This window comes from Camelus bactrianus, chromosome 25 (genome assembly GCF_048773025.1).
Source record: "Camelus bactrianus isolate YW-2024 breed Bactrian camel chromosome 25, ASM4877302v1, whole genome shotgun sequence".
In the NCBI taxonomy this organism is placed as follows: domain Eukaryota; kingdom Metazoa; phylum Chordata; class Mammalia; order Artiodactyla; family Camelidae; genus Camelus; species Camelus bactrianus.
This window is the reverse complement of record NC_133563.1, coordinates 33,676,974-33,749,062: the sequence shown is the minus strand read 5'-3', so window position 1 is coordinate 33,749,062 and position 72,089 is coordinate 33,676,974. Positions and strand designations below refer to the sequence as shown.

Genomic DNA, 72,089 nt, shown 5'->3' with positions numbered 1-72,089 from the left:
TTTTTTTTTTTTTCTGGAGAACAGAAAAGTCTTCCACATGGGCTTCCTCGCGCCACTCTTGTGACCCTACAGTCCTAAGCTGCTTCTCCACGCAGTGGCCGGACTCAGCTCAGCTTCAGAGCAGTCTGACTCAAGCCAACTCGCACGCGGCCTGACGGAGGAAAGGGTGTGTCCTCCTCTAGCGGTAAAGATCATCTATTTCATTATCTGCTATCTTTTACACCGAATGTCTGGCAAACGGTTAAAACTTAGGAGCATATGTAAAAGCAAGAGAACATGACTCATGGTTAGAAGAGGAGTTACTCAGTAGAGGCAGCTCTGATGTTGGCTCTAATGGTGGAATTAGCACACTGTGACTTCAAAATAAGTTTGAAAAATACATGAAAAGCACTAGTGGGGAAAGTTAACATGTACAAACAGATGGAGAATTTTGCCAGGAAGGTGAAACTAATAAAACAATTAAGTGAAATGCTAGAAATGGAAAAAATATGATATTATTTCATGGGCTTCTAAGCCTAAGTGGATGAAGGAAAGGACTGCTGCACCGGAAGATAGGCCAGCAAACATCACCCACATGAAGCACCAAGAGAAAGAGGAGAGTCGATAAAAATGACCTCCCGCATCTAAGACCTTTGGAACCAAATTCATGATACAATGCACGTAATTGGTGTATCAGAAGGAAAGAAGATAGAGAACTGGAGAGTTTCCAATAATGTTCCAAAATTTTTGATAGACATCAACTCACAAAACCAAGAACTCAGCCAATCACAAGCAAGACAAATACAAAGGAAATCACACATACAAACTTTGTAGTTAAACTATGAGATCTTTAAAGTGCTGAAAGAAAAAAAAGTCAACCCAGAATTATTTACATAGTGAAATTACTCTTCAAAAAGTAAATACAAAATAAGGACATTTTCAGCTACATGAAAGGTGACAACATTTGCCTACAGCTGACCTAAACTGCAGGAATGCTGCAAAGACCCCAGATGAAAGCCAGATCAGCAGGAAAAAATGAAAAGCAACAAAAGGGGCAACATACCCTTTTATTATACACACGCAAATGTGTGCTTTTATAATTTATTTGAAGACTGTTGACTTTAAAATTAGCATAATAGCAGCATAAGGTAAGTCCGCAGCATAAACTAGTAGACAGTGAGGGTGGGAGGAGGGCTGAGGACAAGATGAGGTGAGTGACGCCCCTGGGACACAGCGTTTAAGGAGATACTCAGCCTCAGGTCATCTCTGCGCCTCATTCTCCTCCCTTTTGTCCTGACTCTGAGTGGAAGACGTCAAATGGAAATACACTGTGACAGGAGTCTTACGTTTTTCATGTGGTAGTATAATTTTATTTGAAGGAAAATGCAGTATGTTAGCCTGCATGTTGTGATAGCTCGAGCAACCGATGAAAAATACGAGGTGGAACTAATCGTAAGCCAGTGACGGAAAACGGAATATGAAAAATTCAAAAAGGGAAGAAAGGAATGAAGTGCAGAGAAACAAAAAGTAAATGGGATAAATAGAAAACAAATAGGGATTGCAGTAGGGATAAGCCCAAATATATAAATATTTATATTCAAAATGAAGAAACTAAGCAACCCAATTAAAAAGCAAAGTTCTAAAATTGGGTACAAAGCAAGACCTGGTTACAGTTTATTAACAAGAAACTTCAAACAGGCCAATAATAAAAGGACAGAAAAAGTATACTGGAAAAACAGTGAGAGAAAATAGTGTGTCTCTATTAATAGTCATCAAAGTATACTTCAAAAAGAATGAATACTTCTAAGCAAATGCATTTAACAATGGTTAAGGATTGCATTAATCAAGAGGGCATAACCATCATACTTTGCATTAAACTAATGCTTAAGGTTCCGAAAGGTTTCCAAAGCAAAAATTGACAGACTGCAGGGACATATAGACAAACCTACAGTCAAATACAGAGATTTCAACACCCCTCTTTTGATATTTGATAGAACTCATGTAAAGACATTAACTACACCACAGCTTGTAGAATTTTCCTAAATCAGCACTTAAAGGGAGTATGAATAACTTGAAACGCTTCAGTAGAGGAGAGGAATGAAATAAAGGCAGTGGTCTAAGATTGTGACTTAATAGACATGCACACAAACAGCGCAAATTAAACACAAAATAGAAAAAAGAAGGCAATCCAAAGAGCAGGCATTAATGAAATAAAAATTAGATAAAACAGAAAGAAAATCAGCATAAGTTGACTATTTGAAATGATTAATTAGATTGATAAAAAACTTCTAAGGCTGATCAATAAGAGAGCAAGAAAACAGAAAATACCCACGTGACTTGTGAAAGGAGCAAGAAAGGAACCCGCAGCCGATTAACAGATGTACAGCTCAGTAGTGGCTCCAGGTCGGAAACTGAAGTTGGCTACATCGCAGCCTCACACAGAGGTGGTCTCGTAAAGCACTGATGGTGGAGTCTCCCGGTGGGCAGAGCTTCAGGCAGTGCACCAGGCCACCCACTCTGCGTGGAAAGAGCAGAGACCCGAGGTTCCAATATATGTGGGTGCACTGTCAGTGGTAAATGGCCAGCACACCTGGGCAGAGGCTTAGATGGGAAGGACTGCGAGATGGGGGATAAGGGGTTATGAAAAAAGGATCTGATGGGGATATGGGAGCCTGAAGTGCGAAGATCCCTGTGTCACATGGTAACACTCACCACAGAGCACCCACCACTGAGAAGGTCCCAAGTAAGTAGACAAAGGAATCTGGCTAATTGACAGCAGACGGCCTCTGGCAGTGGCCATGTAAAGGATGGCAGAAGTGCACATTAATTAAATACATTAGGAAAGCTGGGAGCCACCCACTGGCCCACCAGCATGGACTTCCGCTCCTGAGTCCGATCTAGCCATTCCCACTGCCAAACGTCCAGCCTGTTGGCAACTGAGATCAAGTCTGAGTTCCCAATATGGCACCATTCCTGAAGAAAACTAAGTAAACATTTGATGTCAAGTTCTTTCTGTTGAGCCGTCCTGGAAGGGCCAGTGGTTCATTCTCAAAGGAACAGACTTGTATTCCGTGTGCGGATTTGTCTTTCCTGTTCAAGGGCCTCAGCCACTACCACTGTCCGAGGCCCCTCTGGGTGCTCAGTCCACCAGCCTGGGACCCCGCCCACAGTCAGCAGTGGACTCTTTTTAACAAAAGAGGTGAGGGAGTGGGGTGCTACACGGCAGCATCACACAGACGCTTCCGGCCTGACTGCGCTGTTGGACAACTTGCTGAAGCCACAGCCAAACCAGCGGCTCGGAGGCAATCCTCTGTGGGCGTGGGGTGCCTTCCTTCATGGGGCGGCACACGCGCTGCCCCGGAGACCTCTCCATGGTGCTGTGTCTTTACTATGAAAGAAACATGGGTCCAGGAGCCAAGCAATGAAAGCAGGTGTGGCCTCACTTACCATCCCTCTCCGTGCCCACCGGGGGAACTTGTGCGTCCTCTGCCCACAGCCCCAGGTTGCTGAGTGAGGGGTCCTGGATGTCAAAGGGAGCACACATTCACCAGGGTTACAGTGTGAGCCTCACTGAACTGAAAGCTGTGACTGCCACCCAGTTACTCGCCTCCTCTTACTATGGATGTGTGGGCAAGAAAAGCCATCTTGGCAGCAGTAGCAGTCTCGTCATCAGGGTGAAGTGAGGCTATTGTTACCCAAGGGGAAGAGGGAGGAGTTTGTTCAGAACCCAGGCCAGCCACTTGGCAAACTGTAACTCAGTGGACAGGCATAGCAATCCCAGTCTGTGATGGCCAGAGACGTAGCGATGAGGGGCCACCAGGTACCACCCTCTAGGCCAGGGAAGGTGGCCGCTGAGGGAGGAAGCTGGAACTGATGGAGGAGAATGACAATAAATGTCTGTTGTGATCTGAGACTAAATGGAGGGGTATGCTCATACTTCATCCCTCTAATTCCCCCCGGGACCCGAGGGGACTGGCTCCAGAGTGTGTGAGGGGGATGGGTCTGAGCAGTACAGGAGGCAGACTGTTATAGTCATGGAGGTCAACTCCTCAGGGGGGCACTTTATGACCAGCTCAGTGGCGGGGGAGTGGGATGGTCACTGAGATCAACAACTTCCAGCTGACAGCTCCTTCAGGACCCGCCTCAGTGGCAGAGATACGCTTTGCACCAGGGCTCGCCCTTCTTGGAGCCCCCTGGATCCGGTGACGGAGAAAGGTGGGAGTATAAAAGCTCTGTCTTGTGCCCAAAGTGAGACGACTATGACCAGCTGCTCTGATGCCCCAGAGGATTGCTGGAGGCTTCGCTGGGGTGGGAATGGATGATTGGCGTGTCCCTCTGCCCAGTTCTGCTTCTTCTCCATTCCTTTCCTGGATGTTGCTTCTCAATAAATATTTCATACCCAAATCTCTCATCCCTTCCCCTAGAGAAACCGTTTTAGTGTTCCATTGCTACTGTAACAAATTGCCACATGGTTTGTGGCTGAAAACAATACATATTTATTATGGTACAGTCTGGTAGACCAGATGTCTGACACAGGCCTTACTGGGCTAAGAGCAAGGTGCCAGACTGGGCTTCCTTCCCTCCTGGAGGCTCCAGGGGGAGAACTGGTTCCTTTGCCTTTAGAAACCACCTACATTCTTTGGCTTTTAGCCCCCTTCCTCTGTCTTTACAGCCAGCAACATTGCATCTCTCTGATGTAGCAAAATTACCTCTCATTCTAAACTCAGCTGAGAAGGGTTCTTTGACTGCAAGGACCCAGATTTTGGACCCACCCAGAAAATTTAGGATAATCTTTCATCTCAAGATCCTTAACTCAATCACATTTGCAAAGTTCCTTTTGCCATGGAAAGTAACATGCTCACAGTTTCCAAAGACTAAATGTGGACATCTTGGGGGCAGGGGGAACACAGAACCCAACAATCTCCCAAGTGTTTTAGTCTTCACATTTTTATCTTTAAAATTATTTGAGAGATTAATTGGCTTCTAAAATATCTTTCAGACCTAATAAATCAAAGACTCAGGAATTTTTAAGCTTCCTAAAATCGTACAGAGAGTTTCATTTGCTGGTGCATAGATACTCTTCTCATGACGGCAGCAAACCTTCTCCTTGGATTATCTATGCCTGTGAACTACTGCTTTAAATTCATTTTCATCATTGGTAATTTATTCAAATAATATTTTACAATAATGAAAGGGTGGCAAGTCACCTTCACATGAGAAACCCAGCTTCAAAGACACTGTGTAAATGCAGGTAAAGGACGCATGAGAAGAGGAGCACTCACACAGCTAACGTTATGTCTTGATAGCCAACATTTATTGTTGGCTGCTGATCACAGGGACCCACTGGTGACTCTACTTAGCATTTTGCATAAATTGGTTAACCTTGATCTTTTGAACAACTCTGTGAGATACTCTCTTTAATTGTTCCAAATATGCAGATGAAGAAAATGAGATTTTTAAAGGTTAAGCAATTTTCTTAAGGTTACATAGCTGGGATTTGTACAGTCTGATTCCAGAGCCCACACTCAACATGATGTCACTGTTTCCAGAACTTGCTTGATCCCAGGAATCTACTAGATGTGCGTTAAAATAAACACACAGATTTATTTCCTAACTTTGTTTGATGCCTGCATCACCAAAACTTTCGCAGCAGGTGTCTGGAGCTTTGTATTTGTAAGAGTTGCCCTGAGAAGAGCTGAAATTCCGTCAGATGTCTTTGGTGTGGTCATACCATTTGTAAACATACTGAAATAATTCCATCATGTTTGGTAAATATCCTCTGCCCCAAGCCCCTCCTCACCTAACCACCCTACTTCTCTGGACCCCCTGACTTTCTCAGGGTCTAGCAGGTAACAGGTAAATGCCCCGTTTAGCCGGGTACCACCAGACCCTGCTCCAGTGATACCAGCAGCATCCGTGGTACCCCACCGCAAACTCCACCCCACCAGATGAGTCTGAGGACGAGGCAAGTTTAGGAAGCCATTAGGAAGTTCACGGAAGGTATACAAATATGTGTGACTTTTGAATGCAGGATCGATAGATCCAGGTTCAAGTTCCAGCCTCACTATCCACCTAACCACCTTGAGTGAGGCTCTCCGCGATTCTGAGATCACTTCTTCATCTGTGAGAAATAAGGCAAAAAGACTCCAGGGTTATCACATGCAGCACATGAGCTAATGATGCGAAAGAAGGCACTCCAGTGAGTCAGGGACATCCTACAGTTGTAAACAGCTTCTATTTTCACTCTTAGAAGAGGGAACTCAAAGAAATATTTGTCTAATGAGAGAAAAGAATAAGCCCAGCTGCATTTCAGAGGCCGCTCTAACCTGCCAAATGTGCTCTTACGGTAAGGGGCCCTCGCACCAGAACTGGGCATCTGTCTGCTCAGTCCGTGCCTGCTTTGGAGATTACCAACTTTTCTTCCTTGCCCGGTGGGAGACGTCTTGTACCTGCCATTTAGACTTTGAGAACCTTGAGCGTGTGACCCCATACCTTTAGTGCCCTGCGTATTTCCAGGCGGGTAAAAGACTACCAGAAAGGTGTGCTGTAGGCATTTCTATTCAGTCACTGTATTCCCAGTGACTAACGCAGTGCCTGACACATTCACTCTCATGCTGCTCACACTGTGATGGAGGCAGGGGCAATAATATGATTAACACTTCCACACAAAAAAGCACTAGACTGAACGTATTCCTGCTAGGAGTCAAGCGTCATGGTACTAATGGTTTGAGGATGGAAATTGCAGGTAGATAGTAGTTAGATAGATACATACGTACATACATATACATACACACACATACATGTGCAAACTTGTGGATATGCATGTGTGCATGGTACACGTGCACACATATATGTATTTGTGTGCATATCTGTCCACCTCTGTCTACATATAAAACAGTCAATAAATATTAAACAATTACTCTTCTAAAATCACAAAGCAAACCGCATGACTAGACTCCCACCCAATTGCTAACTATTCTGATTTATCAGTTTAATGCTCTTTCCTCACACCAGAAAGGCACTGGAAAATGCTAAGGTGGTGGTCCTATCACTAACAGGCAGAAGACGTGGCTCTTTGGCTGTGACAGCCCAACGCGGGTGCCAGAGCCAGGGAGAGGCTCCAAGATGCTGGACGAGGAGAAAATGGCAGCTGCCCCCCCACCCCGGAGGCAAAGCCGCTCTTCTCCCCGGGGGCTGAAAGTGATGGCCCATTCTTCCCGCGTCGTTGACTCAAAGGGCTGCCGTGGAACTGTAACGATGCACCACGTCAGTGAGCGCTGCCGTTCAGGGGGTGCTTGGTCCGGAGCCGTTGGCACGGGCGCTGTGCGGAGCCGCTACGGTACAGCGTGGCAGCGGGCACCATCCTGGGGAACCGCGGCTCCCAGAGGCGCCAGCCTTCTCCTCCTGACTCTGAGGGCGCCGTTCCTGAGACACAAAGTTAAAGTAGAAGAGGTTTTTCAGACCAATCATGGCACTGTTTCAGAGAGAGAGAGAGAAGGAGGAAAAAAGGGAGGGAGAGAGAGAAGAAAGAGAGGGAAAATTTAGCAATTCTGTTAAAGCAATTTAAATAACCAAAGGTATCCACACCGGCCTGTGTCACTGTGAGGTCCACCGGTCCATAGGCAACCGTTAAGTCTCCAGGATGAATGAGACGTGAGGTGATACAGAGAAGGAATATCACCCTTGGGGCATGGACTGAATGCTTTTGTGCTGCACAAAATTCAAGGGTTGAACTCCTAACACTCAACGTGACAGTATTAGGAGGCGGGGCCTTTGGCAGGCGATTAGGTCATGAGGGTGAAGCCCTCGTGAATGGAATTAGTGCCCTAAATAATGAAGTAAAAGGGGCTCCCAGAGCTCTCTGTCTGCTCTACCATGTGAACACGCAAGAAGAAGTCAGTATCTGCAACCTGGAAGAGAGACCTTACCAGAATCTTACCATGATGGCACCTTGATCTCACATTCCCAGCCCTCAGCACCGTGAGAAGTAAATTTCTGTTGTTTTAAGACCCTGATTTATGGTACTTTGTTGTAGCAGCTGAAACGGACTAGGACGCTTGGTCTTCGCTCACGTGCGTGCCCTCCTGTGAGGCAGGGCTTAGGTTTCCAGGGACGCTGAGGGAAACAGTCCGAGAGACCTGGCTTTCCATGGCTATTGTTCAGTGCTGTTCAGCCAACTTCTCACCTCATGATTTCGGGGTGGGAATTTAAGCTTAATTTTCCTCATTCCCCCCCCCCAAAAAAGATTATCTACTAAGTGAAATTAAATTGGTCTATAGAATTCACATTCTCAAGACGAGAAAGTTCCTCTCCTATCTTTTACGTTGAGTCATAGACCCACATTTAATAGAGTTGCTGCGCTCACTGTTTCTACTTTCTTACCCCCCAGTCTCACCTGACACACTTCATTCAGGTTTTCATCACCAGTATTCCACAGAAATAGCCTTTCCAGGTTCAGTAATGCTGCCACGTCGCCATATCTAGTGACCGAGTCTCGCTTCTCCTTTAACTTGGTCCACCAGCAATTTCTACACAGCTCATCCGTCTACTCCTTGACACACTTACAGCACGTGGCTTCCAGAGCAGCATGCTCTCCGGGCTGGCTCTTTATCTCTGCATCTCCTTTTCTGGGTCCTTTTTCCCTTCCTGACCTCTACACAGGGGAGACCCAAGAGCTCGGTCCTAGGACCTCTTCTCTCTCTTGATATTCACACCTTTGATGATTCTGCTCAGTCGTGTGCTCTTAAATGATGCATTTGCACAGACGGTGGTCAGCTCTTCTCCCTCGTTTACAACTTTCTGGTATTTGCATCCCCGCCTATGGTGGCTTTTCACCCAGGCACTTCAGGCCACAAAGAGTCATCCTTGGTTCCTTTATTTATTTGCTACCCACAAGTAGTCTACTGATAATGCCTTCCACTTGCACCTTGAAAACATCCAGGAAACAGCGAAAAGCAAAGAAAAACAAACACACACGCACAAAACTACCCATCACTCCCACTGCTGCTGCCCTGACCCAAGCTGCCACCATCTTTCACCGACACTGATGTCACAGTCTCTGAACTGGTTCCTTGCTAATACTGTTCTCCTCTACAGCCAAGATCCAGAGCATTCTTTAAATTTATAAATCTTTTCCTGGCATTTTCCTGCTCAGAACATTTACCATTAGAATAAAATTCAAAATCCATTTAGTATGTTACAAGGTCTTACAACATCCTGCATAATCTTGTCCCTGCCTGTCTCCCCCCGGCTCACCTCCTCCCACCCGACCCAGCAGCCACTGCACTATTGTCACGGTGGCCACTTTGTTTCGATTAAAGAAAAAGTCAAGCCTGCTCCCACCCCAGAGTCCTTCCACTTGATCTTCCTTCTGCTTACAACACTCTTTTGCATGGCTTTCTCTCTCAGTTCCCAGGTTTCCAGAGAAATTTCAGGTCCTCAGAGAAGCCTCCTCTGGCCACCCCAAGTGAAACAGCATCCTGCCTCTCACCGCCCTCTCCTCGTCATCGTTACTCTTCAAACCACTGCTCTGCGTTATTTTTTATTGCAGTCATCTCTGTCTGAAATTGTAGTATTTACTGATCAACTGATACAATACTTTGTAATAGAGTGTTACATCTACACCCAATTTCTATAATAATATAAGCTCTAAGAGGACAGTCTTTCTATTTGTTTTTGTTCTGTATTATATACCACATGCTTAAAACATTTTGGATCGTAAACCAGTTTAGATCATATCATAACATGATATGTATATATATGTGTGTGTCTGTGTGTGTCTGATGTGTATACACCCACACATACACAATAGATTTAGATTTGTATTCATGCTCCTGTTAAGGAAATGAATGAAGAACCCCAGAGATACCACGTGTGTAGCAGGGAGCAAGCTGAGCTGTATCTACAGAGTGTTGCCTTCCCTGACCACCCTGGGTCATTGGAGCCGCTCCAGAATGCCAATCAAGAATCCTCTGGGCCGCAGCTGACAAGGAGCAGAACTCTATCCCACAACAAGACCTTTTGGAATCAAGTCTCCGTGGGCCCTTCTGAAATCACACAGATACAATGCAGCAAAAACAGCCTGCAGAAACGGCATTTATCACTCTCTTTACAACCAAAGTCTATCACAGGAAATGCCGAGAAAACACATATAAATAAAAATGAATTCTCAGATTTATCTGTGGAGACTGTAACAGCCTAATCAGGTTTCCCCAGCAAAAACAGGGCAGGCCAGGAGGGAAAAAGCACCCTCCATTGCTTCTTTTCAGACCACACACAAAGGCAGTGCCTCCTTATTTCCAGCTAGGGCCTCCTCGGATCACACGTGAGTGGTTCTAACTTCCTCTGATTGCAGGTAAGAAGGGAAGGAAGCACGCTCCTGCACTGCTGAACTCTCCAGGGCACAGGTGCAGGTAGGCCCTCCTGGTTCCCGGCTTTTACACCCCTCCGTTCCTGCTACGGGACTGGTGCGCCATCCCCTGAAAGCTCTGGCCACCAGTACCTCAAAATCTCAAACGAAAAAAAGTTTACATATGTGTATGTATCTGTATGTGTGTGTATACATATGAGTGTGTGCATATCCTGTTTCAGGCAAGAAGAAGTTAAAACGCACACACATTCCAGTCACCTCTGTGTCAACTCACATTCTGACACATTAGCCTTAACTGTATACCCCAGTCCTACTGACTAGACTCCAGTCTCCTCTTCTGAGCTTGAGCCCCAAATCCCCAGCGCCCTTGAGATATGGAAAGTCTCTTACCCTTAGAACTTCATCCCAGGCATGGTGTGTGTGTTCCTAACGGCTGACTGGACTCGCCCTTTGCCCTTCACCCTTAATATCCAACACAGCCCAGAAGCTGCATTTTCCGCGCCCCACTCTACTTCAGAATCCAGTTTGCTTCAATCCAGCAAGGAAGCACCAGGCCCTGAGCAGTGACCTCCCAAGATACAGCACTGAAAAGTAGTAGGTCATTCCAAGCCGTGGGTTATTCTAGAAAGGAACCAAAGTTGTGGGTCCAGAAGAGTTAGAGAGGCAATGGCACAGCACAGCCATGGTGTTTTGAGTGTTAATTTTGGGGAAAAAATAAAAATAAAAATACTCAAGGCCTTGGGACATATCCTGGAATCTGCTGCGATTGGGGAAGAGACAGCGAGCACTAAAGCTGTAATAAAGGCAAGAGTAGGGAATCAGCAAACGGTAAAGAATGAGACATGGAAGCAACCTAAACGTCCGTCGACAGATGACTGGATAAAGAAGCTGTGATGTATTTATACAATGGAACACTTGTATAAATAAAAGTGTCAGCCATAAAAAAGAATGAAATAATGCCATTTTCAGTAACATGAATGGACATGGAGATTGTCACTCTAAGTGAGGGAAGTCAGAAAGAGAAAGAAAAATACCATATGATATCACTTATATGAGGAATGTAGTAAAATGACACAGATGAACTTATATAAAAAACAGAAGCAGATTCACAGACACAGAAAACAAACTTATAGTTACCAGGGGCAGAAGAAAGGGGGAGGGATAAATTGGGAATTCGAGATATGCAGGTACTAACTACTATATATAAAATAGGTAAACAGCAGGGTCCTGATAACCTGGAATGAAAAAGAATCTGAAGAGGAATATACGGATGTATGACTGAAGCAGAAACTACCTGTACACCAGAAATTAACACAGCATTGTGAGCCAACGATACTTCAATTGAAAAAAAAGAAAGAAAATGAATGGATGAACGCTGACTCACCAAACTGTCAGTGTTTCCCGTGACCTGCAGTTTGCTGAGGGCAGTGCTGTGCTCCAGCGGCAGGACAGCCCAGCCATCCTGGGAACAGGGTTGCGTTGAGCTGGTAACTAATGAGAAAACTGACAATTCTGATGCTCTGATCTCCAGTGAGACTTCCACTGTGCGCAGTGCTGCTTAGGGCTTCCACTCAGTGTAACCGACGGAGCTGACAGGAGATTTCTCTGTCTCCAAGCTAGAACAAATAGAATGCTGGGGAAAATCTAACCACAGTGTATTATTCTTTTCACACATAAAGTGAGGTTAATCCAATAAAGGGATGAAGAGCGAACGAACACATTGGTTAATGAGATGACAAAGCTAAAGGATTTACGGGAGAATTGGGACCAAATATGAAATTCCATGGGGGGGAGGGCAGATCTTTAACATCCTTAACATGACATCAGAAAAGGTCATGAAACACAGGCCATGGTTCTTGTGCACACCAGAGCTGTCGGCTAGAGAACCGAAAGCATCAACGTCTAGGCTTTAAGTGAAATAGGAAACAAAGACTACCCACTGGCCAAAGAACGTGGGGAGAAAGCACAGCCGTGCCTGCGACGGCCCAGCACTCAGGCTGCCCTGTGAGAGAGCGTCGCCTGCGTATTGAGTAAAGTCACATTCCAAACCTGCTCGAGGATTAATGAAACCATGCCCTCCCGATTCTCTGAAGCAGATACAGACACAAGTCTGTCTGGATGAATACAACGCAGCTAGGCGCCCGGATCATTCTGCAACAGACTTAACGCCCACTGAAAGTGAGCTCACAGTCAGAGATGATGAACCACAGGAGGACAGCGACCCCCGGGGGGACAGTCAGCAGAAGCTCGAGCAGGAAGAACTAGCAATGACGTATTTATTTAGTCAACAAACACTTCTTGAGTACCTACTGCATACAAAGCACTATTTCAGGTGCAGTGCTACGTAAGCAAATAAGACAGACCAAAAAATTCTGCCTTCATAAAATGTGTATGGTAGTAAGAGAGATACTTGAAAGTAAGCACCCAAGAAAGAACTTACGGCTAATGAATTACCTACAAATTGCATGCCTCCTGTGAAAAACCCAGGGAGTCACCTTACACTCAAAAGTTCAGAGATGTGCCAATTCTTCAGTGTCTTCTGTTCATTTCTTAAGATGAAAAAGTTACAGGTACCTAACTGTCTGTCTGTCTGTCTGTCTCTCTATGTAATTCAGTTCCAGGCCAAGTCTGATGATGCTACTCAGGCACCTGGATTTGGATTTGGCTGTTTCCTCTGCTTCCCCCATGGAGCATGCCACACATTTGGGCAGAAGTGTGCTCAGGGATTCAAGGGCAGCTGTAGAGCCAGCCAGTCTGGGTTTGAATCTCAGTGCTTCACTTACCAGCTAAAGGATCTTAGGAAGGTTACCTAAACCCACTGTAGTGTTTCCACAGTTTAAAAAAAAAAAAGAACAAAAAAGTGGGCAGAGAAGCTGAATGGACATTTCTTCAAAGCAGACATAAAGATGGCCAGGAGGCACGTGCAGAGATGCTCACCAGCACCAGTAATCAGGGACATGCAAAGCAAACCCGTAACGAGGCATCACCTCACACCTGTTAGAATGGACGCTATCCAACAAAGGCAAGAAATAGCAGGCGCTGGTGAGGACGTGGAGAACAGGCGGCCCTCACACCCTGCTGTTGGGAACGTAGGTTGGTGCTATCACTATGGCAGACGGTACGGAGCCACCTCAAAAACAAAGAATAGAACTACCATATGGTTCAGATATTCCACTTCTGAGTATTTAGCCAAAGAATATGAAACCACTAATTCAAAATAGTATATGCACCCCTGTGTTCATCGCAGCATTATTTACAATAGCCAAGCTATGAAAGCAACGTAATTGCCCATCAGTGAATGAACAGATAAAAACTGTGAGATACATACGTGTGTGTGTGTGTGTGTGTGTGTGTAAAGAAAGATTAGATCGTGCTATTTGTGACGACATGGGTAGACCTTGAGGGTGTTATGCTAAGTTGAAAAAGTCAACAAGACAAACACCGTATTCTTTTCCTCACATGTGGAATATAAAAAACAAAAAAGCAAAACAAACGAACAAACCAAATCAAACAAAAACAAATGTGTAGATACAGAGACCAGAGAGAGTGGGGGTTACCAGAAGGGATGGGCTCGGGGAGAGGGTGAAATGGGAAAAGGCGACCTGCTGTATGGTGTGCAACAGAAACTGAATTTTGGATGGTGAGCACGCTGTAGTGTACACAGAAGTAGAAATGCGGTGTGGTACACGGGGAACTTACATAGTATTATGATCCAATGTTACTTCATAAAACAGATTCAAAAAAGAGTATGTCACTACAAGGGAACTCCTAGGGAATTGATTTCTCTATGTAAAGTACATAGCAATGCTTGGCATACAGTAAGAACTCAATAATTATTAACTATTATTATATTATTTTGATGCCAGATAAAATGTACCCATGATAAACACTGATGCTTCTTGATTGTTGACTCAAAGGATAGGATTCTTTATAAATTCAGGGAGATACCACCATTCAAACACTTACATCTTTACAACTAGTAAAATGAAGTCTCTCCTCTTTCACAGACAAACAGCCTTCAGAAGAGAGAGAAGCGTTTATTAAATTGATGGAGGACGGCGAGGATTATTCCAGAACCAAAGTAAGTAAGAGCTGTTCAATAAATTTTGACCAACAAACTGTGATATAGAAGGAAATTGTTCAGACATGCGATTTGGAGCGATTTAGGGATAAGGCGCCTTTGCAATGTACATCCATTCCGTCTGCTAATACCTCTCGAAGGTTGATTAACTCCCTAAGCTGGGTTTTATGAGAAAGCCCTGTGATCTCTGCGGGTGAAGTCGTGCTGAAAATGACAGAGTGCGGCACGGGGGCAGGTAATCTCACCTCGTGGCTGTTTGATGCCAGTGGAATCTGATAATGCTGAGATGGGTTACCAGTGCCCAGAGGAGTCATCAGGGGCCAGAATTTTTGCCTTTTCTGCGGGGACAATGATGATGGTGGTGACGACAAGGATGATGACAATGTTGTTCTGTTAAAGATGACAATAAGCACACTCTAATTTTATCCACAAACTATTTTGAAATATAACTAACAGTATCTTTATTTTACAGCTCAAGAAACTAAGACTCAGAAACGTTAAGTCACTTTATTAGCGACGGCAAAATCAAAATTCCACGTCAGTCTGATTCCAAAATTTCTGCATGGAATCTGCTGTAAAATAATCAAATCTAGGAAGTCTGTAAATAGATTTTCTCCATGTTACTCTTCCTCAGTCAAAAAAAAAAATAGTAATGATATTAAGCACAAGGAAAACATATTCAACCATATTTGTAAATATTATTAAATATGTGTTTTAATAGTAAGGTCTTCCACTTGAAAACTTGCTCATGTGATTCTGATATATTATTGGTGTGTTATTTATCTATCCTGCATGTTTGGCTTCATAGATACTTTCCACAATACTCACATGTCCCTAATAAAACAATGTGGCACTTGCATTACGAGAACTCCATAAATTAGTTTGACAGCCAGTAAAAATCACGTTAAGGAAAAGAGAAATCTCAGCTTCCAAATTGTGATGGGCATTTATTTGGACATTTGACAATAACATTTGAGCATCTGGAGTACACGCCCTGATTATAGTTTACAATTGTTTAGCCAGCTGTCTCACTCTATTGCCGCTGGGCGGTATCTAGACACATATCTTAATTGTTCATGAGCTTTGTGGAAACATTCCAAGAGGAACAAATAACGAGGCTACCATTCCTGCCTGGATACTGCCAGTTAAGATGCAGAGTCCTTGAATGTCAGAGATGAAAGAAAACTTAAATGACAATTTGTTCATCTACACCCTTTTACAAATGAATAAACTCTAGCCCAGAGAGAGGACATGATCACTGTATTAGTCAGGATAAGGCAAGGTTACGTTGCAGCAACAAGCAATCTCGCATTTCAGTGCTTTAAAGGGAGAGGTGTATTTCTCTCTTAGGCTACATGACCCGAACCTCAGCCAATCAGGTAAATAGGCCATAAGAGACCCTGCTCCCACATGGGCTTACATTGTCATCACAGCAAGGCTAGCACAATACAAATTGTGTCCAGGGTCTTAAAGTTTCTTCCATGAAGCAAAGCTCGTCACTTCTGCTTCATTTTGTTGGCTAAAATAAGTCACATGTTTAACTTCAAAGGGAAAAAGGACCTCTCAGACATATTTTTGAGATGCCATAAATACCTCGATCCATGTTACTATAGCCATACCGCAGTCAGTACGGGATTCAGTGAGAGGAAGATCCCAGCAGGGGCTAAAACCAGAAAGAGATGCTTTGGCATTTGAATGAGAAGGACAGTGACAGGAGGCCAGGTGACAGGTGACACCTGAAGTCAGAAGGAAGGCTGACGAGCTCTTCTAATAATCTCTCCATTTGGGGCAAGTACTCCTTGGGTAGTTCAGTACATCTGGATCGTTCAGGAAGCAGATGCCCAGCTCTGACCCTACAGAAGGAGAAGTCCGTGCTGGAAGGAAAATCACATCAAGGCAAGCGGGGGCTGGGGACTGACGGAGACGGGGGTGGAGAGCGGGGACCAGCGCAAGGCTGACTTAGCAAAATAAGGGAGTAAATGTGGAGAGGAGGACGTGTGTTCCCTTCACACGGTCCTCGGTACGTGCGTTCTGAGAAGGGAGGCAGCAAAGGTTGGGCGAAATCTTATTTCTTTTTTTTTAATTAAAGTACAGTCAGTTTACAAAGTCAATTATTTCTATTCTACAGCATAATGTTTCAGTCACACATGTACACACGTATATTCCTTTTCATGTTCTTTTTCATTGTCGGTCACTACAAGGTATTGAATATAGCTCCCTGTGCTCGACAGTAGAAACCTTTCATTACTTTTCATTCATCAATTCATGAGACGATAAGGCTGGAAAGGAGGTGACAAATCCACTCACAGCACTGAAGCAAAACGTGGGACGTACTGAGCCTGTGTGTCTGTGTGAGCTGATGTGCTGGATTTTTAAAGCTGGTTGTAGCTTAAACACCGGGCTTTAGGAGGATGGAAGAATTCTCTCAGGAAGGTGGTTGTTCTCTGGCTTAGGAAGACTCATGAATGAATCTCTTTAAACACACAAAGTGAGAACCAGAAGCGGGTTTGAGGCATATATTAGGGGGGAATTTTTTCCTTTGTAACAAATTAACAGGGCCTCTGGTTTGAAGATCCCTAGGGCAGTTGGACGAGAGGGGTAAAGGCTCAGTAAGGGCTGGCACCAGTGGTCAGGTGGCCAGCCGGGTCTCGTGGAAGAAGACGGCCGGTGAGAGTCAGCACACGGGGCGTTTAAGTCACAGCCCAGCCTGTGGCATTTTCTCCTCTGCTCTGTTCTGAGCCATAATCATCTTCCATTATCCTCAGGGCTCAGGAAAAGTTTGCTGTGTACAATGGTTTCCGGTGAGTCATTTTAGAAAGTGTAAGTCACGTGAACAGTCTCCATTTGGAAAAAAAGTAAAACACAGAGTGACAGCGGTTTCTGAAGGCCAGATAGAAAGCAGAGTGATGGCAAATCAAGAAAACAAAAATCTTTAGAGAATGATCAGAAGGCAGGATGTGAGCCCTCTTCCCACCCTGAGGGTCCTCAGTGTTGGAGAAGATGAGAGGCTTTGCCGGTACCCAGGACAGGGTGCTAGGCATGCTCTCAGAACATCCAAGTTAAGGGTGGTGGACAGTGAAACTGGATGAACAGCTAGACTTTACATTTACAAACTCTGAGCTGAATTTTTCTGCCCAAAGACTGACTCCCTGTGAACTGGAGCAGGTTGATGCTGAGAAATGACAAGTGGCGTGACATCCTGCCCCTTCGAGTCAGCTGACTGTTCCATTCTGTTTCATTCTGATCCTGGACCCAGTAAAAACCCTAGCCTGTTCCATTCTGAGCCTGGACCCAGTAAAAACCCCAGGAAGAACCCCCAGGGAGGTGTTGCTTCTTGAGGGCTCCCTGCTGTAGGATGAAATGACACTCATGTAAGTGTGGGCTTCACTCTAACTAGTCTTGGTTTCTGCTTTGCCTGCTACCCCTTAGTCCTTCCTAACCCAGCAGAGGCTCCGTTCGGGTGTCTGCTCTCCTGCCGTGTGGTTGGGGGGAAATGACCACAGCACCATCTTCTCTGCATAGACGGTCACTCACAAAGCCTGAAGGACATGGAGAACGGCTCCCACACTGCAGGGGAGGCCAGGCCTTATGAGGGATTAGAAATAGGAATGAGAAGTCAGTCAGACGCCAAGGCACCTCTCTCCCTCCCTCCCTCTCTCTCCCCACCTTTCTCTCTCCTCACCTTTCCATCTCTCCTCCTCACTTTTCCCAACTTCCTTACCTGTTCTGGAAACAAGCGAGGTCTCCGCATCCGTCGCTTTACGTGGTGTCCCAGATCAAGAGCACGACAAAGACTTACGAGGCTCTGAGTCCCGGACTCCAGGTTCCCTGCAGGCAGAGGCTGACTGGCCTAGTTCGGGCTACTGAGTCACCTCCAGCCCAACCAGCTGTGGCCTGGGAGGTCAGAGTCTAAGGGACCCCAACATCACATTCTCAGGAGAGGGGTCAACAGTGCTCTCTAAACAGGAGTGTGTGAACACTGAGAAGCAGCAAGAATGTCTTGTGTTCAGTTATGAAGAGTCCACAGGTCCAGGCACCATGGGAGGCACATCCACCAAGCTGTTTTATGTGATTCTCACAAGAGCCAGGCAGCATAGCCATTATTAGCCCATTTTACAGATGAGGTTATGAGAGGTGTATCCATCAGAGTCCCAGCAGAGAACAGATGGCACCTTCCGGCAGAGTTCAGACAACCGTTGGGGGATGATGCTGACCCAGGAAACAGCCACAGTGGGAATCCACTGGCACCCGTGGACTTAGCTTCGGGGCTAGGGATCCGTGTCTGGACCCTGATGGGAACTGCAGTGGAATGATTCCCTCATGAGAGCTGTGACCGTAGGTAGAAGCACCCAGCTGCTCCCCAGACTGGTTTGATGGGGACAGAACGCCAAGAACAAATACTGTGGCCTCTTTTACTCCCGCCAGCAACTAGAAATGAGAAATGCTGCTCAGATGGTGGAATCCACAAGGGCAGACTCCCAGGGCACCAAGTAGGGTGAGAAATGGATCTGTCGGGCAAGTGGAGAAGTACTGGACAAGGGACTGAGGGTCCGGCCTCCTTGGGCTCAGCCCTTGCTCTTTCCCTTGTGACACTTCCCACTGTTCCATCTCTTTTACCACCTGACTGCTCCTTGTAACCTAAACTCCAACCGTATTAAACGACTTGGACCACTAAGTCCATGCTTGCTGCTCAAAGTGTGGGCCGTGGACCAACTGTGTCAGCATCACCAGGGAGCCTGGAGGTCCAAGGTCTCGGGCTCTACCCTAGATCTACTGCATCCAAGGCCACCTTGAGTGAGTGTCCCCAGCTGACTCATATGCACGTGAGCGTGTGGGAAGCATCACCCTAATGCACCATGCCTCCTCCGGCTCAGGGATCGCCTGCGGGGTGGACCCTCCTCCTCTTTGCATGGACTAGCACATACAGCATGATTTTTAATTTGCCCAGAAATACTTTCTAAAGGGATTCCCCTCTCCAGCATGGTGGGAATGCTAATTATATGGCCTCTCCCACCTCACCGGGGTCTGGTGACTCAGATGGACCTGGGAGCACAAATTCCGGGTCCAGAGGTAAAGTTGAGAACAGCACTTCTGACTGCAGGGGATGAGTGAACACACGAGTGAGTAATAGGGATGTGGCCCAAACAGGACCACGCAGCGTCCTTTTCCAGGGAACTGACATGGATCCCGACAGAGGAATCGCTTGGACAAAAATGTCTCAAGTCTGGATCAACTTAGGATCTTCCACTTGCCTGAACAGGAAAACAGACTCAAAGGAAATAAACAAGAAGATAAAATATGTGTGTGAGAACGAGAGAACTGTAGACCCTGTCTAAGTCAGGGTTGCACCCATGCCTGCCGTCCCTTGAACCCCCTCCCTTACAGCGGCCAATAATTTTGTGTGTGTGCTTAATTGTTCCCTTTGTCATCTCTACCTAGCAGCTGAATGATGTCCCATTAATTCTTCTGGATATTTTATATTCATATTCGTTCTTCTGGAAGAGCTGAAGAGTCACCTCCTCTGGGAAGCCTTTTGTGACACCTCTTTCATAAGCAGAAGTAAGCGTCCCATCTCTTTGGCAACACGACCCTCTGGCCACATCCCTGCCCGGGCACCGACCACACCACAGGACCACTACCTACCCCTGCATCTTTCTTACTGGACTGAAGTCAGGACCAAGGGCAAGTACCATACGTGTCTTTTCACCATTGAAACAGCAACATATTGAAGAGTGTCTGGCATTTACATGGGCACTTCATATATTTTTAATTAAAAAAATCATTGGAAATAACTCTTCCATGTTCTACACACACACACACACACACACACACACAGAATGTGTTTTAAGTCCCTGTGAAAATTTCAGATTAGTAGTATTTCAGCAGAATTGGACAAATTCTCCTGGGAAGGTCCAATAAAAATAAAGGAACAGCGTAATCACCCACTTTTTTCAGCTTCATTAAGTAAGGAATTGGAGGTAAAACTGAGAAGCCAGACAGCACTTGGGAATTTGATACATGTCTTTTAAAGGACTTAAAAAGAACAATTACAGACAGGGTTCCGCAGTTAAAATGAATCTTAACTGAATCAGTCTGGAAAGAGAAGCCTGAATTAGATTTAAAGGGAAAGTCGAAGGGATTCTTCATAATGAGGTAAGCTAATTCAGAACATCCGCAGTCTAACGGCTTCATCCACTCCTCGGGCTGGGTGGAGAGGAAGGAGAACGAGTCAGCAAGAAGGACCACTATCAAAGCTACACCGTGTGGTTTAGCCTCCTTCCCTTGCAGGAGTAGGACCTGACGAGGGGGAGAGGTTGGGGGTGAGTAAGACGGTGCCTCAGACTGAAGACTGGGAAATGTGTAATCCAAGGAGAATGAAGGGCTGTGTTTCCAAAGGCAAAATCCATTAAAACATCTAAAGTTGTATTAACAGACCTGAATAAAGACTGAAATGAAGAAGCAAGTTCAGTGGTCTGCCCTGGGGTTCACCAAACACAGAAGACGTTTGTGCGCACCTAAACATTGCTGGCAGGTCTCTGCTGGGGTCCGTTAATGGAAGTTGGGCCATTAGGCAAAGTGAAGACGTTTGGCATTGGTGGGGAGGAGAGGACAACGCGGGATTGCCCAAAACAGAAACCATCTTGCCCGCTCCTGTGTTTGCACAAGGCGACAACAGCAAAAAAGTGATTGCGTGCCTACTGTGTGCATACCTTTGTTAGATGCTGGGAAGTGACTACAACGCCTTTAACCTTCCTCATGTATGAATTTTTATTATCTACTCCCAAAGCTTATTGACATGAAGCCTGGTGTTCCTCATTTTATAAGGGACTGTGGGTATACTGAGATGAGGAAGGGTCAGCCCTGTACCGCAGACGTGTACAAGCACGTAGAGATACAGCACGTGACACCAGAGTGTAAGCCTGCCTGAAAAAAAAAAAAAAGCAGCCTGCGACTTCTGCACAAAGTGAAGCTGGTAAGAGATCAACTCTGATCCAAGGAGGAGGACGTGACTGGGTGAAGCCTTTTCAACCAGCCTGTAAAGTTAAACGGCGTTTCAATAGGAAGAAAAACAAAGAAAAGGAACGTCTAGGGAAAGAAGCCAGCACAAGACTTCTGGTGAGAGAGAGGTATGCGTACCTGAGGGACATCTTTGCCAGAGGAGAGATGATATTTGATCTGTTACCACAACTTCTGCACACCACTCTCTCTACGATGATAAATTCTTCACGAAACACTTTCGTATCATTTATTTTGTATCATTATCCTCTCCACAATCCTGTGAGATGGGTAAAACAAGGGATTTTTTTCTCCTTTTACCTATAGGGAAGTTGAGGCTTAAGACAATTAGCCAAAAATGGTAGAGCCAAAGCTGGAAGCTTTCTGCCCCAAATCTGATGCTTTTTGCTATTACACAGACCAGCCAAAAGGGGGCAACTATGAAAGCATAGGCCATCAGAGAAATCATAACCACATCCTGTAGCATCTTTAGTGCTTCTCTAAAGAGCTTAGAGTGAGCATGCAGATGCTTTATAACCAATATTTCACTAATATTTTGAGCAGGGACAGTCTGCTCTAATTCTGTTGCAAATCCGCTTTTGCAAAAATAATTTGGATCAGATGTTATTTTCATCCCAGTGTTTATTGGTCACGCACCAATCTCTAGAGGGTTCAAACCCTTCCCCACCTCCGTCGTTCCCTCACCTGTCCCGCCAAAGGAAGCCCGAGATGTGTTGTGGTGGCGGCCTCCAAGGCGACCCTCAATCATCCCCCTGTTCATGACCTTGTATGATACCCTTTCTCCTTGACTGTGGGCTGGGATGGTTGGCTCATTTCTAACAGATGTAATACAGCCGAATCAACAGGATGCCACTCCTAATTAGGTTTTAAAGACTGTGGCTTCTAACTCAGGCACTTTCTTTCACTCTGTAAGATCTTTCTCTGGAGGAAGCCAGGGCCATGCTACGTGGGTGTCCTGTGGAGAGGCCCGTAGGGTAAGGGATCAAGGCCTGCAAACAGCCATGTACGTGAGCTTGGAAGTGAATACTCTCTAAATCAAGACTTCAAATGAGACCACAACCTTTCTGGACAGCTTGACTGAAACCTCATGAGAGGCTCTGAGCCAGAGGCACTCAATTACGTTAAGCTGAGGGTCCTGACCCACGTTACACATGAGATCATAAATGCTTGTCATTTGAAAGATGGTAAGTTTTGGGGCAATTTGTTATACAGCAATAAATAACTCATATACATTTTGAAGACTGAAAGGAATCTTCAAAAATATGTAAGTTGACCATCTTAATGTACTGGAGTTCTTAATGGCCAATATTTTTGTTTGTTTGTCTGTTTGCCTTTCCTAAAAGAACATGATGCCTTTTGAAGAGAGAAAGATTCAGTGGGGTTAAGGCAGGAGTCAGAGATTTTTATTTTCAAAGGGCTGCTGAGGTGATTTCGAAGTAAACCAAAGTTTGAAATCCACAGACTGAATGGAAATTCCCCAGCCTTCGGGACAGTGAGAGCCACGTCCAGCCCTGGCCCCGCTGTGGACCGGGTGCATGGCATAACACATGTTACTTAGATACTCTCCACTCCCCCAGTATATAAATGGGAAGAGTTCTGTTACCCTCTCAAAGTTATCGGCAGGATGGATTAAGATAAGGAAGCTAAAATGACTGGTGTTTGGTGCGTAGTAAGGACTCAACAAAATTTCGTTTTCTCCCTGGCCAGTTGGGTTTGTTTGGCCTCAGGAAAGAACTGCCTGCGTGTGATGGTTAATTTTACTGTGTCTGCTTGACTGGGCCAAGGGATGCCCAGAGTCCTGGGAAGGCATTATTTCTGGGTTTGTCTGTGAGGCTGTTTCCAGAGAAGATCAGCATTTGAATTGGGGAACTGAGTGAAACAAGCGATCCTCCCCCGTGTGGGTGGGCAGCATGCTGTCCTCTGGGGGTCCAAGCAGAACCACGAGGCAGAGGAAGGGCGAACCACACTCCCTCTGCTGGAGCTGAGACATCTGTTTCCTCCTGCCCTGGGATGTCAGTATCGGCACTCCTGATTCTCGAGTTTACTGACTCAGCCTGGGACTTTGAGTTACATCACCGGCTTTCCTCCATCTCCAGCCTGCAGGTGGCAGACAGTGGGACTTCTTAACTCCCCCAGTCCCATGAGCCAATTCCTATAATAAATCTCCTTTTCAATCTATCTGTCCATCTATCTATCTATCTATCCTTCTATCTGTCTACCTACCTATTGGGTCTGTTTCTCTGGAGAACCCTGACTAATATAATATGTTAACACAAGGGCAACACTGCCAGAGCGAAATGCCTAGAGGTGTGTAAGGTCTCTGCTGTCTCCCTTGAGGACTGAAAAAGGCTGTCACCTGGTATTTTTCTCTTTTAGGTCAAAAAGTAAAGAGCAATTGGAAAAATAAAATTGAGCCAAGAGTAGCTCCCCAAACCTCTCAATTCACAGAAAAAATGTTGTTACTGAAGATAACAAAGCATTTTTCCCAGCAGATAGCTGTGAGAGACAGATGCAAGATATGTGTGTATACATACATATATACCCACACAAGCGCACATATGTGCACATGCGAATATGCAACGTGTATACATGCAGATGCACACGTGCACATCGTATACATGTGTACAGACACACACGTATGCACACTTACATGTGCATACATGAATCGCACACATGCATGCTGCCTGCACGCACATATGCGTCACACATATGTATCACACGTGTGTATACACACACATGCATGTATGCACACACCTGTATCTGTGTAAGTACACACACATATGGCCCTGAAATCAAACTAGAGAGTGAATGTGTTGCATTGCCTAAGAGTGTATTTTTTTCCCTTAAATACACAGAAGCTACCTGCCTAGTGAGCTGTCTGCATGGATTTATCACCCTGGAACCAGGGCACCAACAGGTTCTAACAGAGGTTGTGGAATTACAGTCAAACAAAGACGTATGTCACCTGATAGCTCCGACACCACATTGCACAGCGCACCCAGAGTAAAAGCTTTTTGTCCTTGCATCTCACAGCTGGCAGCCTCTTCCTCCCTCCCTCCCCACCCCCTGCGGCTCTCAGGGACACTTCCTGCCAGCACACTGCCCTAGATTGTCTGTGCCTCCTTCTTGCTGTTTATTCCTTTTTGCTACAACTAACGAATTTCACTCAGGTGTCATGTGACCTGTGGTTTTCCTCCACTTGGGGGCATGCAAGGAGCAGTAAGTGGCTACTGAAAACCAAAGGTGCCAGTCTACTGGCGGGGGCAGGAATCGGCTAACACCCAAGTCTGGTTTGGAACTAGCTGAGAGATATGCCTACATCCTCACCTCTTCTCTACTTTCTGCCACCTGACTGCTCTTGAACATGTCTCTTAGCCTCTGGGACGTTCCCAATTCACTGTGATCAGGAAGACTAAAAGGAACCTCCATGTAAAACACTGGTACAAGGTAAAAACTGTTTAAATGTTAATTTTTAATTATTGTTTTGATTTTTATTATATTTTATATGGAAATCAATTTTCTAATATATCTCCATAGGGTTATCGAGGCAACTGAGTGAGATAATCTATGCATTGAAGCTATTAAGGGGCTAGACACATTGTAGACACTCAATAAAAGCTATTTCTATTTCTTTCCCTTCCTTTCCCTTATCTTCTGAAATCTTCCAAAAAACAGAGATATGTCAATGATAGAGAGATGAAAAGAAGTGTCTGTTCCAGGAAACCATTACCAGCCCCTTTAAAACCTTCCAGAAGGGTTCTGGCTACTATAGCAACCCTGAGCAAGTCTTTGAATTCTTCAGAGGGGCCCTGGCAGTGCCCTGTTCTCCCTGACATTTCTGAGACTCCCAGTTTCCCCTAAATCCAAAAACATTATCTGACTTTTCTTTCTGTGAATAATAGCCAAGAAAAAAAGAAAGAAAGAAAGAAAAAGAAAACAAAAATAGAAGCAGGAACTAGAATTTGCTCCAGAGTTTCTCATATCTCCATCTTACTTGGAACAAAGTGTGCTGAGATTACATATTCACTCAAAAAATTTTATTGTGACAAAAACCAGAACCTATCCAACAAAAATTTGCGCTTCTATTCCATGATCTAGAGGTATTTCTGGGACATAGCTTCTGTTGTAGGAAGGAATTTGTCATTGAGTTCTGGCCAATAATGGGGGCAATTTATATCACATCTTGGCTTGACCCCACTCCACACCCTTCTGGATGATCCTCTAGTCTCCCATTTCCCAATTTGCCTGCCAGATGGAAGTTGATAACTAATATAAGCTTGAAAACCAAACTTCTAAGATGTCAGATCCTCCATTGGTCTGGGTTTCCAAATAAATCCACGGAACAAGTTCCCCTCGCTACCATCACCCATCAGAGTGGACCACTGGCATTATCCAGTCATGGGCCCATGACCAAAGCTGGTCTTAGGAGTGACATCGCTTAGAATTTGTTAGAAATGTTGGGAAAGAGGCACTTTCTTTCTTTTCTAGCTACTCAACTGTATGATGCAGGCTGAGATGATGGCTGTCTTTCTACCATGTGAGACCAGCTTGACCCAGAACAAAGCCAATGTGCAGAAAATCAGGACTAGCTAAGAGATGAACAGAGGCAGATGGTTCATTATGGATTTATCAGATACATAAGCCACTCTTCCCATTAAACAGTTTAAGCTGTTTCTATCAAATGCAATCTAGAGAATCCTGGTGAATATAAATCCTACTGAACTATTATGCTTATTCAAAACTCTTTATAATTCCTTTTCTCGCCATATGTCAAGAGTTGCAACCTACTAAAATGGAAGAAACACAGTTTTTTTAACTTTGTTATTTAATAGCTGTGTGACCATATATGACCCAGTGTTGCCAAGCCCAAGGGTCCCATTATTAAATGTGCAGTTAGAAATATAACAATGTACAGGGTTTCTGGGATGAAGAAACAAGACTGCTGGATTCGAGTTCTGACATATGTGGTAGAATGAGTTAACACTGTAACCCAGATGCTGCTCCTGCATCTTACCTAGAAATGATGGATAAAATGAAGTCTTTAAATAGTAAATATGTAAGTGAACACAAAATCCAAAAGGGAAAGGGAATCCTCAGGTGCTGGAAACCAGTGCTTTAGGCTCATGAGCTGATCTTGAAGACTTCTGAGCCTAGAGATACACATGAAACAGACATTCTAGGGGCTGGATACAAGGCTGCTAACCCCACAGAAGGGAGAATTTGTTACTTGGCCAGGATATCCAGAGATTTTGAAATGAGTTCCCTATGTAAATTCAGGACCAAGAAACCCAAATGTCCAAGTGAAGGAGGGACCAGAGAAACACTTTACAGCAGCCAGGAGAGGAAGTTTGTCTCCTGCCTGAGCTCTGGTTGGAGGTAAAAAATAAAGGAAGGTCACTCATGAGAAACTATTGAACACCCAAACTTCCGTGGAATGCTGGTTTTACTCTATCTGAATTGCTCAGTAATCTCTAAACTAATATATTAACAAATTAACTTACCCCAAACCTGGAACACCACTGGGACATCCAGCGAAAGGAAACAGAATTCTTCCGAGACAATGTTTCCAAAATCTAAGGTTCTCCCATCAATACCCAAAATACTAATATCCCTTATGAGAATATTACCGCTGATCTCAGTATTTAGACACCAGCTTTCTTTTAATACAGGCAAGATAGATACTAATTAAGTGACTGCAGAAAGCATTAATATGGATAAAGGTGACCTTTATAAATGATAAAATGAATAATTCACTAGAAAGATAATATAATCCTAGGTCTATGAGTACTTAAAAACATAGATGTTAAAAGCTAAAGTAGAAAGGACATTCGATTAACTAAAGAACACTCAACAGAAAGGGTTCAATTCATCTTGGTAAGAAAATTATAAATCAAGCAAACAAAAAATACTAAGGTTATAGGAGAGAGATTGACAAATATTTTCTGTAAAAAACATTTGTGTAAATACTTTAGGATGTACAGTCTCTCTCACATAGTCTCCCTCTGTCTCTCATATACATAATCCCTTAAAGATGGAAAAATTGTTCTTAATTCACAAGCCACACAAAACAAGCCCGCACTGTGAGCTGGATTTGGCCAGTGAGCCAGAGTTTGCCAACTGTTGATCTACAAGATAAGAACATAAGTAACAAGCTTCATGTAACAGATACTTCTTAAATCCTGCACCAAACAAGAAAAGTGTTCTGACAGTTTGTCGGTTATCATTCATTCATTCTTTGTGGTGACATATAAATCATCTACAATGATCGATCACATTATAATCCATAAAACAAGACTCACTCAATATAAATAAAAGCCAATATCATAAAAAAACACAATCTCATGCCATAATGCAGTAATACTGGAAATTAATATATAAGACAGTCCAAATATACAAACGTTTAGAAATTTAAAAACAAAACTTGTAATGTCATGGGTTGAAAAGGAAGTCATAATAGAAATTTCACTGTATTTCAAACTGAGTGAACATTCAAATACTGCTTTAAAAATGAAATTGTACAGCCTTAATTGCATATGCTGGAATGGGAGTAAAATCAAAATAAAGAAATTAATTAACTACATTAAAAACATCTTATCAAGAATGTTAAAAGTTTTTCTTTAAAGTCAGGAACCAGCGCACAATGCTCACCCTCAGACCTGTTACTCAGCAGGGCACTGGCGATGCCTGTCGGCACAGAAAGACCAGAAAAAAGAAGAAGAAATAATGAGCTCTGATAAATTGTCAAGTATTGTGGCAATATAGACAAAAATGACAGTCTACAAACTATTGGAATTTAAAAGATCAAATTTGCTAGAGGTAGGATTACAATAAAATATCAATAATGTTCTGAACCCCAGGAACAATCAGTTAAAGTGAAGTATCATTGTGAATAGAATAGGCAGCCAAAAAGATCTAAATCATTAAAACATATTTTATGCTTTGAAGGAAGACGGTCAATATTCTAAAGGTGTTCAGGCTGCCACAAATTAGGTTTTAATCAAAACCAGTGTGATTTTATGTAACATAGTAAGCTGATCCTTAAATTTCTGTGGAAAGTTGCAAATCCATGAATAGCCACATCAAATTGTAGGATGAAGTGGGAGAGAAGGAAATGCATCTTACTGAAATTTAAGTACTTTATACAAACATAGAAATAAAAGACAGCATGAGATTTGAGTAAGGACAGGAAAAAACAAAAGAAGAAACAGTAAAAACCCAGGGAAGAAGAAAGTGTGTATATGTGTGTGTATTTGATATCTATTTGATATATAATATGTAACAAAGATGACTTACAATGATGTAGAGACAATCTATATATAAAAATAAACTAGAACTGTAGAGACATCTATATATAAAAATAAACTAGAACTTTATCAATATTAAATTCATGCACACATCACATACAGATGGATATTGATATGGTATCAATATGGATGTCAGGTGGACAAATACAAGACCAAAATCGAAGAAACCAATCTTAAACAGCTTCAAATATTTTTTAAAACACCCTCTAGTCATCAATATGTTGTAGAACCTGAAATTACAAAGAAAAAGTGAACATTTTAAAAATGCTTTGATAAAGTTGATTGCATTAAAATTAAATGATTCAATGTGACATCTTATTTAAATAAGCAAAATTAAAAGATTATTTAGTTTTAAAGCAGTTATATATATATACATACATATATATCAGATTAGTATATAGAATATATGAAGAAATCCTACAAATTAATCTTAGCAAAGTAAACAACCCACCAGCAAACAGGAAGAGCATAAAGAAGCAATTCACAAATGAAAACAACTAGAACACTCAATAAAAAATGAGATTCTTTCCCTTGCTAATAATTAAGAAAATGTAAATCAAAACAGTTTGAATATACCACTTCTCGACTAATGGGAACACTTTTTAAAATTTAATAATAAGTATTGACTTTGATGGAGGAAAACAGAAACACTGATATTCTGCAAATGAGAGTGTGAACTGGTGGAACAACCTGGATGATATTTTTAACAAAAGGTAATTGAGTTCAATCCAGCTGTTTTCTTCTTAGGGAGAAAACCTGGAAATAAAACTGCCACGAGAGTCTAAAGAAGACGTAGGTGGCACCGCGGATGCCTCAGATGGCCCGTTTGGGCACGTGGGGGACTCTGGGTAAGCAGCTGGCTTGGGAGGAGACACGCAGGTGCGGCTTGCAGGCGGCCAGTTTCGGTACCTAGATGCGCGCTGGGCGGGGGGAGCAGTGTCCCAGCAGCCTCGTTTGGAGGTGGACTCGGAGACAGCGGTAAAGGTGGGGGAATGTCCTCCCAGTGGACAGAGCTTCCAAGGGTGCTTACAGTCACCCAATTTGTATGGAAAAACAAGTTGCCAAAAAATAGAATAAATAGTCAGGGCAGCATTGAAGCTCTAACTGCCTGTTCAGCAGGTTCAAGAAAGAAGATTGGAATATGGATAATGAGGGAATCTGGCGTGGATAGATGGACAGATGGATGGATGGATGGATGGGATGTGTAACGAAGTGTGAAGTACTTAGCATCACATACTGATGTCCACCGCAGAGCACTGTCTATGGAAGAGGCGCCAGCCAAGAACCAACAGGGCCCAGCAATCTGACATCAGTTGACCTCCGTCGCTGGCTACCCAAGGGCTGCCACTCCACATGGGTGGAGCGTCCACAGTGACAGAGACGGGTGCTATTTGGGAGCCCTGTAACAAAGGTAGGCTCACCAAGGTTGATCTAGTCCCACCACCAAGTGTCAAACCCAAACCCATACCCACCAGCAGAAGAGATCAATGCTGAATTCTCCAGGGGACCCCGAGACTACTAGGTGGCTTTGGCAGGCAGTGAGATTTAAGTTCTCTTAGTAAATCCCATTACAGCACACAGTGTTCACAGCTGTGGGTGTGTTCATTAACTAGGTGGGAGGAATCCCTTCACAGTGTATATATATATCAGACCACCATGATGTCTAATTTTGTCAATTATACCTCCACAAAACTGGGGGGAAAATTTCTCAAAGAGCCCCTGAAGCCACCGGGTGACAATCAGACACACTGGGTCTTTCTGTCCGGGAAGGACCAGCAGTTTGTTTTCACAGAAATGAACACACATTTCAGGTACAGATTTGCTTCCCCTAGACCGCAGCCTCAGCACTCAGCGAACTCTGGAGCATTTCATCCATAATTATAATATTCCATATAATATGTGAATCCGGGGGATTCACCTACAGAAAAGTTACGGAGGGGAGGAAGTGCATGGCTGTGGAAACCTCCGGATGTAACCCACCGCACCACCAGAAGCTTCTGACTTGCTGGAGCGTTGAGCTGGCCTGCTGAAACACAGCTGAAAACGGTTTGGAGACAAAACTTTCAGAGCACTGGTGCCGCCCTCCGGAAACCAGGCTGTACTCTGAATCAAAAAGCTTTCTAGGGCACTGCGTTCCCACGGATGCTCAGGGAATCCAGTGTTACGCGGCATCACAGTGACTCACAGACGTGTGTGCTTCCCATCCCTGCATCGATGGGTTCCTCAAGTTACGTGTCCTGGTCCCCAAACATAAATGCAGAAGGACTTTTAGCAGACAAGGGGTGGACCATATTAGACACGGATATGTGTGTCCTAACCCCTTGTCAAATAGAGACTTGCTGCCCATCTGCAGGGAGGGCGGCCCAGAGAGAGGCACTGATAACTTCCCAGGACTTAACTAAATATCTGTCCCTTTGTCTACTACGTATGTATTTTTCAAATGTAACCTATCCAGGTTATACTTGCTTGTTTTATAACATTTTGTACTTCACGATATATTGTATATATTAATATGATGAAATATTTTCCAGTATGACATCTGTGGCCGCAACAAATTCTAAAAGCTAAATACTGTAAGAGATTTCTCTGACTTTGGTGTTTATCTTAATCGCGTTTCCCTTCTCTGTGTGGAGCAAGTCAAGAAGATCCCCCTACCGATGGAAAGCCGGAATTCCCGGGATACACATCCATTAAACCCTTACCACCATCCACGCTGCAGCATATTGTTAAAAATTGGGGGATGATGCATTGAAGGCAGAATAAACTTATTATACTGTGTATAATGTTTACTCAGTGCTTCCTGACTTATAAATTTAAATACCACCTGCTACTCTTGAATCTGCCTTCTTTGGCCCCAAGAGAGAGTCTAGCCCCAGGTAAGATGGGCCAGGACAGATGCAGCCTTTCCAAAGCCAGTCTCTGGTGGTCCACTTCCCCAACCTAATTATTGGGTATAGAAGCAACTGCACAGAATGGGAAAAAAAAAACTTATGTAATTCTGCATTTAATTTATGCTTGCAGTAAGCTAAGTTTGTGCCTAATTGCCTGTGCCAACCACCAAGTCATAACAGGAGCGGAATGCCAGCGCCATTCTGAAAATAGACTGAGATCGTCAGTGCATTCAGCAGATTCACTCTGCGGAGCTGAAGAATGGCCGTTTGCACGTCATCAAGGAACAACAATCGGGACTTTTAAAATAGAAATATACCCTGTGACTGTTCATAGGTGTGTTTTTATTCATGTTTCTATTGGCTTCTCTGACTCAAAACACATACATGAGGTGCCTGAGCCAGTGACCCTGCATGTGACCCTAACACAGCAGAAGGGAAGGCTCTCTGCAGACTTGAAGGAACACAGCCATTCCTCCACCTCTAGGTCACGCCTCCTCCAAGGAGAAAACGCAGACCAGCCGTTGGGGGGTGAGGGCACGCTTCCCTGCAGAGTTGACTCCCTCTGAGCTAGGCCACCGACGCCTGACACCTGACACCTGAAATGTAGACGCCACGTGTTTGTCTTTTAGGAGGAACCTCTGAAGGTGGTATGACGACTGCCTGCACCACCGAGGAACACGGAGAAGGTGGAAATCATGGGCAAATTTATGGTAAAGTGTTCAATTTCCTATGATCCTGGGGGATACTACTGTATACCTTAAATATGCCCCTTGATAGTGACCTAAGTGTGGGTAAATCACTTCACCTATGTAACCTTTAGCTTCCTGTCCTGCCCAGTGGAGACATAATGCCGATCTCTCAGTGAACCTGAGAGGAGGACGGTGACAATTCTCATGAAGTATCTGCTGAGGTACACGACAGTTTTGGTGTTGGCTTTGCTGGAACTTCAAGTCAGTAAGTTCTGTCATGGATAGAGAACAAGACAAAACACTTTTAAAAGTTTCTTGATGTAACTCTCACAACTTCACGAGGGCACGATCTTGCTCATTTAACACGTAAAAGAAAATAAAGGCTGAAGAAATGTGGGACTTGGCCAACCTCACATAACTGGTAATGGGGTGAAATTCGGGCTCAGTCTTCTGAATCAAATTCAGAAATTGCCCCTGTACTCATCCTGGAATAGCCTGCAACACACCAAGCATCATGGTTTCCTCCACACTCCTATAGAATCTAAAAAACAAACAAACAAACAAACAAAAAAACCCAAACAAAAAAACTCACAGAGTTACAAATACGAACAAAACTGGCTCACTTAAATTCGGTTCTTTTTTACCTGAAAAATTTAAAAGATAAGAAGAGTTCAAAATAAACACTGAACACAGTCTGTAGGACAAACTGTGTTCTGCCCAAACTTGTGGGTGTAGTCAGCAAATACGTATTGATGCCTTCTACACACCACTAACCATGTATTGAAGATACATACTGTCCATATACGCACACACGTTTTTATGTAATAAATGTTTGTCTATTTAGGCTTTAATAAATTTTAGGTCAAATCTTGTTTAAAAGTAATATATAAGTGGAATCTAAAAAAAATGAGGACAGTAATGAACTCATCTACAAAATAGAAACAGACTTGCAGACACAGTAAACAATCTTATGGTTACAGGGGAAATGGTGGGGAAGGGATAAATTTGGGAGGTTGAGATTTGTAAATGTTAACTACTGTATATAAAAATAGATAAGCAACAAATTTCTTCTGTATAGTACAGAGAACTATATTCAATACCTTGTAATAACTTTTAATGAAAAAGAATATGAAAACAAATATATGTATATATGTGCATGATGGGGACATTGTGCTGCACACCAGAAACTGACACATTGTAACTGACTATACTTCAGTTTTTAAAAAAGTAATATGCAAGAATCACCTAAATGGGGCTCTCACTCTACTCACCTCACTATGACACCGGTTGTGCCCTTAGAGTGAAAAAGGCAACAGGAATGTAGTCCAGTACTAACCTCATATTTATGTACAGTGCACATTAGTCAGGTCTAGCGTTAAATAAAATGCCAGTTCTTGAGGATGCATCTCCTCAAACATTAGCCTTTAAAGGACTCGTGCCGTAACTACACAGAAATAAACAGTCTACCTAGGTCGTTAGTTATTTTTGGCCCAAACAGCTATTCTGCAAATCCATGAAAATGACAAAACACAACAAGTGCAGCTCTCCTTGAACGCAGAGACATCACAGTGACCTGTGAAATGCTGTAACTGTACTGGGAGGAGTTTAATCACCCTTCCTGGGTTTTCAAGGGGAAAAAAAATCGTTTTCTTGGCTGACTACTGCCTGGAATACACACCCCATAACTAATGTACCTTTTCATTCCGTTGACTTCCTAGCTGCTGCCTTCAAGTGTTTTCCCTCCTCCCGCCTCGTCTCCTGCCTCTGGCTTTCCCATCCCGCCCAGCCCGACTGCAGCAGATAGAGCATCAAGTCATCCAGGATCGCAAAATGAGTTCTTTCTCAGGACCTGCTTTGCAATCAGTTCGTGTCTACTCCCTGGGAGTTAAATTGAAAACATATGAGAATGAAATTGCATTGTTCCTGCTTTTCACTTCTTGTGGCTAATGCATACTTTGCAATAAAAATTCAAAGATATGTACGTGAGTAAATAGGAATAATCTCTAAATTATGTATCAAGTATGCATTTGGAGAGGAAAATACTGAGAGAATTATTTATTACAAAGGAGTAAGTTTTTCACGCATAATATAAAAAATATACACTGAAAAATGTGAGAACAAGGACAGACTAGGGGCATGTAAATATACAGGTTCCTCTATCACTTCGATCATTTGGTAAATAAGAGGGCTTCTGTGTTGGGCAAGACTGGGTGTGGGACGTAGAGACGGCCCCTGCCCTCGAGGAGCTCACTTTAGGAAGGGAGGCACTCACACAAACAGACCCACACAAGAGGTAAACGCCTTTAAAAGTTATCTCGGAGCATCTGCAGATACACCAGAGCCCTGCAGGAGACTCCGTGCCCTTCCCCCGAGTCCCTGGGCAGCCGTGGACCAGTTCACATCTGAGCTCAAACAGCTCATGGGTGGAAAGGCCATCTCGCATTGTGCAGTTGTCAGACGGATGGCTCAGACCAGCAGGCCTCTCTAGAGAGGGGTGATTTGCAAGATGCTTGTGGGAAAATTGTTAAAATTTTCAAAAGAATCAGAGAATAACTATCCTCTAAAAAAGATGAGGACTATGACAAAACAGCTTAGGACGGGGACACTGTTTGGCTATCAGCCTTCTGTCTCCGAACAACCCTAGTGAGGAAGACTAGAACAACTTTCCCTGTTTCTCTCAGACGTTTTCCTTTCCTTTGGGTTTTTTTTTTTTTCCCCACTGAACAAGCCAAACAGCCACCCAGGGAAGGAACACACAAACACTTGCAGACACACACGCACACACGCTCACATTTCATCACACACATTGTCCCCGGGCAAGAAAAACCTTTAACATGATACAGTCCCCTGCAGTCGCACTGGATGAAGACCCGACGTGCTGGAGAAGGGCACTGCAGGAGGGCGGCGGAGAGAACCGCCTACAGGCCGGGGGCACATCAGGGCACGCGTCTGGGGCGTGTGTTACGTGTGTGCCGGCGACTCACAGGGGCTGATGTTTAGCGGGTTGTTCTATAAAAGAGAAAATCTTTACCGGATTGAAGCTAATCCCTTAATCCTCTCCATTTGTACATCAATTTACAGTTCTCCAAGCACTTTTCCAACCATCATCACATTTAATCTTCAGGAATGCCAGGAAGGAACACGGGATGTGGATTAATCAGTCCTTCCAATGCAGGAAGGAGAGGGTGTGATTTGGCCAAGGTCACAAAGACCGGGAGGGGCAAAGCTGGCTGAAATTTGGGGTCCTTCTTTTTATTTTTAAGCATGGCCTCTCTTTTTTTCTTTTTTAAAGCCTGGTGGTAGATATTAATTTGGGCCACGGGGAGAAATAAGTAAAGAAATGATAGTTTTATGTTTAATGCCATGCTGTCATACCAGGTGAAAATTAACTCCTAAAATTCTGCCTGGTCTCTTAAACTCAATCAGAGACTCTTGAATTGTCGCCCAAGGGCCTCTGCTAGCCCCAAATGGTGCGTTTTCACTCTGCAGTGAGAAAAGGGGCTTGTTGCTGGATGTAAGCAGCCGTCACACTGCGGGCAGCATCCTGTTTCACGGCATGGCTGGTTCGATTCAAGAGGGGAAGCTGTGTGTACCGGCGAGGACTCACCCCCCATCACAGCCCTGGACCAGCAGTTGGAGGACAAGCCTTTCGAGCAGCATGGCTCTCGACGAATGAAACTAATGCCACTGAATGAATGAAACTAATGGCACGCCCTGGTGTGGGACTTCGGAGTGCCCTTCCCCTGGTGACGGCGGGAGTCCCCACGGACAGCTTTGAACTGGGGAAGCTTCCTGTCCCGACCTCGTTCATAACTTCCCTGTCTTCCCCACCCTCTCAGTTGGAATAAGCATGCATGCATTCAGCCACACTCTCATGAGCCCCTGCTTCCTGCCAGCTGTGGACTGCAGGCTTGTGAGGCCTGCTGACATGAAAAAGAGCATTAATGGAAGGAGGTGGCAAGGGCCGTGATGGAGGTGTGCACCGGGGGCTCTGGAAGACCAGGCAGGAGCCTGTAAACCAGGGTGAGTGAGGGAAGATCTTCAAGAAAGATGCCCAAAAGGAAGTGATAGCTCTACCGAGCCAGATGAGCGCCAGAACTGTACCAGGCAGATCGTGGAGGAGAGTGAAAAGCCCACAGAAGAAACAGTGCGTAGGATGTCCCAAGGGCGAAGTACAAGTGCTCACGGGCCTGCGAGCAGTGCACTGCTCCGTGGGGAAGGGGCCCAGCGCCAGGGGGAGCTCCTGACCATCAAGCGTCAGAAAGGATCTTTTACAGCAAAGTAGGAGGCTTGGTTTTTATCCCGTGGGCGGTGGTAAGCCAGCGAAGGCACTTAGGCGGGGTCATCAAGGAATAAGCTGGACCCTGCGCGTGGCCGTCAGCCTCCCTAGCCCGGCCGTGACCAGCCAGTCCGGGACAGATGACCGGGCTGCTTTCAGCACCCGTCACTTATCTTTATGTAACTGCGTGGCTTCTGCCTTTGTCAGAGAGAGGTCCTCCCTGGAACTGCGCTCTCACACTTACCTGCATCGAGGGAGACCCCACAGCTTTAAAACAGCTGTTTCTGGTGTCTTCTCTGCAGCTGAGATGCACTGTGTCTCTTTAATTGTGGCTTTCCCTTGTGTCGGCAGTTTTTAACCATTTTAACATGCCACACTGGAGAGAGGTGTGCACCTGTTGCTTGTCTCTTCCAGAAGTACACGGTACCTGTGTTCACTCAGCAAACATTGGCTTGGCAGGGATCTTTAAGCCACACCCTGTGTTACACCCCAGACTTGTAAAGTGAGTAACCCCCCGATACTAACTGGTGATCATGCAGTGAGGGTGGGGTGGGGGACAGGTCACAGACAGAACCACAACACGAGGCCGCTCACACGCTGTGAGAGAGGCACTGGCAAAGAGCTGGGGGAGAACAGGAGTGCTCGCTACCCAGCCCCAAGAGGGTGGTCAAAGCAGCCTTCCAGAAAAGGGGCCCCCTGTTCCTCCTTTTGGTCAGTTCTTTATATTATTGTACATCCAGAAGTGGCTAAAGTCTGGCTATAAATGCTTGTTTAAAAAAAAAATGCCAGTTTCCATACGCAGGACCTGTAGGCACGGCTGGATGGTGATTTAGGTATCGAGCACTGTAGTACCACTGGGAAAGCTTATGAAGAAGTGACAGTCATGATCTCGGAGGCTCAGAGATGGTCTTTGAGCTCAGCTGACCTCACACTTACTTCTCTTACTTCTGAGGGTGTTGCTCTAAGCATCTTTAGACCTACACACCTTTTCCCTTAGACGTGCTTTCTATCTCCCCATGAAGCTATCTCTTTCCAACATGGACAACTGAAATTTCAATGGGAAAGCAAAAGAGATGTGAAACAGCGTTCCCTTTGGATCTCCCAGGTTTAGTAAGGAGTCCATTATCTTTCCAGCTTCCACAATGGGTGGTTCCAGACAAGGAACCCTATATAAGGCATTTAACTCACATCTTCAAGAAAGCAATGTATGATTTTATCAGAACAAGAGACATGGCGCACCTGTATGAGATGCTGCTGAGGTTTAAGAGCATGGGTTGGGTATCAGCAAAGGGGGAGTCCACCCTCTGGCCCTGCCAATCACTGTGAACTTGGCCAGGCTGTTTAACCTGCTGATCCTGTCTCTTCATCTGTGAAATGGGTACTGTCTTGGTATCTACCTTGTAGTGTGAGAATTAAACCCGACGGTATACAGTGAGGAGAGCTTTTTAGCGATAGTTTTTTCTTAGATAAACATTCATCTCAATTCTGGGAATGTATTCTTAGAGCAAGTTAAGCATGGTTAGTGTTTGAAAAATTGGAGGAGACACTCATAATCAAAGAGTGAAGGCAGCCTCAACAAGAGGAGAAGTGAGGTTGTTAATTCCTACTGGAATGTATTTGATGCAAAGCAGAGAATGGGGAATTTTCGCCTAACGCTGATTTAGATGATGCGTTCCGAAAGTGGTATTGTTTCAAGAAACAGTCTTGAGTCCTTACCATGAGCAAATCTGGTGCAGAGTATTTGGGGGAACCCAAGGGTGAATCGATGCCTGAAGGGCAAGGATGGTGTTTATCCATTATTAAATGTCAGATTATAATAGATGGTTAATAAATATATTTTGAATGAATGGACTAGAAAAAGCTTCAGTTTGATCCTCATAATTGATGTAAAATAGGTGTGCAAATAATGATAATGCCATGTAGAAAGCGGGAACCACTCTGAGTCTGATACAAATGAAGAGAGATGGGGTAATACCAAAAGCGTGATCGATCAGGAGGAAGGGGGGACATTTACAAAGTATCTCCACCATTTACAAAACTCTTCACCTGCACAACCTCGAGTAAGTTACTCGGTTCAAATCGGTGTCTGTTGAGTACCCACAATGCACCGGGGGTCAAGGATCTCAAGGCAATGCACCAGGCTGCTCAGTGAAGAAATGAGGGCGGTTCTGCAGCCATCCCTCCGCCCCCGGTGGGGTTTTACTGAAACAGCATTTGCAAAGGCACTTGTTTAAACTAAAAAGTGGTTTTCATGTGTGCCTTGTTGTTGAGACTTCTGCTTTGGGAATTCATGAAACAGACAGAGGATTCCAGGTGGAGTAATGAACAGAAACGGCTTCCACATAGGGACCAAAAAATTACCTGAGTCCTTTTACATATCTGTTGAAGCCTCATGGAGCATTTATGACCGTTTCCAAAGAGAAATGAGAAAAATGTATTAATTGAATAAAGCTGGATGTTTATTATAAAAATGTCATTCAAAAGGCTTCAGAAAACAGGCTTGGATAATTAGCTATTATGATCAGGTATCTATGGAAACAGCTTTATATCAGTACTCAAAATAGACAATCATTTAACCATTTAACAGAATAAGAACACAGAAGCAAGACTTGTTCAGTGATTTCTCGCAACATATACAGTAGGAGAAAAATGTAGAATTTTAAAGGGGAAAAATAGAATTAAAATAAAAAAGATCCTGGTGGGGATGAGGGAGGAAATAGAAGAAGGGAACCATTTTGCATGACTGAACACCATGCCTGTTTTATGTGCACTAGCACAGCACTCGTGCCATGGATAAGATGATAATTTGTAGGCATATTTCAAAAATTGAAGTTGGCTTATGTTGTCTAACAACACAGAGATAAAAAGGACCCAGTCTCTGTCCTTAAGGATCGCACAGTATGGAGATCAGAAGAAAGATTTAATAAGAGAGAGATACAGGGGGACCGTTCTGGGAACACAGATGAGGACATTATACGTTTGGTCTTGGAGCTGGGAGTCAGTGAGAACCACAGGGAAAAGCGGCCTTAAAGCTGGGAAGATATTCCCACAAGCGGGGAAGATGGGTGAGAAATGGTGCCAGCAACGAGCCATGGCCCTGAGGTGTGTGCCTGGTGCACTGGGAAACCACCAAAGCCGTGGGCTTCGAGGTTCTTCAGAGACGTTGAACGCATTGCAAACACATCCTAATTTAAGCCTCACAACAACCCTATATTGGGTATTAATATCACCCTTCACGTTTTATACATAATGAAACAGATGCTCAGAGATACGAAGTTCCTTGCCCATAATTGTCCTGCTAAGAGTCAGGATTTGAACTGATGGCTGCCTGACTTATGAGCCCGGGGTCAGCACCCAGCTTCCCACTCTGATATGCTCTTTGCCTCTGATTCTTTATTGGTCCTGCTTTTCCTGCCTCCTGTTTGGGGTCTTGTATTCACATCTTTCCAAAATAAAGTCTGATTGAGGCTCAGCCATCATCCAAGTTGGAGCACCTCTGCTCAGCAGAGTTCTCATGGGAGGCCACTACATGGGGAGCTGGCCCTCATCTCATGTCTAGTTTATGTGAACATTCAGTCATGGTCTAGTCAGAAGTGACAAGAGTCACCTGACACAAGGTACAGATCAAGTGATTCCCAAGGCATGCTGGGATAGGGAAGTGTCCATGGTCATGGCCAGACTCAAGAGTCATAAACTGATTCCCAGTGCAAATTATGTCCTGTGGACAGGAGCTGAGCCCCTTGCTGACCTCCCACCTGTAGACCTGCAGTTTCCCCATCTGTCCAGCCCAAGTCATCGGTCTCTATACACAGAATGTTCCTTCCCACACTCTGGATGTGCAATCCTGTGCTGGGACTAGAGCTCTGACAGGAGTACCAGCCTGGTGGCTGATGTCCTGAATTCCTGACAAATTCTTTCTAAGCCACTCCACAAGGGGTGGAACTCTGGAAGCCCTGTTTTAATCTAGAGTCTTCACTTGCTCATGACTTCTTTAATAGCACATGTGACTTTCCTAATGACAGTTGTTGCCATTTGATAGATAATCCTTGGTCATGGAGTAATCCTGAATAATACTAATACTGGCTTGGCAATGGCAGAACAAATGAGCACCGGGGTGTAGGAAGCAAGATCTACAATAGCAGTTGATCACGCCTGTTGAGAGGCTGCCTTTGGAATAAACAAAACTCGAATCATTCTTAGTCTCTTTCTGGTGTATGTAAATGCAATACGAAAGTGAGAAATACAAACTGAGGGGGGAAGGTAAGAATACTTATTTTGCTTGAAATATTCATTCTAAACGGACTGAAAACGTATGGTGGGTCTGCATGCTGTGTTCCCTAAAGCAACCACTGCAAAAGCCAGAAGGCATGTAGCCCCAGAGCACACAGACGAGTTCGAATGAAAGGCTAGAGTGCGTTCACATAACCCAGAAGGAGGAAATAAACAAAGAGCGAAAGGACAAACCCAAAGGAGACAAACAAAATAAACAATGAAGTAATATACTTGAATTGGTCATATCAAAAATTAAATTAAATGTAAGTAGTCAAAACACACCCATGAATAGACCGGTTGCCAAATTAAACTGGGAGAAAAAAGATCTAGCTATTTATGTCAATAAAAGACCCCTGTTACATATAATAACACAGATAAATTACAAGTAAAAAGACGGAAAACCGTATGCTAAGCAAATGCTAATTTTAAAAGAAAAAAGCTGGAGTGGTTATTAATATTAGATCAAGTAGATTTTAAAAGAAGAAAACTTACTGGGATCAAGAAAGATATTATTAGTGATAAAATGAACAATTTACCAAGTGTGTTCATTTACTAGGGTTCCTGTAACTAAGTACCACAAACTGAGTGGCTTAAATACAGAAACTTACTGTCTCACGTAAGTTAGAAACCAAGGTATCAGCAGGGTTGGCTCCTCTGAGGGCTCAGAGAGAATCTGTCTCCTGCCTTCGCCTGGCTTCTGGTAACTTCGCTGGCAATCTTCGGTGTTCCTTGGCGTTTAGAAGGATCTCTCCAATCTCTGCCTTCATCTTCGCATAGTCTTCTACCTGCATGCATGCCTGTGGTCAAGTTTCCTCTTTGTATAAGGACTCCAGTTGTGTTGGATTGGGAGCACACTCTACTGCAGTGTGACCCCGTCTTAACCATCCTCTCCCCAAATACAGTCACATCCTCAGATACTGAGGGCTAAGGCTTCAACAAACCGATGTGGGGGGACACAATTCAATTCATAACCACAAGAAAACATAACAATACTAAGTGTGCATGAATACAATCTCAGATTTTCAAATTGCATGGAGCAAAACTGGTAGAAGTAAAAGGAGAAATGGATAGATCTGTGATTATAATTTGAGATTTACCAAGGACAGATTAAGGCCAGCTGATGCTATAAACCCAGACCAACAACAGTGACCCTTGAAACTTCCATTGGCTGAAGTAAGGAGCTTAAGTGTCCATTACACAAATCAGTTGCTGCATTCAATGGCAGGTTGATCCAGGCAGCTATGGTTACCCCTGATGGAAGTGAAACCCTTAGACTTCAGTCACTCACTGTGCCAAACAAAGTGTTCATAACACTGCAGCTGAAAATTGAACGGGGCAGATAAAGACAATCACCAAAAAAAAAAAAAAAAAAAAAGACTGAAGGTTAAGTGTGGCAATGAAAGAGTTAAGGGCAGAGTAGCCAGGAGAAATAAAACTCTAAGGTACATTCTTCCCTTGGTGCCCTAAACGCATACCTGCTTTTCTTAATGGCTAATCGAGGGCTGAGAGTTATACAGCCCTGTCTCTATAATTGATAGAAGACACAGATAAAAGATAAAGGGAGCATGGAAGCCCTAAGCCACACTGCCAGTTGACCTAGTAGACACGCACACAACACGCCGGCCCACAACGGCCCAAGACACATGCTTTGAAAGCTTACATGAAGGTTCACAAAGGTGAACGATACCCTAAGCCGTGCAGACACAGAAGACGTAACACCAGGCGCAGGCGGCCCCTCGCAGGACAGAGCAGAGGAGGGGCTACGCCCACCTCACCCTAGGAGGCTACCTTGGCACTGACACCAAACCCAAAGTCAAAATGAGAAGAGGAAACTGCAGGCCGATATCCCTCCAGCACATACATGTAAAAACCTCCACAAAATTTAGTGAGTTGAATCTAACCGTGTACAAAGTGAATAATACTTTATGACCAAGTGAGCTTTATCCCAGAAATGTAAGTTTTAAGATTCGAAAAATGAAATTCACTATCTTAACAGAATAATCAAAAATATTATTATGTCAATAGATAAATAAAAAACATTTGAAAAAATTTAATATCCATTCATGAAAAGAAGGGAACTGTCTTAATGAGAGAAAGGGTAACTACAAAAACCTACGGCTGACACTTGCCTAATGGTGGAAGGCTGAGTCATTGTCCATATACTTAAGAATAAGGCAAGGGTGTCTTATTCAACATCATACTGTCTAATCTAACCAGTATTTTTAGGCAAGAAAAAGAAATAAAAAGTATACACTTTGCGGGGGAGAAAAAGAAATCAGATCGTCTTTGTTCATAGATGGCATGATTGCCTATGTAGAAAAATCCAAAGGAATCTACAAAAAGCCTTCTAAAACTAATGACTGAGTTTTGCAAGGTCACATTTTACGAAGGTAACATAAAATATCAACTGTATTTCTACGAACTTGAAATTGACAGTTGGAGATCAAAAATTTTCAAAGTGCTATTTACTATAGCATCCAAAACGGAAGTAACTAGATGTACAGCTAGCAAAATACGCACCAGATCCATGGGCTGCAAACGACAAATCCCTAATGAAATACACCAAATATGATCTAAATTAAAAAAAAAAAAAACGTGAGTTGTAAGACTCCACGTTGGAACCCTTGAATTCATCTATAGAGTCAATGCAATCCCAGTAATAACCCCACATTGACAGGCTGATTTTAAAATACAGAAAACAAAAGGAAAAGAAGAGCCGAACAATTTTGAAAAAGAACACATTTGCAGGACTCACACCGCTCAGTTCTGAATTCCAAGACCTTCTATAAAGCTCCAGTAATTACGGCAGAGTTAACGTTATCAGAGAAAGGAGAGAACATTTGCGTGCCTGTGTTATCTAAGAAGCTGACGCTGCTTTCCGCCCCTACCATCACCACGTTTCTCCCTCCTAACCTCACGCGGCCTGACTTCAACAAACATGTCAGCCGTGAGTATGACACACAAGCCAGAGTTGGAGCGTCTGAACCACAGGACTTCCCACAGGAGGGCACATCTGCCCTGAAGGTGACTCTTACAGGCCAGTGAGTTCCCCCGGCAACCTTGTTTCACTTGACCCTCCGCACCCTTAGTCTGGACAGGGTTCTAGGCTATTACACAGCCAAGCCCATAGAATCCAGTGACACTAACCTGCCCCAACATTCATCAACTAATGCCAGTCACACTTCTAAATCCCAAAGCAGAAAACTAAACAAGTGGTAAGAAGCTAAGCATTTTTATGTTTTGCAGAACCTCTGAATATATTCAACTGTTTTTCCACTCAGCATCACCTTGCATGAAATAATTTTAGTCATTGTGACTCCAGAAAGTTTGAGTTGATAAAAACCGACACATGCACATATATGCACATAAACACAGACACACACACACTAACACACCAATTATTATTTAACAATTCATGTGCTTTATAACCACATTTCAAAATGCTTTAAAATGTACATATATAGATGTGCATTTTCATTACACCTGTAATCAAAAAATAAACTGTGATATCAATGAACATATTTAATAACTAGAATTTCATATGAATTAAAAAGCTAAGAATAAATTATGCACTAGTAAGGAAACGCATTGGTTGGAATCACGATCCTTGTGTCCAGAGAAGCAGAATGGCTAAATTAGACCTTCCAAAGTACCAGCGCAGGGCATGCACAGGCATCTGATATAATCTGCTTTTTTATTTTCTTAAGGCAATTTATCTTATTTTCTTAGCAATTTCTTAAGCCCTCTCAGACACAGGTTCCTCGTTTATGAAACAAAGGAAATAAAAATCATGTACCAGGGCCCTTGAGTCTCTGCTGAGTTCTGACTTCCAGGCACTCTTCTGAGTCACCTGTAAATATTCACGGCCTTTTGATTCCCACGTAGTCCTATGAGGTAGATGTGAAATCTGTCTTACAGCTGAGGAAGCAGGCACAGTGCTGTGAAATGACCAGTCCAAGGTGATTACAAGTTCATGCTGGAACCATACTTTGAAACTAAGGCCTTGGGTTCACCTACCAATCATTAATTCATTCACACATATGTACACACACATGCACACACGCCCTTGGAGACACACGTACACACACACTGGCACACGCGTGTCTGGCTTTTCTCCCACATGTTCTGACGTGTCTGTTGCCCCAGCCGTCACCTCTCCCCAGCCTCAGCTGCGAACTTCTTCTCACACAGGAATTCTGTGTTTTCTTCTTTCTGGTGTCCTGCTGGGCCAGCCTCTTTGTGTGACACACAAACAAATAATTAAGTGTTTATTGCTGACACACTAAAGCATGCAGAGTTAAAAAGCTTTGGCTCTCAGAAGTCTCAACACTAGAAATTACTGCAGGTGGCTTCACCCAGAAGTTGTGTGTGCCTTTGTTCTTTTCTCTCCACATCTTAGAAGAAAAATAAACAAGTGCAACGAAAACACTGCAAGGCAGGTCAAGTCTGTCTTCCCCTTCCTTCTTCACGCCTTACACAGATTCTCCAAGGAGTCCACTCAGGCACAGATTGTAATGAACTGGAGGAAGACCTTGAGTCAGATCTCTGGGTGGAGAAAACAGAAGATGGGAAGAAAGAGATGGAAGGATGAGATAATGGAGCAAGAGAGAGGCAGTCCGAGGAGAGAAGCAACAGTTTAAAAGTTTAATCTTGCAAAATAATTTTGGGATGAGCTCATGACCGGGTGTACACTTAACAACCTTTGTGTTGAGTGATAAACAGCCTTGACATTTTGATGTTCTCACAAAGGTCAGTAACGGAGCACACAAAATCGGGAGCAATGCCATTTAAAGTATGAACCTCCGCCATGTCCAGGGTGGTTACAGGACAAAACCCCCGGCCTGTGTTGCCAGATCACACCTGATGGCGATTGATGGTGTTCATGAGGATGACGACCAAATGGAAATCTTGCGGCTCTGCCTGTGCTTGGAGGTTCCTCCTCGCTCTCCCGTCACCAAGGCTTCCCCAGAGATGTCTCACCTGTACCGTCAGGCGTGGTCCCCTCAGTGACCACGCGGTGTCCGCCACTTCCCCCTACACCCACCTCAGCTGCTTACTTCCTGCTAGAATCTGATGCCTCCCAGTCCACCGTCAAGGAGCGCCAGCTTCCGGTGGCTTTACCAGATTCCTGTGAAACCATTTCCTGTTGCTCCCAGGGTTCCCCCTCCTCTGGGTTTGGTCCCCCATTGGCGTTTGGAGGGTGAGAGGTGATCGAGACTCCCGAAGCTCTGACCGCGGCCAGTCCCAGCAGGGGCCCTGGGCAGCAGTCACGATCCCGTGTTTGCTCCTGGCCTCTGGGACGCCGTCCCCAGCCCTCCAGCTCTCTCCGTGCTCCTTTAGTATTTGTGACATATGATGGCGTCATTCAGCCATCGGGGCACTCTGGGGAGGAGGGGCTACTGTGCCTTCTTTTAAAAATAAGACTGTGGTGCTAAGTGGTGGACTTTCCTAGAGTCACACAGTGGTGAACTGGCTTCAAGCTTTGACCCCAGAACCTGTTCAATTAATCATGACTTAGTGCCTGTGACCATAATATGATTACTTCCCACTCTGTCAGTCTTCTAGAGCGGATGATAAATTCTAGGTCTCTGTCATCTTTTGATTTCAATCACCCATCCTACACCCAAAACACCAGCATAGACCGTGCGGTCTGGTTAATCCTTTTTCCTGTGGCTGCTCCCCACTCAAACTGCAGGCTTACTTAGATGTGATATTCTCAGGGAGCTCTTTCTTGACCTTATTTTTCTTTAGGACCTCTGGTTATAAAGTCCCATAACTCCTTATATGTCTCCTCTCATGGTACTTGTTGTATTTAATTATAAACACCAACGTCTTAAGGAAGGAAGGGTCTGCTCTTTCACACCGGCACCCCCAGTGCTGAATCCCTATTTCAGCGCCTGGCCCTGAGCATGTGCACAATATATATTTATGTAAGACATAAGTAATTAAATTTTGATGCCTATAATAATTACTCAGGAGGTTTATTAAACATGCAGATGTGTCAGGTTCAATGGATCTGTGAGGGACCCAGAAATTTGCACTGGATCATATTTCAAATTTTGGTGCAGAAAGATATTTTGAAGACATTTATTGAGTTAATGTTTGGGGGATGGATAGGTGATGGAGGACAATGAATAAATATATCAATTGGCCATTTAACTGAGGAATAGACAGATCAATACCTTGCCAGACTGAGGCTGGAGCTGAGATCGTGTTGACCCCGTTGAGATTCGTTCTGCTCTTTCCTGAGTCTGGCGTAAATCCACAGCGAGTCTCCCCTTCAACATCTCTTTAAAGCAAATGCTCTGGGATGAAATGGTTCTCTGATCATCATCATCGTATTTTATACACCCCACCAACTCTCCAAACGAAGCCTTTGTGCTAAATCCTTGCAGAAACAAACAGTTGGGAACCAGGAAAAAGGCTTAATCAACCTGAAAGTAAACACTAGGTGCCATTTAAATAACTACCCTCTCCCCACACGCGAACACCTCAAGACCAACACTGAGTAAGTGCAGGGAACACATCTATTAGCTGAAAACGAATACGATCGTATTTATGAAATGAGTAATTTGAATTTGATTAATGTTTATAAATGTGTTTACATATGAATTTAATATTAACCTATAGCTTGAAAGGGTTTAATTAGCCTTGGAATATTGTTTTGGAGCACAAGGAAAAATAACCAATTCACGAAGGGAAAGGCAAAGGATGTCTGCCTGCACAAATGAGGTCAATTAATTAGGCAATTTGCATACATTTGAATGGTTATTTGCAGGGCCTTTTTTTTCTTTTTTTTTTTTTTTTGACATTTGGCTCTTCCTATTCCCATATTGTGTTTTCAATGATTTATTTATACAACACATCAATCACTCAGCCACACCCAGGGCATCGTGACTGGCTCAGGTGCGACCCTGGAGGCCACGGTCTGCCTGAGAACTAGCGATCTCTGCATCGACAACATAATAAGCCCCAAAGTGGCAAGGAGTGGGGAATCAGGTTTAAACTAAGCCAATGAATTTGATACAGACCCGTAAAATATTAGCGCACAGCCCCCGGAATACAGTAGAAGCTAAGTAATTATTTGTTTAATGAGTAAATACATAATGAAAGCTATCATGAATTTCAAGAATCGTTGAATGCAGTGTATTTTTTTTTTAATCATGGCACTAGTATCATTTAGACCTTTTAAAATCCACACCCTTGAAATGCTTTAACCCTCTGTATTTTGCACTGACCCATGTCTCAGGAAGATTTTGTGAAATCTTGCTGTATTCCAGTTGCTTTATAATGAAATGTATATTGAATGTGCTTTTACAAATGAGTTATTTTGGCCCTTCAGGTTTTGAAAATTCCCATGAAGGATATTCTACCCTTCCCAATACCAAGGCAGTACTATCGAGGCTTCTAATGCAAAATCAAACGGCTGGTTAATCAATTAATGGTAAGATCATCTAGATAAACAACGATACCTGACCCCTACCCCCTGCCAGCAGGTGCACAGGAAGCCTCTGTTAATCAGGCGTCCAAGAACTGGAAGTCATCCAGGGAAGAATAAAAGCGCCCTCAAGAAAGGATCCATTCCTTGTAGGTTTCACAATGGGTCCTATCGTACAAAGTGCTACTACATGCATTATTTGATATCAGTTTATAAAAGAAGCATGGAAGGTGTCGTTGTCCTCATTTGAAACAGGAGGAAGCCTGTTCTTTTTATTGGAGTGGGATTTTCAAAGCATTTGTCACTCAACTCCGATGTTCAAGCTTGCTCAGCCTTAAGGCCAAGACACGGTACAGCGAGCAGAGCAGAAAGAAAATCCATTCACTCCGAGTGGGGTCAGCATTTAGTGATGGGGGGTGAGTAGCCCCTGCATGTCCTGATTGTAAGGACACTGTAAAGGGGTCTGTCCATCCCCCATGAAAATGTTCTCTGATTTCTTGGAAGATATTTTAGAGTATTTAACAGTAGACAGAGCCTCTCTTTCCATGGAGATAATTAGAATGAAGAAGATGATAATGCTAGGAACAGTCACTGTCTGAGCTAACAACAAAAACCTAAAGCGCGTAGGACTAACAGCAAATCGTGTCTTCCCGGCACTTTTGCTTAGGCGGACGTTTAGACAGAACCTGACGGAAATACAGTCTCCAAATGAGGTGATGGGAAGGAGTGTCTTTGAAAGAAAAAAAATTCATGAAAGGCATTCTTCTACATCGGAATCAACCTTTGCCAACTCTCCAACTTCAGCAGGCTCTTGATCTAGGCAATATTTCTTATTACCCTATCAGCCAGGCAGTTGGCATATGAGTGCTGCGCTAGGTAACATGAAAGGCTGAGAGAGGAGTGACAAGAGCACTGACCAGAGTTACACCATCTTGTTAAATAGAGCAGGGAGTTCATGTATTAAGAGCCTGCAATGTACCAGGCGGCGTACCAGACCCACTGACACATATTATCTAGTTGAATTGTCACAATAACCAATTTTATCCATTTTCATTTCTTTTGCAACTAAAGTGCGTGGAATATTTAAGTGTGTCCTGTTTCCTGTAAGCAGTAAGAAGCAGGGCCAAGACTTGCGCTCAACCCTGCCTGACTCCAAACCCCAGACTCTCACTTGTGGCTCTGCTACCTGGTAACCGTGGGGTCCACTCACACAGCTGCCCCGAGTACCATGAGCTCTGACAACACAGGTCCCAGGAGAGCAGACTGTCTAGTCTAGGCACTGAGAAAGTAAAACCTGAGACTTAATTTCCATCTTCCCGTCAGCATTCCGGTCAGAGAATTCACAGACTCCTGGAGAATAAGCATGCCCCAGAAACTGGAAAAGGGCACACACACACCAGTTCCCCTCCGCTGCGGTCTTGATGGTTCCTTCCCTTCCAGTTTCCATTCCTTCTCGGTGGCCCCTGAACCACGGCGCCTGCCCTCCCAGTCTACGAAGACAGCACGGGGCGAGCAGCTGGCTTAGGTCTGGAAATCATCTAGACGCGGGCTCTGATCGTGGCTGAAAGTCTGGTTCCTTGTGGGATTCTGAGCCACGTGAGCTCTCTCAGTCTTACCTTCCTCATGCATGAAACAGGGACAACAATTTTTAAAACAAAACATTGTGAGTATAAAGTGTCTAGTTTGCAAGTCGGGCTGCGGTGATTTTCCCCCTTGCCTTCTGAAGTTCAGTTCAATTCGGCAAACACTTACTAAGGGCACGTTGTATCAGATGACGACCAGGGTAAGCGTTGGCTTTTATTTTACACTAAGTCGCTCCCATTTCAAGCTTCCAATCTCAAGAAAGAGGAACTTTCTGGTTTGCCCTGTGGCACATTCCTGCTCATCCTCTGGTCTCTGACGTCTGTCCCTGTCTCCTGTTCCCTGCCTCCCACGGGCCCCGAGCACCCAAGACGTTGTACCCTTCCTTTGCCCTGCCTTGAATTCTTTCCTTGATTCTAATCTAGTCTCCAGTTGTGCCCTTCTCCATCCTCCAGGGCATGACAGCCTGGCACTTACTCTTTGGAAGAAGACTGACCCCATTCACACTAAACGAAGCATCCAAGGAAACTGGGGCCAGGCTCTGGGGATTCTGAAGAATACACTAATTTTTGTATTCAAAGAAAAAAATGTATGTGGGTGCTTCCATTGACCTCTTACGGATGTCTATCACATGAGCTTTCCTTAGAGAAAGATGCCAATATACACGTGCTCTCATCCCAAGGCCAGTTAGGATTCCCTCATTGTTCAGATCCACAAAAGACCCTCACAAGTCTTTAACGGCAAACACTGCAGTTCAAGTTGCTAGTTTATTTGTGTAGTTCTTGTTTTTTTTTTTTTGTTTTTTTTTCTGTCTGTCTATCTAGTTTTCTTTTTCTTCCAAAGAGAGAAAGGGAGGTAGACAGAAAACCAGTACCTGAGAATCTGTTCTTTCTCCCTTACTTCTGAGACAGACACCTTGGTCCCAAAAAACTTTTCTAAAGGCTGCCAAATCAGCTCTGCTGATTCGTTAATACTGACGAACATTAACCGAAAAGCTCATGTACCCTGAAAAATAAATCCCAAGTGACGTTGCAGTATCTTTTCTCCAATCAGAGTTGGCTAAAATTTCCATTAAATCAATTTAACTGAAGTTTGGTCATTTGAAGCCGAAATATATTTTCTAAAGTCCAAATCCAAGCAACTATCAACCGTAGGAAAAGGATATTAAGTCCACGTTTAGTTTAAGATTCAATATAAATTCTACATTTGTGTTTATTCCGATCAATCTTTATTCTTTATAACAGCTGTTTTCATAAGAAACAAATTCTTATGAACTGTGTTGCTTCTAAATCTTATGTTGTAGGAAAGCCAGAGACATCGACCTTTTAATTCAATTAGCAAATTGAATGGCAGATACTAATCAAGTTTATTGAAGAGATTAGGTTTATTAAATTTTATTAAAATTTAAATAAAGTTCATTATATTTCAAAAGGTTAATTATAATAACACATGATCAGATTTGACAAGAAAAATCATAAATCAGATATAGAGGAATTATTAAAGCCTTAACTAAGCGAAACCTGTTCGCATGTGGTTTTCAGCTGTATATATTTCACCCGCGCATTCACTCACATGCTAATGAAGTAGCCACTGTGTTCTACGTTTCACGTTAAGAGCTGTGCAGAATGCAGAGCTAGGAACTCACAGTCCTTGCACTCAAGGACTTCCCGTGGAGTTGGGAAAATGGTTCTTGTGTCATACAATGGGATGGACGTGTAACTCTGTCGGTCCACGGGAGTCTTTGTTACCTTATCCTTTTCGTCAGGTAAACTCCTGTAGGGAAGACCTGTTGTGTGGGGAGTGATGACCAGGACCAGCGTTCACCAGGAGAACTGCTGTGAAGCGCCGAGCTATGGACTTGGGGAGTGAGTGCGTGGGGAGGGAGGACCGGCTGTGTTATGCGCACAGGCATGCCTTGTACATGGATGTGCACATAAACACATACATGCACTTATAAAATCCGTCAAGTCCAAGGGTCAGCACCGAGGACAGAGCACACTATGCAAAGTGCTTCCTGTAAGAAAGAGAAACACGCTCTGGGAAGGAAGTTTTTCTCATGAATTCAGGAGAAGCTTCTGTCCTGGAGGGACAGAGATGCCCCTGGTGACAGCTGACTTAGTAGTCGTACGGCTTCCTTCTGCGTGGTTTCTGCCCAGCACCCTTTGCCTCTTGAACATTAGCACCCTGTTCTCTTGGGGGGGCCAGCCTACCCCTCCTCCCTTGCAGCTCATGGCAGAAGCATTAAGGACATGTTAAGCCTTGAACACGTGTTGACACAAGACCCAGTGCTTCCCAATCAGCACATTTCCCTGGGACTTTTCAGAAGTGAAGCTTGTCTAACACAGAGATAACTCAGCCTAGGAGGCGCCTGGGTTTCCTGCCCCACTTTTGGAGAGAAGACCATAGCTCATCTACGGGAAGAAGCAGGAAGCACTGAAGGAAGGAAAGTGCCCTACGCATTGGGTCTCTGGTTAAGTTTACTTATAACATTAAGTGGCATCACTGCTTTCCAGATTTTAATTAACTGATTCCAAATAATTATACTTTTGCCTAATATATTTTTAGTTTGCTTTCTGTCGTTTGTTAAAAAAAAATTGTCATTGGATTTGATTTAAAAAAAAAAACTTGCTTCATGTGCCATCTCAAAGATAATTTAATAAATTTGTTTTTACAAACACATAACACCTGCTATGTGCTAGTACTCTTCTGGGTGCTGGAAAAGGCGAAAAATTAAAACAGATTCAGCTCCTAGTGAGGAAGATAAGAACATTGAAAGAGAAATGTACTCTTTTAATGGTATACGAAATGGGTTTGATACCACCACAAATGCCAGAGAAGGGCTCTTAGAAAGTGGCAGTAGAATCATGGGTTCTCGGTACCCCTTCCGAGTCTAAAGTTTACTGTCCCCTAAGCCCTGAGGGAAGGCAGATGTCAGACACCTCATATCCCATGGTGTCCCTCAAGGAATAAAGAGTAGTTTTCGGTTTCCTTTGCCTCCCTCCTCCCTCCTCCCTCCAAGACTTGCATCCTCTTTCGACAAACACTGCACATCTAACTTGATTTTCTCAAGTTTGCAGAATGGCCCCCCTTGGCTGACTGAGCCACCTCTACTGAGTCCCGGGGGACTCGAATCACACCTGCAACTTCTCAGATCCGGCTCGACTGCTGTTCCTCAGGGATAAGGAATGGAACTACGCCATCCTTGTCACTTCGCTGCCTTTGGGTTTTCATCTCAGTGTCCAAGATACACCATCGCTGTCCCCAAGAGCTAACTGGTAAAGGAGTGCTCCCCTCGCACTCCCCATCTTCCAGTCTAGGGACCAGACCCGGACGGGCCACTTATCAAATATTTACTAGGCCCGGGACAGCGAGACGAGTTTTTAGAAGAAAGAAAGGTAGACGTGATATTTCATTGCATACTTAAGCTAAGTCAAATACGATATGGGTCAGAATATCTTAAACTTCTTCTAACATCGATTCCAGGCAGCAGTGAGTAAGCCACTGGTGTCTGTCAGCTGGCTTGGTGCTCAAAAGACCCAGCGTCTCGCAACGTAATCTGGAATCTCTCCTACCCTTCCCAACTCGCCTCTGTTAGAGTCCCTTCAAGAATCCTCTTCAGCTGTCGACTAGTTCTGCCCTAAACTGGGAGCCAAGGGGACAGAGCAGTGAGACTTTGGATTTCTGAGGGCCTATTCTGAGCGAGCGCTGTGCTAGACACGGCTGTAAGGTTCTCAGTTTATCACAACAAGCACTTTTACTCCTTACATATTATTATGCCTGTCACGGAGATGAGAAAAACAGCACTTTGGTGAATTCCCCAGGTAGGGTGAGATGAAGATTACGTCTGAGTCTGTTTATCATCAAAACCTAAACCCTAGGTGCTCAGTACACAGCCCTGAAGGGTCATTTAATGTTTGTTTTGTACAATTTAGCGTTTGATCTCAACTACATAATCTGCCTCTATTTCACATGTATCACCTTTGTATTTCCTAAAGAAATTGTGTCTGGAAAATATCCTGTCTGACCTGAATACAGTCAGCCAGGATGCTGTGAGTAGTTATTATGGAGGGACAAAAATGTGGGGTGAGGAGAGGAGGGGCTTAATCAGGAACTGATTCAAGGAGATGGTCCCCTGTACTGGGCAGGAAGACTCGCATATGATGCAGTCCCAGCCATAAAGCAACTGTGCTCAATAGGATCTTCTGGGGTAGATTTGTCTTCAAATATTCCTCCATCATTTTTTATGGGAAATCTCATTGCAATATAGTTCTTTTGAAAGTTTTCTGAACCTAAGTCAACGAGTCCCTTCATTTCAATCAATATGATGCTATGAATGTATTATACTCACCCAAATTCATCATACTAATCAGTAAAGCAGTCTTACAGCTATACAAGTTATTTTAAGAAAATTAAGAAACTCTGTTTTTTTGTAGGAAATAATTTGACAAATAACATTTGCATATTCATTTTTTCTGATTTAAAACATGATGGATGAGCTCATTCCTTACAGTTGTCAAACGCATAGTCTTTCCCAAGAAACATATGACCGAAGTCAGCATCTTGGCTTGACCTGGTACTAGGTACATGACTTTGGACAAATTATTTCACCTCTTTAAACTTCAGTGTTCTTATCTATAAGATGATGCGGTGACAGCTTTTTCCCCAGAGTTTTCTAACTGTAAATTTCATATGGAATCCCTTAGCATAACATGTAACACACGGAGTTCCGTAAATCTTAGCTGAGTCTGAGACAAACTTTTGGTGGCAAATCTTGGGATTTCTGGTCTTGTAAAATTTTGACTCGAAGCCCATCATTCTGAATTTGTCGCACCTGCCATCAGTACCCCAGCATGTAAAGTCTCAGAGTTCTTAGTTCATAGTTAATGACGAGTAAGAGTGGTGATTGGTTTTCTGTGATTATACACACGCATGCCCACACACACACATCACATATTCCACAAATATTTTCTTAGCTCCTTTTTTTGTGCAAAGCCCTATAGGTGATAAAAAGATAAACCAGATATGCGTCCTCTCATCAGGCACTTAAATTCAAGTCGGGAGATAAGAGACATAAACCTCTGGAATGTAAGGTTGAAATAGATAATGCTGGCTGCAATTTCTTGGACATCGTGTGTGCACCTGGTATTTTTCATTTGGCATTTCTTTTGCAGAAATCAAACTTTATTTTTCCTAAGGGGAACTCTTTTCCCCCCTCCTTATATTCCCTGCCTTGGCCAGTACAAAAGGGACCTTCCCTGACTCTGCAGACTCTCAGAGGTACTGGGGAAGATGCTGAAGTATCAGAAAGGATGCTGAAATGCTGGGGAAGGGGGGCTGGTCCCACTTTCTCCCCCTCCTGTTCTCCTTCGTCTCCAACAAGACAAAGAGCATTTAATCCATTGGACCAAGTTACACTGGCTGCCTAAAAAAAGTCAGATGAATTCCGCCACGTAGGTCTCTCACCCTTTGCTTTGTGGGTCAGTGAAAAACAGGCTGTAGTCTCTTTGCTACTACATAAACCCTCGCAGAGCAGGACTCAAGGTCTTCCTTCCAGCCTTTCCGTCTTCCTCCTTCTGGGCTTCTGCTTCTGTCTGTGACTCTTGCTTTAGCCAGTAAAGCCAAACGAATGGTTGTGTGGAACTGTGATGTTTGATCTGCACCTTTTGATGGCGTTACCGTGTGGAAGGCAACCCTGGAGACAGCAGAGTGTGTCAGTAGCTGCCGACATCTCCCATTCACTGAGTGTTCATTGAGCACCAGGAATGGGGCTAAGTGCCTCCTACGCAGGGGGCTCACTCACAACAGCCCTACAAGGTGGTTAATGAGAAGTGCCTCCCAACCAATACGTTTCTCTGGGTTCAAAGGTTCACGTTGCAGAGTAGAAAGGTGCACTGACACTGATTAAAGAAATAGGATTCATCAACAAATGAGGAGATACTCTGGCAACAAGAGAGGCAGGAAAGAACGGAGGAAGAAAGGTAAAACTTTCAATTCCGATCCTTGTAAAATCTCTCTGAGATGAGGTGTTACTATAGCAAAAGTTTTTGCTTCTCTGTAGAGGATGACTAAAATGTCCAGGGGAAGGTCAGTTCCATTAAATTTCTGAGCACTTGCTGAACGCCTATAGCATTTTAGACAAAGAATCTTGCTCTGCACGTGGGGGCCCTGCAGACACCGGGACGTGTGCAAGTGGATGACGATGGATGGACCAGAGCAGGGTTATTTCCCATCGAGTCCCTAGACCCTGAAAGGGCGACTTGTCACCCCCATGCTTTTGGAAATCATTCAAAGGTAGATAAATACAATATCAAGACATAAAATGGGTAACCTACATCTATGGTCAGAGGAAAATGTCTTTCTCGGGATTCTCAAAAGTGGACAGATCTGTACAACTTGGCTGAAGCCAGACTTGTCTCATCTTCCCTCTTGAGCCCTGCTTGAGGTTCCCTGAGCACGAACTTCGCTGACGTGTGGGGAAAGGGGGTCCCCGCAGGGAGGACTCACAGAGCACAGCCTCCAGCGTCATGGGCGGCCGTCCGCATTGGAGGTCTGGCCTCCCGCGCTCGCAGGCACAGGGGTGGCTTCTGAACACCTATGGGAGGCGCCAGAGGGCCGTAGTGCAGCGAACTGTGAGTCATTGTCAGTCTAGTAACAACTTTTTCGTTGAGTTTTTTAAATCCTACCGTATGAAGCAAACACTGATCTAAAACACATTCCAACTTTCTAGCATTAAGACAGAAGACAATGTGCAAATGTATAGTGAGAAAATATGGTTTGTTTACGAAATTCTGTATCTTTAGCACCTGGCGCGTACATGGCCGAGGCTGTCAATGCCCACAGAAGTCCGCAAGTGTGTCCTCAGGTCCCGCAGGGCCCGCACAGCCCGGGGAGGTCACGTGATCGCGCAGCACAAGCGGAGGTGACGTGCCGCTTCCAGGGAGAGGCTGGGAAGGGTGAGCCCGCCGTCTGCACGCTCCTGCTCAGGAGGCTGGAAGTGCAGGCCCCCGAGGTGGCGGAGTCACAGAGAGAAGTCGTCCGGGTCTCCGCTCCACCGAATCCAACCTGCACGGGACTGAGGCGGGAGCAAACATTTCCTTTTGCTGTGTGAAGCCACCGAGGTGTCATGGGCCTTCCTGCTCTTGTTCATGAAGCTGTTGTCACAACGCTGCGCTCTATCTTCCCTTTTTATATTTTTATTTTTTTATTTGAAGTACCGTCAGTTATGATGTGTCAATTTCCATTGTACAGCACAGTGGCCCCATCACGCATGTACATACAGATATTTGTTTTCATATTCTTTTTCATTAAAGGTTATTACAAGGTATTGAACATAGTTCCTCATGCTAGACAGCAGAAACTTTGTTGTCAATGCAGTAGGTCAAAATAAGTGTTCCATAAATAATTGCTTGAATCCTAAAATTAGTTTATCAATTGCCACGTTCAGAACAAATGAAGAAATGGTTATGATTTCGCTCCATACGCTGAGAATTGCTGTGCAAAAGTGAAGAGCTTTTCTTTTATGAATTTTGTACGGCATCTATTTTAATTCAGCAACTCAGATCATCTCCCAGTGCAAGTAAGGAGTGTGTGTTTCAGAGAGTTTAAGAGTCTTGTTCAGAGCCATACACATGCAGCTAGTCGAGTGGTGGAGTCTAGGTTCCCAACCCCTCCTTCAGTGTGAAGTCCAGACCGACTTGCAAATCTTCTGCCACAAAAGAGGTGGTGTCTGCAGCCTGTCATTGCTTTGGGTCATCAGAAGCGCCATTTGAGCACAGAAAGAGAAGTTCACACATGAACGGTGTTTCCAGATTCAAATGCCCCTGCTGCTTAGCAAAGACATGAGCGTGCTCGGCTTTTCCTGAGAAAGGGGCAGAGAGAGTTCAGTAGAATAGAAGTACGGTTTTTGTGTTAGCCTGCTTTGCTCAAACCCCATTCCTACCTCCCATTAGCTGCGTCACCCCCAAACTCAGATACTTTTCATGTAAAATGAAGTTAATGCAACTACACGCTTTATAACGTTGCTCTGTGGGCTAAACACCGGTGCACACGAAGGCCGTGGAGGTAGGTAGGGGCGAGGTTATAAAGGGAATTCGAAGCTCATATATGGACTTTATTTTTTATTTTATTTTATTTTTATTGAAGTATAATCAGTTACAATGGGTCAATTCCTGGTGTGCAGCATAATGTTTCAGTCATACGTATACATACCTGTATTTGTTTTCAGGTTCTTTTTCATTGAAGGTTATTACAAGATATTGAATATAGTTCCCTGTGCTGTACAGAAGAGATCTGGAAGTTTGAGATTTGCAAATGTTAGCCACTATATATAAAAATGGATTAAAAAAACTAAATTTCTTCTGGATAGCGCGGTTCTGGACTTAGAGTTCAGCCTGTGAGCAGGGCCAACCCCTGAAAGCCTGCAGACTCGCCTCGTTGGGCTCAGATACTGGACTTTTCTTTCCAAGGGAGGAAGCCTACTGGCTTCTGGTGTGAGCAGTCTTGCCTCTCAGGCGTCCCCTTAGTAAGTCATGACAGTTTATCTCCAAAATGCATCCCCAGATTCTACCGCATCCCTTTTCTCCGTGACTGTGGACCTAGCACAACCCCTTTCCTGGATTTCTACAACCTCCTAAACTGCTTTCCCTCCCACAGCACCCCCACCCCCACAGCTTAATACCCTGCGCTCAGTGCCCGCAGTAATCCCTCTAAAGCGTAATCAGGTTGTGTCATCCCTGGCTTAAGACCATCTCGTCTTCCTTTCTACTTAGGAAAAAATCCAAAATCCTTACCACACTCTGCACAGTCTTATATAAACACAATTCTTTTTTTTTTTAAACCATTTCTGTGTCCTTTTGAAAACCTGCTTCTCCGAGAGACTTTTTCTGACAACTCTAGGTAAAACAGCCCTGTATCGTCCCTCTCTGCAGAACAAAAGTCCTCGCTCTTTATCCATGATGCCGGGTATGGTTTTAAGAGAATTTATCCGTGTCCAGACCTGTCTCTTGTATTCATTTGTCTACATGCTGTTGTTTGTTTTCCCTCTAGAAGATAAATTCTGTTGTACAGGAATGTCATCTGTCTAATCGGCCACCATGTCCTCAGCACAGAGAAGAATTTGTGGCTCAAATTAGAGAGGAAATTTTAGTTTGGTTACCGAGTGGGTAATTCTAATTCTTCTAATCAACATTTATGTTCCCAGGTTGGCTGGTTCACCTTGACATTAGTTTTAAACCTCCACGCACCACCAGACTGTGAGACAATGAAGCTGTGATGGCTCTAAACCCCATACCCTTTCGGGTCTGAATTCATCTGGTTACTGCTCCTGCTTCTAATCATCACCGTCATCGGCACCGCCGATCTGTATCAGCACGATCAGCACCACCACCCCATAATAACAGCTGCCTTCATCAGACACATTTCACGCGCCAGACGTTCTGCCACTTCCCTATTTAATCTCCGCAACGAGCGCAGGTTGACACCATTTTTCTTTGTTTTCCAGGTGGAGAGAGAGCAGCACAGAGCTCAGAAAATTCAGATGAGTTGTTCAAAAATCACATAGCTAGGAAGTTGGGGAGTGGGTTTCAAGCCCAGGTCTGCCTGAACCCAAATGCAGTGCTTTCCACAGGGCAACCCTACTCTCCCATTTTATTCCAGATTATCTCACTTCATTGTTGGCTGGATCTCCAAGACTCCAGCTCATCACCACCCTTTGTTTTTTTTAACATTTTTTAATTGATTTATAATCATTTTACAATGTTCTGTCAAATTCCAGTGTAGAGCACAATTTTTCAGTTATACGTAAACATATATATATTCATTGCCATATTGTTTTCTCTGTGAGCTACCATAAGATCTTGTATATACTTCCCTGTGCTATACAGTATAATCTTGTTTATCTATTCAACAATTTTGAAATCACCACCCTTTGGATTTTTTAAAAACTTGTTCTATCCCACTCTTTCCTTCTGCCAGGACTGCAGCTCGGAATTGACATCTGGCCCCTGTGCTCTCAGCCACCCTGGGTTTAGCCACTTCTTATCATGAAATCTCAAAGTCAAGTCCATCCCAATTCTCATTCCAAGTGGGAAACATGAGAATATGTTTGTATAACTGGTCTGGTGAAATCAAGTTATTAAGACAAATTTACTGACAGGCTCTCAGGGTCTACACGTGATCTTCCCTTGTCGACAGTAAGTGCTGACTGCCTTCATTTTAAGGCACACGACTGAAGCTCAGACATCCCGATGTCTTGATGGGCACAGCAACCACTTGCCAATTCCCTTGCAAAGATTTCTCCGTAGAAATCAAGAGATCTTCTTCAAATGAGTGTGGTGGGATGGTGCTTTTTGCTCTCATCCCGTCAACCACACTAGAGCCCAGCGCATTAAGCCTTGCTTCTAGAATTACACTAATAATGCACTGAAGAGCTGCAGATTTGAGTTAAATCTCTGACATCTCAAGAGAAGAAAAAAAAAATAGTCAGAAAAAAACATGCCTCACATTTTCTCTTCCTTGTCAGACAAATTGGTGTTCTGTTGATCTCGTTTTTGAAATATCTTGCCATTCCAGCCATTAGAGAGAGAAAACACTGACTTGTCATCACTTCCCTGTGATGCTTAGATGTGCACTGTCAAGGATGATTTTTCAGACCTAATCCAGCCATGTGAGGATTGCTGTTTGTGTTAATTAGCATGTGACAGCGTGGCTTTCTCCAGGGGGCCTCCCAATTCTTGTGGCTTGTTCAAAGCACGCAGGAGTGCGCCTACTGTGCCGTAAGTGACTACGGGCCTGACGCTTCCTCTGCACGACCCCTGGCCCCGAGGGGTTTTGTAAGATGTTTATCTCAGATTCGGCCAAGTGTGTTTTCATGTGGTCAGGTTCCTTTCTCAGGGTTCCTACAGGCTGTCTCTTATCTGCAGTTTTAAAATCCAAAACTCTGAAGGCTGAAGGTTTTTGTTTTTTGGTTTTTTTTTTTAAATAAGTATTTTGCAGTAAAACATATCCTGATTTCACATGAGGCTTTTTTAAATCTTTATCCCACAGTGTGAATGGGTTTGTGGTTTACTGCACAAATATTTATGTATTTGTTGTCCCTGACCTCACTGAGGACATGGCCTTTCTAAAATTAAAAGAAAGAAAGAAAGAGAGAGAGAGAGAGAGGGAGGGAGGGAGAAGGGGAAGGAAGGAAGAATTCTAAAGCGTAAGCCCTAAGGTTTCTGAATATTGATTGAGAAGCTGTGTTTCCATGTTGATGACATTGTGTGGATATACATGTAGTTTTCATCAATATTAAACCCTGAGTTCAACTGGTAGACTGATAAGCAGTTGTCAAGTTAGTAAAAGCCCCAGCCTTGCCTCTGGTCTCTGTGCAACCCCTCCTCCCCTCCCTTGCCACACAGAGAGAAAACCTGCTCCGTTCTCCACAGCCCCAGAATCTCACCACATCGCAAATCCCAGTTCACCCCTCTGTGAAGTCTGCCCTACTTCCCTAACATACGAATCTGCACTGCCCTCCAGGAGAACGTTTCAAGTACCTTTACCACATTCGAACTTCGACTTGCAGTTAGTTGCGTGTCTCCCTTACTTGACTGCAGAGTTGGCTCATTCATTCATCCTTTTATTTATTCATTCGATCATTCACGCAATTATTCAACTTCTAATGCCAGGCTTTATATTAGGCACTTTCATCATTTTATTTTTTGATTAATCATTGCAAAAACCTTTAACATACTTATTAATGTCTGAATTTTCACAGGAGAAAAACTGAAAACTGAGGCTCAGAAAATTTGAACTTGTTTACGAACATATAGCTTGCAGATTGTAGAGTTAGGGTTTTAACACAGGTCTTTCTGACCTGGGAGCCCAGGCTCTGTGGGTGCCACACAGTGCTCGGGGGACATACTGTCCGACTCGCTTTGTTTCGGTCATGCTGTAGCACATTATTAAAGTGGTTTTTAATAAGTAGTTAGATCCATTGTTCGTTTCTTCCATTAGATGACTCAGAGGAACAGAGGTTTGCCTACCTCTGCCTGATACAGCTAAGGGATCTTGCCCTGATCTGAGATTCTGACCTATTGTTTCCAGTACAGACCTTGTCTGTTGACTTTTCCTTTTTCTGCATGTTCCAAAAGAAAAGATGCTATCTAAAACGAATGCCACTCAAACACAAGAGAATGTAGTCTTTTTAACTTGAAGGATAACTTTGCAACTGGTTACTGTCAGCTGAATGTGAGATCCCAGACCCTGCTCTCCCCAAGCGCCTCACCTCTGCTGCTATAGCACAATTACCATGAACGTATCGCCCATCCTCCAGGATACAGTCAAGAACGAGGATCTAAGTCTTCCTTTTATCCCGGCTGATTCTTTGTGGAAGTTACCCGGGGGTAACTTCCATGCTTCTCTTGCAATTTGCGGTTTTTGCTCAGCGGCATATAATATGACTCGTTCTTGTTGTTTGCATAGTGGAGGTTTATTCTGTTTCACAGCTGCATGGTATTCCACTGTAAAAGCATACCACACTTCATCTGTTTTGTAGCCAGTGCATGTCAGGTTTTTCTAATTTTATTTTGTTTTTTTTTTTTATTCATTTATCCATTCATCTATTCAACAGATATGCATGCACTGAGGGCCTACTCAGTGACAAGCACTGTTCTAGGTGCTTTGGAAACAGCAGTAAACCAACGGAGTGGTGCCCACATGGAGCTTACGTTCTAGAGTAAAGTTGCAAACAGAAATAAACATGAATACAAAGTATGTCAGATATTACCACCCTGACTCCATCACACTCTTATTAATAATCACCATCATCACTAACTTTTACTGTGTACTTACAATATGACCAGTATTGGATTAAGCTTATATTAACTTCTTAATTCTTACAAAACTCCTAAGACTCTGTTATTGTCTGAGACCCAGAGAGGTTAAGCAATTTGCCCAAGGTCACATAGCTTATAAGCCGTAGAAGGAAAATCCCAGCCTTTGAAATTTGACTCCAGTAACCACCCTCCTGGAGAAGACATAAATTCAATGATAGATCCTTTTGGACATAGCTTTTTGTTTGTTTATTTTCCAAAGACCTACTGCACAGGGCTTTCTAGACAGTTAAGACAATGATATCTTATAGCTGTAAAAGGTTTTCTAGCTAGCACAGTGTTTTTACATACGGCTGATACCGTGTTAGCCTCTCAACATCCCTAGGAAGTAACAGACATGAAGCACTTTTACGGAGCTAGATGTCAGTGGGCAGAAGACAAGGCGTCTTCCCACACCTGACACTTCCCTCCAGGGCGAAGCAAGGCCACCGGTGTCACACCACTGGTTTCCCTTCGCAGTGTCTCCTTCATTGCTGCTATGGAGACATCTAGAGACATACTATTGGCATGTATATGAGGAGAAACTCAAGCCTGCCGAGCTCATGAATTTTCTCTTCTCTTCCTGAGAACGGGCTGCCAGCAGGTCGCTGGAGGCCCTGATTGCTCTTGGACATGAGAAAACTTGGCAGTAGAGGCTGAGGGAAGTTCTGCCCCATCCAGGAGTCCGGTGACCGGGGGATGAGCCTGACTCCTTCCCAGGGTCTGGGTGGGAGCCTGGCTGTCTGGTTCTACAAAGAGCCCCACAGCCCCCTCCCCTGACATCTGGTAAGGGGTCCTCCGACCTTCCGGTCCCAATCTAGGTTTCTTTTTTTTTATTCCTCAGCTGGTTTAAAACTCAGACTGGGAAGCGAGACATTGCATCTGCTGTCTCCCAATGTGAACACCAGGCATATAATAGTGATTCAGTCATTGTGGGGGGGGGGGGGTCCCTTCTATTTCCATAAAGGTTCCAGGACCCCCATTGAGTCACACAACTCATCAGTGACAATGGACCTTCCAGCCCATATTCTGTCCTCTGTGCCCCAGGGATCAAATAAATCAATGAGCAAAGGAACCCTGGGAGAGCTCTTGGCTCATCAGAGCCCCGCCGGTGCCCACAGCCTGCAGCACGTTTCCTAAGGGTGCCTCAGATGCAGGCCCTCCCGCTACACTCCTGGGGTTTTCTGCAAGGCCGTGGGACCTCCAGCTTTGGCTCCGGTAAGGCGCGTGCCTGGCTCTGAAACACAGCAGCTCTGCCTCCTCGAGCCAAGAGCTGTCATCCCTGCAGGCGTCGCTAGCCCAGTGCCGAGCCTGCCATCAACAACTCGGTAGCCGGGGAAGCTGAGTGTCTGCTGGTTTGCAAAATCACTGCTCCGTCTGCTGCTCACAGCGCTTCGGCCCTCTGCGGTCTGGTGGAGGCAACCGCGCCCTTTCCAGCGGGGCAGCAGATGGTCTAAACCCAGAACGACATTTTCCCTTCTGCCAGCAATAAGTAAAAACAAATGCCGCCAATGGCAGATGACATCAGATCACACTGTCACATTATCCAGAGGTTAGAAAGTGGAGCCCAATGTCAAAATCCTGGGAGGAAAGGTTGCTGTTCTGATGTGGACGAGTGTGGTCTCCCGTGGTACCTAGTACGCTCCCCAGTGCCCGGTTGCTGGAGAGAAGATCACGGCCTTGGGACTGGCTTCTTTGGCTTCACCGCTTGACATTGTTTTTCTCTTGTTCTCTTTTATAACAGAAGAAATGGGAAATAGGTTCTATTTTTTTTTTAATGAAACTAATCTCTGGGTACTGGTTACCTTAGCTGTTTTCACCATTTATAAGGAGTGGATGCCTGAAATGTCTAATTAAACTTCATAAATTTTTATTGGAAGCATAAGGTAAGACAAAAGAATATAGGGGCAAGGGGTTAAGAGGCACAAATGACTGTGTATAAAATAAACTACAAGGATAAGTTGTACATCTCGGGGAGTATAGCCAATATTTTATAACTGTAAGTGGAGGGTACCTTTAAAATTGTGAATCAGTATATTGTACACTGGTAACTTATATAATATTGTACATCAACTATGCTTTAATCAAAAGTGATTAAAGTTACAATAATAGTCTATTTCTAGAATAATAAAAATAAATCACCTGCACAGGGGGAGGGTACAGCTCAGTGGCCCAGTGTGTGCCTCGCATGCACGAGGTCCTGGGTTCAATCCCCAGTCCCTCCATTAAAAATAAATTAATAAATAGGCCTGCTCACCTTCTCCCTCCCCCCCCCAAAGTTAAAAAGAAGTATTACAAATTTTAATAAATATAAATAAATAAAACACCTGCATGTACATGGTTTTGATTGGCATCCAACTGCATTTCTTCAGTATAGATCGTGGAATGACACCTTATTCCGCATTAGCCTGAATTCTACAGGATAAAATATTGAAGTCATGGTTCGCAGGGTCTTGAATCTTCTCAAATTTTTATTGTATTTCCACCACCCTGGACAAAAATCCCAATTCTTGAGCAGTCTTCAGGATATATAAGACTTCTTAAAAGTCTGACTTCAACATACCATTCTAGACTCAGCTTCCAAAATACTCCCCCACCCCCACCCTTCCCTATTCGACGTCCCCAGAGTGGAAAACGTGGCTGCAGCCAGGCTGCGTCTGGGCTCTCAGGCGTCTTCACTCGCACGCCTGGGCTGGATCACCTGGGGCTCCTCGGGCCCCCCTCTCTCTCTCTGTTTCTGTCTCTGACTCTCTGGTCTCTTCATAAGCTTGTTAACTGTGTTGCTTGGCTTTTCCCAACCTGGCCTCAGAAGTCCCGTGGTGTCACGTGACTGTTACCTAAGGAACTCCCCCAGCCTGCCTTGAGGGGAGGGACATAGCTGCTACCTCTCACTGGAAGGTGTGTCAAAGAATCTGTGTCTGTTTTAAGGCCACCACGTGTGATTACCCACTGACTGAGTACCTTCTATGCCCAGAAGTTATGCCTAATTGTAAGGACCTTTTATAATCCTCGTAACAATCTCGTCACAGTGACTGTACCCACTGTATAGAGGAAGGCTGAGGTGCAGACTCTTGACTGTATCCCTCCAGTCTCACCAGGCCTGGCACGTTGTGGGCTCTCAGCACGTGCCTGGTCCTTGAATGAGTGACTGAATGAACACTGGATTTCAAATCAACGTCCTATGCTATCTAACACAACTCAAGGAGCTCTTACGTCTCTCCTGGGCTCTAGACCCTGTTTATATATTTCCAAGTCCTGGATTGATTGATTGATTGATTACTTACTTATTTATACAAGTGTGTCTCCAGCTTGGATCTACTTTAGACTTATTGTCACACCAGGAGCTAAGGAGCAGCAGAGGACAAGCCCAGCCTGGTCCCTGTCATCAGGAAGTTTGCATTGTGGAAAGAAAGACAGCATTTAAACAACAGTCTCATGGATTAATGAATTGTAGTCACGATAAATATCACAATGGATCATTCTGAGGCTGTAATCTAAAAAACATTGCTCTCAAATGATGACACTGTTACCAGGAGTTTCATTACTATGTAGAAAGAAGAGCTGGTGCCCCTGGCTGGCCTGATTGAGTCATCTTTGCTACCAATACTAGATTCCAGTCAGCTGAGGTGGCCCAGATCCCTTGGGCAGGAAGGTTGGCAGTGGGTGTCGCTCTGTGGTTATCAGATTGTGATTATAGTGCTGTGGTTAATCCATTCAACTGATCACTGGTTAAAGCACGATTTCTCAACCTTGGCACTAGTGAGTAATTCTTTGTTGTAGAGATGGCGCTGTGCATCTCTGGGGGGTGTTCAGGACATCCTACTCCTCTAAACACTCTATGCCAGGAGCACCACCCCCAGCTGTGATGATCAGAAAGGTCTCCAGGCATGTCCCATGTCCTCTGGGGGACTAAACTGCTCCCAGGCGAGTACTACGAGGATGGAGGCAAACAGTTAACAGCGCAAACCCAAGGACCTCTGCTTCCCAGCTGTGAGGGTCTGGAGAAGTCACCGAACCTCCCAAGGCTCAGTGACAGCACCTATTAAAATGGGCATATGCACAATGAGTTCCTCCCAAGGTTTTTATAAGAACTGTAATAAATTTTTGCTAACATTTATTAAGTGCTCATTTATTAAGTCTTGGTACTATTTTAAGAGTTTTTGCACATTAGTTTCCTGAATCCCACAGAAATTTCATATGATAAGTGTGATTCTTTATCTCCATTTTAGACACGAGGAAACTGAGAGAGCTTAACCCCCCAAGTCGATGGTCTTTAAAGTGCTTTGTCAAGAGAACATACTATTTTCAGCCACAGTGTGCACCGTTACTAGCTTATTCCAAATGGCCACTGCTTGCTTCACAGATAAATCCAAAAGAATTACAAGAGGATTTTTGAGGGAGAAAGTAAAATAACAGGCCCATGTGAAAGCTGAAAATTGCAGAATGTGTTCTCTGTTCTTGGCACCAGGTCAAGTGTCAGGAATCCAGAGATGAGGGAGGAATCCATGCCCTGCCCTCTGGCTTCTCAAAGCTGCCTCTGATCTCTAAGTAGAAGGCTCCAGCTCTCTGTGCTGCACTGCAGATGTCCTGGGGGGGGGGGTACCTGGACACTAGTAGGAACACGTGTCCTGAAGCCACTTAGTCACAGGGAATCAGAGAGCGCACCAGGTCTCCAAGTGACATGCTGACTGTCCAGTCTTTGGAAAGGGTTGGAAGAAAGGGAGTCTGGAGACAAGGAGATGAGCTGAAGAAGCTGTTACAGTGCCTCGGAGGGGAGAGGGAAGCCTCGATCAGGCACAAGCCCAGGGAATGCCCATCAGAGGATCTTAGGACCTGTGTGACTTGGAAAGTGAAATCGTTCTGAGCCTCAGTTTTGTCATCGAATAAATCGTGATAATGGTATGATTTTATCCAGGTGCCATAAAGACCAAACAGGACCAAACAAGACCAAATCAGATAATTCATGTAACACAGGACAATGATGAATGTCTCCATCAATTTCATCCACTATTATAATTACCATAAAACACAGAGTAGGTCTGAAAAACCGGTAGCTTTTTTTGCCCAATGCTTTTTTCTAATGCTTCCAGTCTTTCCCCCACTGCCCTGAGGATAATATCATTGCAAACACTGACCTAATAAAGATGCACAGAAACCTCTTTTCATACACTGAAGCAATGCAAAGCAAAACAAAACCCAGAAAGGCAGAGCAATTCTCTTTCATGTTTTGCAAGTTCCACTGGGATTTCCTTTCCAAACGAAGATACTCTATTTCTATTCCAGGAAATAAAGCTATTGGAAAATAAGAAAGTTCCCCTTAAGATTCGCTATTCAGTAGCTCAGCAGTTTTTCCTTTTTATTTTCTCATTTTCTCATGTATCATCTGACTTGTATTCACTCTCCTGTGTTCTCTTGCCAAGAATATGGTGAATACATTTAAAGAGAGGAAAAAAATAGCCACTCAAATCAAAGCATCCAAATCTAATAAACATTGTGTCTTCAATTTATCCATTCAGCAAATAATCACTGTCTACCTACTATGTGCTGGGCAGGTTCTGGGCACTCAGTGATCATAGATTTTTTTTTTTTTTTTTGATCTCTTCTCTCATGGAACTCCTACTTGAGCAGGGGAGGAACACGAGCAAAGGAGTAAGTAACACCATTCTGGCTAATACCTAAGGCTGTTCATGCAGAACAAAATTGATGGCAGGGACTGATGGGAAGTGGATGCTTCCTAAGATGGGGAAATCAGGGACAGCTGCTCTGCAGAGGTGGCATTTGAGTTTAAACTGAATGCCCTCAAAAAGCAAGCCATGGGAGCCTCTGGGAAGGGCAGTCCAGGTGGAGAGAGAGCAAGTGAAGCCCCCAGTGTTTTAGAACCTGTTGGGGGTCTTTGAAGAATAGCAACCCATCAGATTGGGCAAGAATGAGAAAGAACACAATGGTAGAGGGTGACCCTGGAGAGGGGCAGAGGGCAGGTCACATAGCACACAGCAAATTATCTCATGCTGTTAAGGCCACTTAATGATATTAACAAAATGGGTGCCCAGCAATTATTTGTTGAAAGATGAATGAATGAACAAATGGATGGATGGAATAAGCCATCTGATTATGTGATAGGAAGGGTACGAGAATTTGTTTACCACCTATTAAGTTTCACCCCCCTTCCTAGCTGACTTTATGCCACTTAATCTTTCCCAGATCTGAGTATGCCTGATTTCCATAGACAGGAAAACAGACAAGAGACTCAGAATGGCCACAGCACAGCTGGATTAAGGAACATGGGGTTGGGGATCGGCCTGCACCCAGACCCCTCCTCTGGCTCATCTATCCTTGAAGTGTACGTAACCTTTTTGGATTTCACTTGGTTCCTCCATAAAATGGTGATATTGATACTTTTCTTAATGGGTTGCCATGAGGTTTGAATGAATTAAAATAAAGTCATCCCTATAGTATTAATGTCACAATGAATAGTCAGTATTTTACTGTTCTCCTGGTTCACCCAAGTAGCATGGTGAAATGGAGTTTTGAATATTGGTTTGTCTCCTTTCAAATCTGGCATCAAGTTCTGTGATGGTTAATTTTCTGTGTAAACTTGGAGAGTGTTTTTGGCTGAAATGAGCATTTAAATTGGTTGACTTTGTGTAAAGCAAATTGCCCTCCAATGAGGTGGGTGGGCCTCATCAAATCAGTTGAAGGCATGAATATTACAAAACAATTTATCTCTTTGAACTCTTGTTTACCTCTTATCTCTTGATAATCCCCCAGCCACCTGTCTTCAGACTTCATCTGCACTATCGGCTTTTCTGAGCCTTGGGGATGTCAGCCCACCCTGCAGGTTTTAGTCTTGCCAGCCTCCATAAATCACATCTTTGTCACTTTTGGGAATTTTCTTCCACTTTCCTCTTCTTTCCCAACTGAGGAACTCCAATTCATACCGTAACACCCAGCTCAGCTTCCATCATCTCTCAAAGCCTTGTGAATGCTCCCTCCGTCTCTCCCTTCCTGCTGTATCCTCCTTGACACACAGACTTTTTGCTTCTCTTAAAAAAATTCATTGCATTATGGTCATCTTTTATGACTACCTGTGTCTCTTCTACACTGGAAACGCCTTGAAGGCAGGGGACACGTCCTTCATCAGGCATGGGTTGGGCATTGCTGACAGGCTACGTTGGTCACAAAATACCACCTGGACCTCTGACAGTGGCTTCCAAGGCCCCTCCCACTTGCGCCCCCAAGGCCACTTCTCTCCCCATGCCTTGTTCAGTGATGTGACACCTTCATGGCCCCCCTTTGGCCACTTCTAGGCAGCCTAATGGGCTTGTGTCTAGTGCAGAGACAGCTCGGCCTTGCGCAGGTTTTCTTATTTCTCCCATTGTCTTTGCTGCTGTTGCTTCTGAGACTTGAGAGAAGTACTTCTCAGTTATAATAGTAGCTGTTAGTTACTCATTTAAAAATATTTACTGAACATCGTTTACTGTGAGTCATCAGGGGAGCTAACGAAGTACTTTGGGGGTGGGAGGGTGACATGTTCTAGCTTACAATTCAAAAATATGACTCGGATTGTTGTATTGAGCAGAGGGTAGTGAGAAGCCAAGGCAGACGCAGAGGGACCCGTTAAGAGGCTATTGCAGGGGGTGGGGGTACAGCTCAGGGGCAGAGCGCATGCTTAGCATGCAGCAGGTCCTGGGTTCAATCCCCAGTGCCCCCATTAAAAAAGAGGCTATTGCAATTAATTCAGATGGGAGAGGAAGGGGTCTTGATCCGCTGTGGCATGGAGCCAGTGGAGGTGGTGAGAAGAGGTCAGGTCTATATGTATTGTGAAGGCAGAGCAGGTGGCAGGGTTCACTGAGAGACCAAATGTTGGGGATAAAAGAGAAAAGACCAAGGATGACTCAAGGATTTCAGTCTGAGCAACCAGAAGGTTGGAGTCAGCTCGAACGGAGCTGGGAAGGCTGTGTGAAAAGCAGGTCAGATAAATCACGGTTGAAATGTCTCCGACAACCCCGTGGAGATCATCAGTTGAACTACTTACCCAGGAGTGGAATTCAAACGTACCAGGCACTGGGCTGGGAACCAGGTAAATAAAGCTGAAGCTACTCTAGCGGGAGTGTGCCTGGGTTAGGGGTCCGGGGGTCCAGAGAGGAGCACCTGCCCAGGGCAGAACTCTTGGAGGAGCAGTGGCTTAAAAAGAGTCTCAAAATTCATTAGCAGCCCTTGCAGCCAATAAAACAGGACTATCATAGTGGGCTAATTAATCAAAAGAATCAGTTAAAGAGAAAATCGTAAAAGTGATGCATACACACTTGAAACATCTTATATGAACTTTCGGATGTACAGCCAAGGCCTTGATTTGAAGACGGGTCCCCGATTGATCGCAGTTCCCCCTGGTCTTTTTTGCATAAATCATACTCATAATGTACGGTCTTTGATCTCCAATATACGTTTCTTGAAAGGAGAGTAAAAATGTAAAGACGCTCGGAGACTAATAGGAACAGAAGACCTCCGGATTTTTTTTTTTTTTTTTTTTTTTTACTTTTTATCCCCAATCTTCTACTGATTTGATTACAATTTTTAAACTATTCACTATCATCAAATTCTTCCCAAAGCATTTACATGTGTTTTCATAGAAACCACGCTCCTTCTCTTCTCACCCGCATTTCATCGTTTACAAGGTAATTAATTAAATACAGTCACAAGTCCAACTGACACAAAAGCAAGGGCTTTCCAAGCAGCACAGACCCTCCCCTCGGAGGCAGAAGCAAGCAGATGTCCGGAGAGCAGATTGTCGGCTCAGATCTACAAAGCCTGCTCTATACGGCATCAGTATATTTTAATAAGAATAGCGAATTTGTTTAACCAGCAAATAATTCAGTAAAGCTCACTGAAGAGACAGACTACTTGGGAAAGAAAGAAAACACTGGTGAGTTTCCACAAGCAGCCTCTCCTCCCACTTGAATTTCTAACCTCACTTTTGGCTGCAGCCAAAGTAATCAATTTGAAATGAATATATGATTTGGAACATCCGCTATACATTGTTTGATTGTTCCTCTTTTGCTTCAGAGTAATTCTGATAGTTAGCCTTTTGTGATTGCCCATGACGTCCAAGCGCTGGTCTCACCCCCTCCTGTGCATTAACTCACGCTGTCTTCAAACAACCCCAGCAGAAGCATCTTCTTCCTTTACTGATGCTCAGTGGCTTGATAAAAATGAAAAATAAACAAGGAACCATTTAAAATCTACCACGTCTAGTCCAGCGGAAGGGTCTGATTACAAAATCAAGAAGACTCAAAAATGGACTGGAGGTGGGAAATGAGAAACTCCTACAGAAGATCAGC

The 72,089-nt window shown here is 44.1% G+C and overlaps 1 long non-coding RNA gene across 10 annotated transcripts; it reads left to right on the top strand.

The window, feature by feature from the left end:
• Positions 1–24,634: 24,634 nt before the first annotated feature.
• Positions 24,635–34,321, top strand: LOC141575049 (uncharacterized). Of its 10 annotated transcripts, none has more exons than XR_012502308.1 (4): positions 24,635–24,893; positions 29,498–29,598; positions 29,867–30,161; positions 31,772–34,321. It is a non-coding gene; the product is annotated as an uncharacterized LOC141575049 (long non-coding RNA). The 10 variants fall into 10 exon arrangements; XR_012502306.1 differs by having other exon boundaries at positions 29,867–31,975; positions 32,271–34,321; XR_012502311.1 differs by having other exon boundaries at positions 29,867–32,351; positions 32,462–34,321.
• Positions 34,322–72,089: the final 37,768 nt, after the last annotated feature.